Raw genomic sequence first — 72,089 nt, 5'->3', positions numbered from 1 at the left:
CCAATCTTTCACTTGATGTGGAAGGTTGAGACTCTATATAATCAATTTCAGAACCTAAGTCCCTCAATTGATCACTCCCACTAATCATGTCATTTTCAAAAAAACTTGGCATTTCTTGATTCCATAATCCTAGTAATATGATATGGACAATAAAACCTATAACCTTTAGACCTTTAGGCATATCCAATGAAATACTCACTAATAGTTCTCGAATCAAGTTTCTTCTCTTGTGGGTTATATATTCTTACCTCAGACAGACAACGCCAAACGCACATATGTTTCAAACTTGGTTTCCAACCTTTAAACAACTCAAAAGGTGTCTTTGGGATAGCCTTGGTTGGAACACGATTTAATATATACAATTTCGTCTTTAGTGCTTCAACCCACAAGGATTTAGGAAGATTGGAGTTGCTAAGCATAATTTGTACCATGTCTAATAATGTTCGGTTCCTTCTTTCTGCCACACCATTTTGATTTGGAGAACTAGGCATAGTGTATTGGGCAACAATCCCATGTTCTTGAAGAAACTTGGCAAAAGGACCAGGTGCTTGTCCATTCTCAATATATCTGCCATAGTATTCTCCACCTCTATCTGATCTCACTATTTTTATTTGTTTGCCACATTGGTTCTCAACTTCAACCTTGAAGACTTTGAAGGCATCCAATGCTTCATTTTTTTTATGAAGCAAATAAACATTCATATATCGCAAATAATCATCTATAAAGGTGATAAAATATTTCTAACCATGTGCATCCATATCTGGACAACAAATATCAATATGAATTATTTTTAATATGCTTGAACTCCTGTTAGCACCTTTCTTAGAAATATTGGTATGCTTACCCTTAATGCAGTCCACGCAAGTCTTAAAGTCAGAAAAATGTAGTGTATTGAGTACCCCATCTTTCACTAACCTTTTACTCCTCTCAATGGAGATATGTCCTAATCTTCAGTGCCATAACATAGAGGAATTCTCATTAATATTACACCTTTTAATACCAGTTTGAACATGCATTGAACTATAAGTGGTATAATTTTGTAAACCAAGAAGATAAAGATCATTAGACAAGATACCATTCCTGACACATTCAAAATTATAAAATAACCCAAATGTTGTGTCTTTAAAATTAAATGAATATCCAAAAGGTACAAGTCTAGAAAATAAAATCAAGTTTCAAGAAAAGCTTGGTACATAAAAAGTCCTTTATAATTTTGAAATAAAGCCACTACTTAAAGTTAAAATGCAAGTTCCAATAGCCTCCACAAGTGAGCCTAGCTAATTACCTAATAAATTGCTTTGCTCACTTCCCACTGGTTTCCTTAGGTTTTGCATACCCTGTAAAAAATTTGCAATATGGATAGTAGATCCAGAATCAATCCACCAAGCGTTAATATTAACACTAGCCATATTAGATTCATAACATACTAATGAGATTGATTTACCTTTCTTCTCAAGCCATTTCCAGAATCTTGGGCAATTCTTCTTCATGTGTCCCTTCTTCTTGCAAAAGAAACACTTTGTCACCTTCTTAATATCAGCTTGAGGTGGTATTTTATCGTTTCCCTTTTGATTAGCTTGAGACTTAGTTGCTTTGTTCTTCCTACAAGCAGTTATCAACAATGCACTCTCACCCATCTCCATTACAAGCCTTTCTTCTTCCTGAACACATGTGGTCATTAATTCATTGATAGACCATTTGTTCTTATGTGTATTGTAGGAAATCTTAAACGGTCTATATACTTGCGGAAGGGTGTTCAAAATGAAGTGCACCAGGAAGGACCCAAACCTATCAACCTCTAGTTTCTTAAGTTGAGCTAAAATATCTCGCATTTTCATTATGTAATCACGCACACCTTTCACACTGGTGAGCTGAAGAGATGAGAACTTCATGATCAGGGTGCTTGCTAAAGCCTTATCTGAAGTGATGAACTGGTCATCAATGGCCTTAAGCAAGTCTCAGACCTTTTCATGTTGGTCAACAAAACGACATATCCTAGCCGAGATTTTAGTCTTAATGAACATCACGCTGAGCCGGTTGGATCGCTCCCACCGCTCATATAGCGTAACATTAGTTGGACTAGTTTCATCAGTGATTACAAGTGGTTTGTCTTCCTTATAGCATAGTCTATGTTCATCTACCCTAATTGCAAAAGAATTCTCTCATTTCATATCTTATAGTTATCTCCTTTGAGTTTGGGAACATCACATTGAATATCAGAAAAACTAACAGTTTGAGAAGCTGCAAAATTCAAAAGGTTTATGTCAAATTTTGAGGCATACTAATCTTAATTGTATCTTTTACCAATGTAAACATACCAAAAAAAATTGAATCATGTGACATAAAAATTGTCTATGGGCTAAATTTTTAATTCAATAAGAAACAATTAAACCTTATGATAGAATAATCAAATTACATACTCAAATTCATGTTTTACGGGTACAACATGAAAATAATTTAATTTTTATCGCAAATATTTACTTTATGATAAAATCGACAAATTATATATACCTTATGATGCCTGTGGATAAACCATGAAAAATAATATGTCATTTTATTCCAATTAATTATACAAATATAATAAAAATTCATTTGGGATAAAATTAATTATATAAAATACAATTAATCACAATATTATGTCTAATTTCTTATATGATCTTTAAACAACTTAATATATAATTTTAATCAAAATATAAATGATGTGGCTAATCCATAATTAATCAAAATTATAAAGATCACTTAGACATAAAACTTAATCATATGAGAATAAATCATATTATACATTTCAAGATCAAAATATAATATAATTATGAATAAGATTCTCATATATAATTTCATAATTAAAACATAATATTATGCATTTGATTTCATATATATATGTATAGAATAAAAAATTTCAAAATATCTTCATGCATAAAATAAATCAAAATTCCATAAATTGTAAAGATAAACAGAATAAGGATGTAAGATATGAAAAACAATTACATATCAAAAAACCTTTAATGATTCAGTAGGTTGTGCATACTATAGTATCTTGTCAGTCATGGCTATGATACCAAACGTTAGACTAAAATTTTTAACCTGTGATATTACAAACTATAAAACGAAATACAGGTCATTAACAAAATATAGAAAAACATTAATCAAATTATACCTCCCGTCATTGTCATGAAAGGGTTGCCTTGTTTTGGTTCTTCCAAGCTCTCACTCTCTCTCTAGATGATATATGAGATGAATTGGAAAATGTGAGCTCAATGACTAAATACATGTGATATATATAGGCATTTTATCATCAAGAATGCATTTAGTAGTCATTACCACTCATTAGTAGTCATTCAATATGACTTCTCAATTTCAAAATTGATGAAACTTTTCATTTTCCAAAACGCCCAGACCAAAATTATTACAAGTTCATATATATTTTTTCTTTTATTCTTAGGTCACCGTGCTCATGAGGTTGGTGTAGAGTATATATCCATCATGGTTATATATGTAACTTTGGTTTTTTTTTTTTTTTGTAGTTTTCACTCAAATTTAATTTATTAATTTTTTAACTATAATTATTCCTTTTGTTAATATTCTCTATATAAAACTCTCAATTTTGACTTTCTACCTTTTTATGAGTATTTTACTTTCTACTTAAATATATGCATGCAACTATTTACTGTGCTAATTGCGTCTGCATTTTTTAACTCACATATGTTCATGTTTTCACAATCACAACAAATGCAGAAAAAGACGTAGAAGCGACGTGTTGTAGCTTTTCTGCATACGCTAGTCAACTTATTTTAGATGCATATCCAAAAACATATATTAAATGGGATGAGTGTCAGTTTTGTTTAGGGATGTCAAAACACTATATTGATGAGGAGAAATTATTCACTTTAGTCATAGTAGAGAGACGATATATCATATATACAATTAAATTTAATTTAAAAAATGAATAATTGTTCCATAATATAAATAATGAACCAGTTAAATTCATGAAGTTCAGTTTTTCCGCCGAAGGTACATACAAGAGCTAGAATTTTTGTCAACTATTATTAAAGAGATTCAAATTCGATATCATGGACTTCTAGCTAGTTTCATGTTAATATGAATGAAATATATTTTTATTTTTTAAAATATAAATTTTATAAAATTATTTTGTATTTAATTTAAGTCCTTCAAATTACAGAAATTTATGTGTTGTTCATTTTTAAAGAATTTAAAATAAATTATTTTTAATTATAAAACTAAAATACTTGTGATATGTAGATGGACAAGCTCTCTATCCTCAACAACGCCATAGATCAGTAAAATAACGTCAAACTCGTGTAGAAGATTTGGAGGAACAAAATAAGAAGAAAAACAGAGAATATATAACGTATTTCAAAAACAACAAGCCCCAATGTTGAGGACTTTTCATGGATCTATAATGGCTTAGATGGTACCAAGACATTTCCCCACGTTGAAGCAAGAGTTTCAGCAAAAGATGTCCTCATTAGAGTTATTTGTGACAAAGAAATTGACATTGTAACGAAGTTATTGTCCAAGCTTGCAGCTCATAATCTCTCCATAGTTTGTAGCAATGTTGTTCCATTTGGGAATTCTACTCTAAAAATTTCCATGATTGCTAAGGTACATGCGAATATTACAATTAATGTAAAGATATCATGAAGAAAAATATAATCATCTTCAATAGATATTACTCTCTTGAACTATTAAATATATAAGGAGAGATTCACTTGCTTCACTTCAAGAGTAAATAGTTATTTTTCATTTTTATTATTTATTTTTTTAAAAATCTAATGATTAAGATTAGTTACTTATTAAATAATAAAAATAAAAAATAACTATAAAAGAATTATCTTTGGAATAAGTGGATCTCTCCTCTCTTTACATATAATTAGCTTAATTGTTAGTTTTGTTGTTTCTCACTTTTATGTCTATTACATAAAACTTTAGTACTAAATTGTTGTAATATATTTCTGTAGGTGGACCGTGAATTCAACATGGCAATGGACGACCTAGTGAAAAAATTGAACGAGGATTTGCTGAAGTGCTGCAACTTGCAACAAGAATATTAATGAATCACGTACGCAGCGTATTAGCTATTTGAAGGTTTTAATACATTATAAACTCGCATTTAGTCTTTGTAGTTTCTCAATTGTTAAAATTGAGTCTCTCACCTCATATTTTGTACAATATTTAATAGAAATGTCACAAGGTATGATATGTGAGGTTGATTTGTATAGATTGTTATAGGCAAAAATATACAATATCTAGACAATATTGACATGTGGTAGTGACTTATGTTCCTTAACAAATAATTGACCAATTAGTAAAAGCTTTTGTCGCTTAAATCAGTGGTTCAGTAGTTGATCTTGATAATGAAATAAATCATATTGGGATGAAAATATATCTTAAGTGCGCTCACAGTCTACATCTATAAGCAAATAAAATATATCTCTAAACAGGTGTTGCTTTCTGCCCCCGGATTGGCCAATCAGGAATTTACCGTTTGACTTCTGAAATGTTCAATTTGGAAGGAAAAAACCAAAAATATTCTCAAAAGGTGTAGAAAGCAATTTTGGAACACACAAAGTAACAGCCCATTTAACATTTGCCGCTGGCGTTTGGGGTGGTTATTGGTTTTGGGCTCCGAAGCCCACTATCATCAATGGCAAATTCATAAGGCTTTTGCTATATCCATGCGCCTTTATTTCTAAGTATACACTCTTATTTATTTTTTTATTCATATATAACCAACATTCATACAAAATCATTATTTTGGAATGCACTTTTCTAAAAAATAGTTTTATTTTATCATTTTGGAAAGTACTTTCAGAAATACGATTTTATTTTAGTATTCCCATAAGTACTTTTTGGAATGTTGTTTTATGTTTTGAAAAGTACTTTTTGGAATGGGAAAAATAAATAAATTATTTTATGGAAAGTACTTTTTAAAATTTTAAGAAAAACATCACAAAAAAATCATGCATAACATTAGGATCATTAAAAATCTCATATAAAGAAAAAATGATATAATAGTGAAGCAATTAATTGAAGTGGAGAAAATGTATAATCAACATTGGTCCTTCAATTTGGACGACTCTACGAGGCACTCATTACATCAATTCAAAGTTTGAAAGATGAAAAAAATCCTAATACTAGAGCAAGAGACTGAGTAAGGGAGGAATAAAAGGGCATCAAAGCAAGAGATCCAAGAGGATAAAGTGAGTGAAAGAGATGAGGTAGTGTGATGAAAGAAAAAAAGGATGTGTGTTGGGAAAAGCTGTAGGCAAGTGAGGTAAAAGGTGGACACAGGAAACGCTTAGGAGAAGATTGCATGACATGTGTAAAGGAGACACATGACTATAAAAATTTGGAAAATTACTTTTTTTTTATCCTCCCAATATTGGTTAACATCAGTTTAATAAGAATTTGATCAATTTTATCCGATTTCGGCCAAGCCAATAACAAGACCGATCCAAAAGTAAACTCGAACCAATTGTGGATCCCGTTCCCAATTGGATTGGTTCGGTCGATGAATCCGGGCCGAGTTTCAAAATAATGCTTCCTACACACTTTTTTATGAACAAGATTGTTACGTAAACAAATCAAACAAAAAAGATATATATATATATATATATATATATATATATATATATATATATATATATATATATATATATATATATATGATAAAAAAAGACGACAGTATAATTGATTTTTTTTTTAAGAAAAGTGTAATTTATTTAAAATATATTTAAATTTATTTAGTTTTTCAATTTTTTAGTTAATTGTTATTCTTATAAATTCTATAACTCTTAAGACGATTCTATCATCAGTTATTAATTAATCATGTGTGTCATGTACTTAGACATATTGCATTTTATGCCACTTCAAAATTGTTTCTAATAATGTATCATTAGATGCATATTATGTTATTCTAAGAATGAGAAATTTTTTAAAAAATTATGAAATTAAAGTTAATAAAATAAATCATATTCACACTAAAAAAAATACATCTAAACCTAATATTATTAGTTGGATTTGGTGATTTGTCCGTAAATAGACTCTTCCTGGTTTTTTTTCGCACTTTGCTTCTTCTTTGTAAGCTTGTTTCATACTTTGTGGTTCCAATTTAATTTTCCAACAGATGTCTCATTTTCGTTTTATTATATGTTGTCTAGGTAAACATATATAACGCGTAAACTAAAATGTGTAATTAAACCCTAAGTTAATTAGCATTTCCGAGGTATACATATTTTATTGGATAATCTTATCCTTAAATCATTTTTAAATTTTAAATTTTTCTTCTTGTTGGATCAAGTGGTCTCGGAAAAATTAAGAGAGGGTTGAATTAATTATTAATGTGTCTTGACTAATTAAAAATTATTCTTCTTAATGTTACTAGATTCAACTAAGTTTTTTACTACTAAATTAAGAAAATAAAGAACAAAAATAATAACTCAACCAAAAGTAAAAGCGACAATTAAAAGTACACAGCGGAAATTAAAGAGTGTAGGAAAGAAGAAGACAAACACAAGATTTATACTAGTTCGGCCAGAACCCGTGCCTACTCTTTGGTAAAAGATTTTGTGAAAAATTCTTGTGCTACTCAATGTTTTGAAAAACTTTTTTAGTTCTTATCTTGATTGAGTCTTCTCTTAATTCTTGAATCTTGAGTCTTGAATCTTGATCTTGATTGTTCTTGAATCTTGATTCTTGAAACTTGATTGTTCTTGAATCTTGAATCTTGAAACTTGATTCTTGAATCTTTTTGACTCCTGATTCTTTGGAACTTGCTTAACTCTTGATTCTTTGGCATCATCAAAATAATCTTGGAAGTCATTGCTTCCCCAATCTCCCCCTTTTTGATGATGACAATCCTGAAATGAAGATGATACATACAAGTTTTGTTCTACCGTTCACTCATCTTTTTCTCCCCCTTTCTTTTTGAATCTATGCTTAATTTTAAAGCTTTGAAAATATAATATCTTGATTTCTAAAATACCCATTTTTCTCTCCCCCTTTGACAACATCAAAAAGGCCAAAGTGTGTAAAAACATGAATAATTTAAAACATACACAAAGCATAATTTGTAAAAAAAAAACATAAATGATTCTAAAACATACATAAAGCATAATTTGAATAAAACCAAATTGAAATGCAAACCACTTAGTCATATATCACAAACCATAAACATCATGTTCAGTCATACTAAGCAAATATTAAAAGAAATATTAAGTGTTCAAATGTCATCATAATAAAGCCAAATACACGCCTAGAAATCAAAATACTAATAATAATAGTAATGTCTAAACTATTGGTGGTTGGGAAGGTAAATCAAGGCAATCACGAATGATGGTGACATCTTCTTCAACCTTTGCAATCCTTGAGTTCATCTCCTAGAATCGTGTGTCCACTTGACGTTCCAAGGAGTCAAACCTCTCACCAACATAGGTTTGAAGTTCATCAAACTTGTCCAAAATACTCTGAAGGAGAAAAGAGTCCCCTTCAACCAATAAGTGTCCTTCATCATCATTTGGTTAAGCACCCTTTTTTATCCAAGAGTCATCACGCTCTTTGCAGTAACCAAAGGACGCAACCACAGCAGCACCAATCAAGAAAGATCTCTTGATTGGAACATATGGTTCAAAATCAAGAGGGATGTTACAATGTTGAAGGAACAAGGTAACTAAGTGAGGATAGGGCAAAGGAGCATTTAATCACAATGCCTTATGCATGCGATACCGGACTAGATGTGCCCAATCAATTTGTCGGCCGGTATGAAAGGCCCACATGACTATTAGATCTTCTTCAGAAACCTGTGCAAGGTTTGAAGATCTGGGGAGTAAGATACATACAATTAGATAATGGAGGATGCGGCTTTCAAGAGCCAATGAACTGGCAAGCAGCCTTCCGATCATATCTGCTTGGTTGGTGCAGACCAACCGATGGGCATCATGCACAGAAAAATCAAACTTCCAATCATCATCCAATGCACCTTCAAATGGTACACCATCACTAGACAATTGGGTCAAATCATAGAAGAGGGATTGATCAATGACCATCTTTATCCCATAGACCTCTGAAATCAAGGTACTTTCTTGAATTTCAAGGTTATAATAAAAGGCTTTTACCAATTCAGAATACACAAGCAGTTTTAAAGACATAAAGGGAATGAGATTTGAGTTATGAAATGCTTGAATGCATTTGAAACTCTCATCAGAAAAGAAATTCATATCTATGAACTTAGGGTCAATGATAGAGCGAGAGGAGAAGAAGTTAGTGTACCGTGTATGTTGTTCTTCCGATGAGAACAATGAGGAGGAGGAAATGGAGGAAGGAATTGGAGTATCTTGTGCCTCGGAGTACCGTTGGCTTCTACTTGAAGAACCCTTGCGCTTCTTTGAGGGTTCTGCCATTTGAGAGACTTATTCAAAATTTCAAACGGTTGAAATGAAAGAGGATGAAAAAAGATGAATTTTGGACTTTGTGGGACATGATTTGGATACGAAATGAGTAAGTTGTGGCAGAAAGAAAATTTGGGAATGAGGGTTTTGCAAGAGAGACAAAGTTGCAGTTTCGTGAATTCTGAAATTTGAATTTACAAGCAGTAGGGACGCGTTGTAATCGATTACATATTGTGGTAATTGATTACCAGAAAGCATTTTAGCAAAACTAAGTGCAGAATGAATTCTTAGAGTGGAAGGATTTGAAAGATATATATATATATATATATATATATATATATATATATATATATATATATATATATATATATATATATATATATATATAACATAATAGATTTTTTTTTAAAAAAACTTTATGAATGACTATTAAGCAAGTAATTCACATATCATACTAAAAATCATGCAAGAATCATAGGCACTATCAAGTATTTGTTTTAATAATAAACTTCATGCTTCGAGAAAGAAAATAACTCAATCAAACATATAAGCACATACTCATAATAACAATCAATCAAGACAAACAAATAAAATTTTGTTAGTCATCATATAAACAAGTTAATTGAAAGGAAAGTTTCAACCAACTTAATTTAAAAGAGAATGGTTTTGATGTTACCTTTTTCATGATTTAAGTGCTTAGATCTTTAAAGATGGAAGTCAGACTTTTGTTTTTCTTGCTTAAACTTCTTGAGAGATGTTCTCATCACTTTCATAGTCCTTGGATAGAAGGTTGATCTCCTTCTCTAAACCATCGGACGAGTCATTGTCGTCCCAAGCCATATACGCCTTCTTGGATCTTCTTTCTTTATAGCTTTTCTTCTCATTCTTCTCGGGCCATGACTCATTTGAGGGACAGTTTGCCTTTATGTGACCGGGTTAATTACACTTATATCATTTAAGAGTTGGAGAAACTTCTTGGGATCTCTTCCCATTGTTGAAGTTATGGCTTCTCTCCATTCTTCTATTTTTGACGAATTTATGAAACTTCTTCACAAAGAGTGAGAAGTCTTCTTCATCATCAGATTCTTCTTCTTCTTGCATTGAGGAGGGGGCTTTGAGTGCTATGCTTCTTTTCCTTTTGTCGGTCTCTTCATTTTGGTTGAGGCGTTGACGTTCCATTTCATGTTCCTGCAATTTGCCAAAAAGAGTGGCAAAAGACATAGAGGAAAGATCTTTACTTTCAGAAATGGCAGTTACCTTGGGTTGTCATTCCCTACTTAAGCATCTCAAAACTTTATTGATTAAGTCTTCATTTGGAAAGGTTTTTCCTAAGGAGGCAAGGTGGTTGACTATGTGTGTGAATCTTTTTTGCATGCTTTGGATGTTCTCATTAGTGTTCATCCTAAATAATTCATATTCATGTGTAAGAGTATTGACTCTAGATCTTTTCACATCAATTGTGCCTTCATGTGTAAGTTGGAGAGTATCCCACATCTCCTTTGCATTTAAATAGTTTGACACTCTAAAATATTCATCTATTCCTAGGGCAGAAGTAATAATGTTTTTGGCTTTAAGATTATATTGGATTCTTCTTCTATCTTCTTCAGTCCATTTATCTCTAGGTTTTTCTGTTGTTGTGCTAGTGCTTGCATCTACTATGGTGGGTACATAAGGTCCTATTTCTATTGCTTCTCAAATGTTTAAATCTATGGCTTCAATAAAGATTTGCATTCGGGTTTTCCAATAGTGGTAACCCTCACCATTAAAGATAGGTGGCCTATGGATGGAGTTTCCTTCAGGAAACAGAGAATTTGAGGAGGCCATGAATCTTGAAGTTGTGAAACTTTTCTCAAGATACCAGCTCTGATACCACTTGTTGGATCAAGTGGCCTCGGAATAATTAAGAATGGGGAGTTGAATTAATTATTAATGTGTCTTGACTAATTAAAAATTATCCTTCTTAATGTTACTAGATTCAACTAGGCTTTTTACTACTAAATTAAGAAAGTAAAGAACAGAAATAATAACTTAACCAAAAGTAAAAGTGGCAATTAAAAGTACACAGCGGAAATTAAAGAGTGTAGGGAAGAAGAAGACAAACACAAGATTTATACTTGTTCGGCCAGAACCCGTGCCTACATCCAGTCCCCAAGCAACCAACGGTTCTTGAGATTTCTTTCAACCTTGTAAAATCCTTTACAAGCCAAAGATCCACAAGGGATGTACCATCCCTTGTTCTCTTTGAACAACCAAGTGGATGTACCCTCCACTTGAACTGATCCACAAGAGATGTACCCTCTCTTGTTCTCAGTATAACAACCCAAGTAGATGTACCCTCTACTTGTACCACAAAGGATGTACCCTCCAATGTGTTAGGACAAAGAATTCTTAGGCGGATAGTCCCTTGAATTCTCTGTGAGGGGGATACAAAAGATATCTCAGGCGATTAGTCCTTTGAAATCTTTTGTATAAAGGGAAAGGGAAAAATATATCTCAGGTGGTTAGTCCTTTGAAATCTTTTGTAAGAAATAGAAGATATCTTAGGCGGTTAGTCCTTTGAAATCTTTTGTCAAGAGGGAGAAGGGAAGAAACAAAAGAATTCTCAGGCGGTTAGTCCTTTGAATCTTTTGGCAAGAGAAAGAAGTGAATGAAGAAGAACAGTAGTACAAGTTTTTGAACAATGAACTTTTCTTGGAAGAGAAAGTATTGAACAAAAACTCTATGAAAGAAATCTGTCAATCATGAAAGGAATCAGTCTTAGTCATTTGAAATTCGTGCCATGGTCACATATTTATAATCATTTGATGACTCAAGTTAAAGTTTGTGACTCTTGGCAATTTCTTTAAAACTAGTCACCTTTTAAAAGTTGTGACTCTTTTGAAAACTAGTCACTTAAAGGTTGTGACTTTTGAAAAACTCTTCAGAAACAAGTCACTTTAAGAATTGTGACTTTTGGTAATTTATTTTTCGAAATTAGTCATTGGTAAGCGATTACCATCATGGTGTAATCGATTACACATCAATAGATGTGACTCTTCATGTTTAAATTTGAAAATCAAAACGTTTAGAAATTCTAGTAATCGATTACAAGTATTGTGTAATCGATTACACAAGTTTAAAATGATTTGAAAATGTTTTATCATTAGTTGTGACTCTTGAAATTTGAAATCTAACGTTTTAAACATTGGTAATCGATTACATGCTCATGGTAATCGATTACAACTTTGTAAATCAGTTTGGAAAACAATGTTGGCTATTGGTAATCGATTACTACCTTCTGGTAATCGATTACCAGAGAGTAAAACACTTTGGTAAAAGATTTTGTGAAAAATTCTTGTGCTACTCAATGTTTTGAAAAACTTTTTTAGTTCTTATCTTGATTGAGTCTTCTCTTAATTCTTGAATCTTGAGTCTTGAATCTTGATCTTGATTGTTCTTGAATCTTGATTCTTGAAACTTGATTGTTCTTGAATCTTGAATCTTGAAACTTGATTCTTGAATCTTTTTGACTCCTGATTCTTTGGAACTTGCTTAACTCTTGATTCTTTGGCATCATCAAAATAATCTTGGAAGTCATTGCTTCCACACTTCTAACTTACATTAATTTCTCACTTCTTTTATATGATTAATGTTTTTTATTCTATCATTGTTTATTAATTATATTTAATTTATTTTTTATTATTATTTAAAAGATTTAGAGAGACATCTCCTAATACAGTACGAATTATGTAACAAAAAAAGTACGAGTTAAAGGTTGTTCTCTAAAGATTTATAGTCAACTATTCATCAACATGCGAACGTCGGAGCCAAGTGTTTTCTGGTAAGGGCATTTCAATCTAAAAAGCTTGATGTGAAACACAGATCAAGAGGTTCATGTGAATTTGGAGTTGGGTTCACACATATCGAGAATCATTGTTCGAATATGGGTTTGGGTTAACACAATTGACACCACCTCCTTCACAATCATCGTTCTGATCCACATGACTTTTATCATCTACGATCATAACGCGACGAGGTCGATTCTGATTACCATCTCAGCACATTTGTCTCGTTTGATTATGTATGTGTTTAGGTGTTAGGGATTAATTTATGTTCATAAAGTGCTTAGATGTTTAACATGGTTCATCACTTCATTTGATTTTGTTCATGGTTTATCCCATGCTTTTCATTTTAATCGATTTTGAGTTCAACATGTTGGGTAATCAACGCTCCTACAAATAAAATTACTTACACCCACAAAGGATCGTGAAAACACAATAAAGATTACACCGTATGAAAAATATAACAAACACAAGGATTTAACGTGATTCGGCATCTCTTGTCTACATTCACAAAATTGTCTCAAAAGTATTTTATTATCATAAAAATGATTACAAGATTGTAACTCTCCCTAAATAGTGTATCACTCTACAAACCCGAGTACCCCACTCAATGGTTACAAGAAATGATAACACTCTCACACAAAGACAATTTTCTCTCAATAAAATGATTTTGTTTCACAATCTTTCTTCTTACACGCTCTTTCTTCATGTGTTACTTCTCCACTAATTATCTTCTTTATCTATAGTGAAGATTGCCACCAACTATAATAAATAAGCTCTCTTGGAAGTTGAAACAAAAATAACTTCCAATGCATTCATTCAACTAAGGTTCATCTAGTAAAATGTAATATTTCACTTTGAATTTAAGTCACCTAAACCTTAGTGATAAAAATTCAATTCCCAATATGCATGCACCTTATCTTTTGGGTTGAAACTCTACAATTCTCCTCCTCAAGCCAAAAGAGAAATATCTTTCAATCAATTTGAAAATGAACAAACTCCCCTTCCAACAGAAGTATCTCCCAACACTTATACAACATTAGGAAACTTCACTTTCTTCTTCACTTTGTTTTCATGGTTCCTCTCTTCAAGGCTTGTCCATCCAAATAGCAAATGTTACCATTATTTTTTTGTCTTCGCAACACCAAGTGTCTCCCCTTGTACACCTTGCATCCCCACTTTGAACCAACTTATTTGTACCCTCATGATGTCTTCTCCCCTATCTTAAACCTTTGTGTGCTCCCAACCATAGCTCTAATACCACTATTGGATAATCAATGCTCCCCCAAATAAAATTGTACACACCTACAAAGGATAGTGAGAACACAAATAAAGATTGCACCATATGAAAAATAATAACAAACATAAGGATTTAACGTAGTTTGACACTTCTTACCTACGTCCACGAAATTGTCTCAAAAGTATTTCACTATCATAAAAATGATTACAAGATTATAACTCACCCTAAATAGTGTATCACTCTACAAACCCGAGTACCTCACTCAATGGTTACAAGAAATGATAACACTCTCACACAAAGACATTTTTTTCTCAACAAAGTGACTTTGTTTCACAATCTCTCTTCTCACACACTCTCTCTTCATGTGTTGTTTCTCCACTAATTATCTTTTTTATTTATAGTGAGGATTATCACCAACTATGATAAATAAGCTCTCTTAGAAGTTGAAACAAAAACAACTTTCAATACATTCATTCAACTAAGGTTCATTTAGTAAAATGCAATGTTTCACTTTGCATTTAAGTCACATAAACCTTAGTGATAAAAATCCAAATTTCAATATGCATGCACTTTATCTTTTGGCTTGAAACTCTACACTACCTCTATCTATTTGTGGTTACAGAATCACGTTGTGACGGTTTATGCTTGTTCTTGTAGGTTAAGTTAATTCTTTTTTTTAGGACAAAGAAGATGAAGATGTAGAAACATAGGTTGCTTATGGGTTTAGTTCTATTATTGTTACTGTTGGTGCTTAAGTCGTTCATTTTTCTATTTTTGGTTTTTTCTGTGATTTGGATGTGAATGTGGGAAGAGAATGAGGTTGTGTTTGTCATTCTTCTTGATGAATGTTTCATAAGCATAAAAAACAAATTACAAAAGCATATAAAATTTTTTGTTTTTTTAATAAATTTATAATTAAATAATAACTATATTAATCATAAATAATGGTTAATAAACAAATATAAGTCTAACATGTCACAAATTACTTAGTCAATGTTTGCACATTGACGGTCAATGAAAACAATTTAACCAAATTAAAGGGTCAAAATAGTCATTTTAAAAATCAAGGGAATCAAATTTTACAATTAGAAACTAGGAGGACAAAAATTACTCATTTATAAAATTAGGGGACTAAAATTATAATTAAACCTAATGTTTATTAAGAAAATTATAAAAAAACATTAAAAAAAGTTATGAATTAAAAACACAATTGTAGTAATATATATACTTTTTCTTTTTCATTATAATTTAATTTTAACCAATTCATTGAAGAAGAAAAAATTAAATTAGTTAATGTTCTAAAATTTATAAAAAAAATAAAACAAAGTTGCAAAACTATATTTATTTAAAAATTCACCAATTCTATTAGTTTTCCTCCCTACCTTAATTATATAATACATCATTAATTTTAATATAGTGACTATTGATACAGTGGACTAACATTAGAGAAATGAAAAAAAATACAAAAAAATAATTATAAAATAATGAAACATGATGCAATTAGATATTAAAGATAGGTTAAAAAGTATTCAATGCTTCATATAGATTTTAAATAACTTATATAAAGGAACAGTAAAATAAGGCCTTTTGTAAAAGGATAAAATAAGGCTTTTTAAAAAATGTGGCTTACAAAGAAACATGGACAAAGTATTTTTAAAGTGCTAAATTCATTTTCATATACGAATCAATATTTATGGATTAGATTTGTATCCTAAAAAAAAATGGATGAGATTTTATATTAAAATATATCGAAAATTCACCCATTACGTGTTTAGCATTCTAGGTCTTGCTCTTTCTTCTGGTTTTACATTATTTTGGTTTTTTTCTTAATCATTTAGTTCATCAAGAGAAGAGATGAGTAATTTAGAATTTAATCAACAGATAATTAAATTTGATTAAAAATTATTTTTGTTAAGAATCAGATAATATCCGAATAATCTATCATTAATTTTAATATATTAACCACTTTTGAGTTTAACATTATTTCTTAGACATTTATATCTTTTAATTATTTTAACACATGTTTCATTTAATTTATTATAAAAGGAACTAACTGTTTCTTATATAATTTTTTTGAAAATAATATATATATATATATATATATATATATATATATATATATATATATATATATATATATATATATATATATAAGGCAATTGTTTAACCTTACATTTTTTCTTGAAGGATGTATACTTAAGATCTTTGCTGTGCATAATTTCACGAACTCTTAATATTGTAAAGATTTCTTAATACTTAATTAGTCAAATTCTAATTTTGCGAAGATTCCTTAAGCTAGGGCCTAGTTTATATTTCTTTATCTCTTAATTCGTCACTCTCTGTGGGTGATGCATGCGCTGCGTTTAATTTATTCTACACTAGACTTGGTATTATAGAAGTTTTAACAATACGTTTGAGTTCATGTCACCTCTTCAAAGAATCAATGTTTATTATAAATTTTATTTTTGGACAATGGACTTAAAGTTGGATATTGTCATATAATATTATTACTTAAATGAGGATGTTAACTGGTAAGTACGACGATATATTGAATTTTATTAAGGATTAATTTCATCATAAAGTATTTTATGCTTAAAGCTGATGCTACCAAGTTATAAAGATTCTTCATCACATTAAGGTAAAATGTTCAACTTAAACCCATATATTTTATTTTATACAATATGTTACTGCCGTTTTCAGTATAGAGCTTTTAATCTAAAACCCTTTTACATTATTATTTAATATCTCATGACATTATTGTTGTTCTACAATTGCAAAACAATATTTTAAACATTTTAGTCTCTAAAATCTGTGTTTGAGTTTTCATATCTACACAAGAATTTGGAGCAATATATAAAAAATAAAAAATAAAATCATACATAATAATCTACTATTAGCTGAAAAAGAGAAAAGAAAAAAAAATTATACTATCATTACTTTTTAGTTACATTCCAAGATAAATATGTATTTTCATTTATGATCATATATACGTTCTTCCACTATTAAATTTTTGTTTGTATTATGTTATCTTGTATTTAAAATAAATTATATATGTATTTTCATTACTTTTAAAGATTTTTTTTTCAAAATGATTATTGTTTTTCCTACAATAATCTAAAATAAACACAATTACAAGTAATTATAAATTAATAAGAAACTTTTATTAATTGATTTAACTATCACTTTTCAATTGCTACGTGTATAATTTATTTAACAAGATTTCATTTTTATTATGTAAATTTTTCTTGATTCGGGAATAATCACACAACGCAAATGAATGAACTTTGACCTAATAAATTAAACAACATTAATCTCTAATTCAAGATAAAAAAAAATTTAATAAGATACTATATATTTTAACTTAAAAAAATTCTAAAGTTTGAATCTCTAGAAATATAAGTGCAGTAAAATTTTGTCACCCATAAATTTCATTTTACCCCACGTGATTGAAATTAATCAAATTATCAGTACCATGAGACAAATTTACTAGACAAAGACACTTTTAGAAATTATTTATCAAATATGGTCCCTTCCGAAAGTATTAACGGAGGGGGTTTGTTTTTGTATGGGTGCCGCCGGAAGCAATGACGAGAAGCATGCTGACATGACCTGCATGCATGGGTGCCGCCATCACCAATGACGAGACAACTGACGTGGAGGGTGTGTTGCTGCTGCCATTGGCGAGACACACCCCGTGAAGAAGGTCTTGCCTCTCCCATTGGCGAGACACCTTCAGGCCAGCTTGGAGCAGTGTTGCAGTGTTGCAGGGGCTAGGGTTGCAGTGTTGCAGGAGCTAGGGCTTGCAGCTGAAAATAAAAATGCAGAGGAACAACGCTTTTGACTGTTGAGCATTTACTTTTTCTCCTATAAAAAAAAATGTTCCATCAACAACGTTAACCTACACTTCCTTAACTTGCAATTCTTCTCCTCCCAAGTTCCTGAGCTTCTCCTCTAGTGTGCTGCCCTTTGTTCTTCAATTTTCGTGTGTGCTCTTTCTCCTCCATAATCCCTGGTAAGTATTTTTCGAATTAAATAATATTTATGTATTTTGTTCTTAATATTATAAAAAAGATTAGGTTAGTTAGTATTAATAGGTATTCCAAGCTTATGTTAGTTAGTTTTAATAGGTATTTTGTTCTTAATTTTTATGTATTAATAGGTATTCGAAGGTTAGGTTAGTTAGTATGAAAATATTATTTGGTTGTTGTATATATTCTGAGATATTATATGTGTTATATATGTATGATACTTTAGTTAGACAGACGTAATATTAATTTTAGTTAGGCACATGTAATATTAGCTTTTGTAATATTAGACATAAGTTAATATTAGCTTTAGGTATATATACGTAAAATTTAGACACACGTAAATTTTTAGCTTTTGTAATATTAGGCACTTCACACACGTAAATTTGCCTTATTATAATTTTGTATGTTATATTTAGATAGTACAGTTTTAAATAAATGAATTGATAAGTTAATATTATTTGATTTTGTTAATTTTAGTTTGAATTTTTTTAAAAGATATATATATATATAAATATATCATAGGGTAGTTTACGTTATTAAATATATGGTACATTGTAGGTTTTATTTTTAGTTTATAGGTTAATATTATTTGTTTTAGGAAATTTACGTTATTAAATGTATGATACATTGTAGGTTTTATTTTTAGTTTATAGGTTAATATTATTTGTTTTAGGAAATTTACGTTATTAAATATATGATACATTGTACATTATTATTATTTTTGTATATATATTGTTTAAATAATTTTTTGCATTTCAATATTTGTTTGTATTTTAATTTATTTGTTTGTCCATATTTTATTTAATTTTTTTTTGTTAATTGTAGAATATATTATGTTAATTATTTAAATTTGTCTGTGTGTATGTATTTGAAATTATTTGTAGAATATATTTAAATTTTATTATTTGTATAATATATTTTTTTATGAAATAAATATATTTTATTATTTATTTAAATTTGTCTTCACATGTATTTTAATTTATATATATTCAAAATTGATTATTTGTATAATATATTTTGTTATTGAAATATATAAATTCAAATGTATATATTTTGTTATTTATTACAAATTTATTTATATATATATTTAATAACGTTTTAATAAATGTGCCTAGTTTTATTTATATTATGTAGAAATCATGTATAAATTATTTTGTGAGTTTATTGTATTATATTTTATTTTACAGTATCAATGACATCTTCGTCGTCATGTCCATCAAATATTAAAATTAAGTCTGGCCCGATCGATGATAACGTATTATGGATGCAAGCTAAGCATGTTTTAGAACATGTTTGGAATGGGGAAGAAGACCGGAAATTACACATCAGACGAGCTGTCCCCACGTATCAAGGGGAAGAACAAATACCAGAGCAAATTTTTCCTTTCCTTCGACAATCTTGTTTTTACTGGATTATGAAGATGCGATACTTAAAAATAAATGCCTCATTAATCAGTGCTTTGATAGAAAGATGGAGGCCGGAAACACATACGTTTCACATGAGATGCGGAGAGTGTACTATTACTCTTCAAGATATCTCTGTATTGTTAGGTCTACGTGTAGATGGTTTACCATTAATTGGTCCAACAAATCTTAATTGGGCTGATTTATGTGAGGAATTATTGGGAGTCAGACCACAAGAAGGTGAAATTAAAGGTAGTGTGATTAAATTAAGTTGGCTGGCTCACCATTTTGCACAAATAAATAACCACGATGACGAAGAACAAGTACGAAGGTTTACCCGTGCATGGATACTAAGATTCATTGGAAGTGTCTTGTTCGTTGACAAAAGTAGTAACAAAGTTTCGCTACGGTACCTTCAATTTTTACGTGACTTTGGAGACTGTAGCACATATGCATGACCTGTTGTACTTGCTTTTTTATACAGAGATATGTGCAGTGCCACCGATTATAAAACTACATCAATCGGAGGTATGTGCATATTAATACAAATGTGGGCATAGGAGCGATGTATAATTTTGGCTCCAAAGAGGACTCTTCCCCCTGTAGAAAATAAACCACTCGGAAGCATCTTTCATTTAAAAAGAATAAATGGTTTTAGGGTATATTAAATTTTAATCTTTGTAGGTGGCTGCGACATGGAAATCAACATATCAGCAATGATGATGTGAGAGTTTTTCGTCGCAAGTTAGATATTATGAAACGTCATGAGGTAAGAACATGGTATTGTATTTGTAAAATAAAAAATAATATGTTTTATTTTACTAAAATGCTGACAACTATATTGTTATATGCAGTTTGTGTGGGAGCCTTACACAAGAAATGTTATATCATTGTTGCCTCCCGTTTGTGTAGTCGAAAGTGTCGTGTGGTGTGCGGTGGTGCCACTAATTTGTTTCCAAGTTATTGAGTGGCACCAACCGGATAGAGTATTGAGACAATTTGGAATGCAGCAACCAATTCCAGAGTCTCATTCGCAACCCTTGAACATTCATGGCATAACACTGAAAGGGAAACATGACGAAAATTGGGGGCAATTGTTCGCCCTAATGATTGATCAGTGGAACAATCGTCATGCTTTTAGGGTCGACGCTTATCCCCGACAAGAGGGCCTATTGAGCTTTAACTCCGACTACATGGTCTAGTATAGGCGAAAGACAAAGATGTTTGTTGACCCACAAAATGCAAACACAACTACATTGGTATTTTTTTGTTTTTTCAATATTTAACTTTAATTTTTTTTTAATGATGCCCATTAATTTTCTGACCCTAATAATTGCAGGCTGAAGTTGTGGAGATAATACAATACATGGTGTCTCCTCAAGGGAGGAATACATGGATAGTTGATGATCTCGTGCCTTATGTGGAGAAAATTACGATTTTATCTGAAGAGCAAGAGAGAATCACTGAGCCAGTGTCACATGGTCCAGCATCAGAGCGTCAATTTCCAGCACAAGAGTTTCACATTCTTCAGTCAAGTGTTGAAACTCAAGGCAGGCTGTTGAAGCGGAAGAATATTCCCAACAAATGGCGGAGCGTGGCCATGGAATGTATTACACGCCACAAACATTTGCTCAGTATCTGACACATATGTATCAGTATCCTTTTTAGGGTCGTGACACTGATACTTCTGCAAGCGAGCATTCGTTCGGTGGTGTTGCGGAAACACATTCTCATTTTTCATGGCCGACTATGACCCCTTCACAGCAATATCATGGCCCAATTCCAACACCTAATGCCCCATTAGGTACACAATGGAATGTACCAGGACAAATACCTAATGTGGGTGACTTATTAGGTGTTGATTTGCGTCACAAATTTTCTGCTGAGGCTGACGAAGTAGAAGCGGGGAGACATCAGGGCAGAAGAAATCTTGATCGCCAAGCACGAAGATGGGATCGGCCATGTGGCACATCCTCACGGCATCACGAACACCAAAATGAATAATTTGCATGTCTCTGTTTAAATATGTTGTTGTATATTTCTCATTTGAATTTGACACTTAATCTATCGTATGCAGTTTATTACGGCTTACTAATGGATACAGTTTATGTCGCGCATCAAACTATAATAATAAATAAAGTTAAAAAAAACTAAGGTAGAGAAAAGAAAATAACTAATGTTTCTAACTAACGATGAACACCAATGCCATATGTGCACTAAGGTAGACAAAAGAAAATAACTAATGTCACTCAACCTGGATTGATCCACTCCATTTATTTCAACTTCTAAATGTAATTTTATTTCATTAGATGCATGAGTCTGGAGTTTTTCCACCTTCCTGTTTGCTCAGGGGTTACAGATTAGGGCTTATGGGTTACTGGTTAGGACTTAGGGCTTACATGTTAGGGTTTTGGGCTTATGGGTTACTGGTTAGGGCTTAGGGCTTAAATGTTAGGGTTTTGGCTTATGGGTTACTGGTTAGGGCTTAGGTCTTACGTGTTAGGGTTTTTGGCTTATGGGTTACTAGTTAGGGCTTAGGGCTTACGTGTTAGGGTTTTGGGCTTATGGGTTACTGGTTAGGGCTTAGGGCTTACGTGTTAGGGTTTTGGGCTTATGGGTTACTAGTTATGGCTTACAACAATGGTTTAGGGTTAGGGGTATTTGAATGGTTTAGGGTTTATGCTCTATTATTTAGGGCTTAGGGATTATTCTTTAGGGTTTAGGGTTTATTTTGTAGTATTTATTCTGTAGGGCTTAGGGCTTATGTGTTAGGGTTTTGGGGCTTATGGGTTACTGGTTAGGGCTTAGGGCTTACGTGTTAGGGTTTTGGGCTTATGGGTTACTGCTTAGGGCTTACAACAATGGTTTAGGGTTAGAGGTATTTGAATGGTTTAGGGTTTATGCTCTATTATTTAGGGCTTAGGGATTATTCTTTAGGGTTTATGTGTTATTCTTTAGGGTTTAAGGTTTATTCTGTAGTGTTTATTCTGTAAGGTTTAGTCCTTGTTCCAGATAGTCCATAATGACTAAGTCCATAGTTTGTCATTGTAGATAGTTGTCCTTTAGTATCTATTTGAATACCCTTAACTACAGCATTGTAGATAGTTCTCCTTTAGTATCAATTTCGAAAATAAGTAATGTATACATTTCCTGACAAAAGTACACATTCAAAAATAACTAACTGACGATTTCATTGAACACCACAAAGTAAATACATTGAATGGAACCTCAACCAATACAAGTCACTAATCAATTAAATGAATTACTCCCACAGTCATATTGTATTGGACATCGGCGCCTATTGTGCCCTTCTGCTCCACATCTACTACATTTTTATCGGTGGTCAGATGGTTCGAGCCAATCCATTTCATTCCTTATCCTTGTTGATTTTGCCCGACCTTTCTCACGAATTGTAGTTTGGTCAAGGATAAGTGTCCATGCATCATCAAAAGGAGAAATTTTCGCTTCATTCCCAAGAGGCCAAGACTGTGCGGAGTATGCTTTTAAGATGTGCTCATTTGTGTAAACAACATCTATATATTGGTAGTAGTTCATGCTCACGTAACCACAAGCTGCAATAATGTGTGAACATGGATAGTGAAGCGCATAATACCTTCCGCATTGACAATAATGGCCATTCAAGTTAACTGCCCACTTTTGTCCGTCATGTTGCGTTATAGGATTGAAGGTCTCCTCTACTTCAAGCCTTGTCGATTGGATATCTTACACGCGAACAATGTGCGAACAAGCTTGTTTTTGATTTTTTCTAAGTTCTTTAACAAGCTTAGAACAATATACTTGTCCTTCATTTAATTGTCTTTGGGCTTGGCGACCACGATCAACAAAGTACTTTCAACACCTACTATATGTTGACATGACCAATGTTGTTATCGGTATGTTGCGACAATCCTTCAACACCTTATTCACACATTCTGAGAGGTTGGTTGTCATGTAACCATATCTTCGTCCAGATTTATCGTAAGTCATGCTCCATTTTTCCTTTGAAATGCGATCAATCCATGTTGCTATGGCTGGACTCAATTGACAAAATTTTTCTAAGTTTTGATCAAACACATGCTTGCAAGGAGTGTACGCTGCATCAAATTTGTTACCCGATTTCTTGAACATCTCTTTTTTTTTTGCATTGTTGAATTTGTGATTGAAATTGCTTGCTATGTGTCGAACGCAATACACATGATAACCGTGGGAAAGTTGTCAACCAAGTGCTTCGTTAGCGACAACAGACTTTATACTCGCGTGACGATCAGATATTAGACAAATTCCATTCTTATCTGTGACGTGTTCACGAAAGTGGGCCAAAAACCATGACCATGTTGTTAACGTTTCACCTTCGACCACAACGAATGCTAGAGGAAGAACACCACCATTTCCATCTTGTGATGTGGCCATTAACAGGGTCCCACGGTATTTCCCATATAAATGTGTGTCGTCAACTTGTATGATTGGCTTACAGTACTTAAAAACCTCTTTACATAGACCAAATGTCCAAAATACTCTTTGAAACTGACGATGTTCGCGACTCACCCTATTACCAACAATAAAATCGTCATGTAGTATTTGAAAATAAGAGCCAAGAGAATGATTTTGCATGTGTGTTAGCCATGACGAAAGTTTCGCATATGACTCTTCCCAATCGCCGTATTCAATTGCAATCGCCTTTTGTTTCGCCATCCATGCTTTTCTGTATGAAACCTTATAGAAAAATTCACTATTTATCCTTTCTTGAATCAAAGAAATTTTTATTGATGGATCTTCTTTGATCATGCTTGTAATTCAACTAATAAATTAAAATAACAAATTAAAATAACAAAATAACACAAAAGTAGGATAATATGAACATAAAAAATGTACCTACTGCGCAAGTCGCAATTAAATCTGAATCAAGCTTCTCATGGTCTTGTGTCATACTCATATTTAGACATGTGTGCGGTCCACCTCATTGTGTCACTTTACATGCATCAGTTTTTTTAGATAAAATTGTCCTCATATAAAAAGGGCAAGGAGACTCTGCGTTGTTGTTAGGGCAACAAACGATATATTTGTGCGATTTTGTTTCAATAACCTTAAAACTTTGATGAACCTTCATCACATATTGTTTCAGTGCATTTTTTACCGCATCTTTACTGTCAAAATCCATGCCAGCATATAATTCTTGTCCAACATTAAAAGTCGTTGGCATGTCCAAACCGCAAATGTCCTCTTCGTCCAGATGACTCCAATTGATATTGTTATAATGCAAAGCATCATTCCAAAATAGATTTTGAATTCCTGGTACACCTAATAATTTTAAAAAAATAGGTCAACAAACTACTCGTATTTAGTTACCATTAAATATAGTTCTCATAAAAAGATAGATGTATTCAACTAATTTTTTATTTCATAAAATTTACCTTCTGTTGGGTGAACAATTGAAACTGGTTCAATGATGTCGGTGACTTCATCGTCTGTATCAGATATTCCATCAACACTATCATCTTCATCCAAAGACTCTTCAACGTATGAGTTAGACGCAAGATAATCATCATCATGATCTTCATCATCATGTAAATTGCTTATATTTCTTGGCAGTTCCGACTCATGATGAGATAGATTATGTCCACATGACGTAACCGAATTTGTAGAACGAAACATAGAACCACCAATAACATCCTTTTCTACGTACAATTCTAGAACTGACATTTGTTGTTGTTGTTGAAAACTTTCGATCATAGTTTCAACATCTTCATCATCACAAATTTGCAAGGCAACATATTTTCCTGAAACTAAAAATCTACAACTTATAGTAGAAATAATTTCATTATTTTCTAACTTTACCTTATCTCCAATTTTTTTTCAAAGCATTGAAACTAATTCCGCATTTAATCTGAATCGTCTTTTTACTACCTTCAAATATTACACCATCATTGTCTTCATATACTCTTCAGACCACTTTCTTTCTCGCTTTAGAATGTGAAATTTGAAGTTATACGATGCTCCTATTTAAACGAAAACTACATAAAGTCTGGCCATTAAAACATGCATGTGACCAAGCCAAAATTACATGAAGTCGTCTGGCCATTTAACCATGCATGTGATCCTCACAAGCCACACTATATGCATGTGACCCTTCTTGCACAACTGCAACTCCTAGCTTGTAAATGGTTCAGCCCTAGCCTCCGTTGCATGGTTCTGCCTATCCTACAAATGGTTCAGCTTAGCCTGCTCACGAACAATGCCCTAGCCAGATGCACCTGTCTCGTAGGAAGCAATGGCGGGACTGCTTGTTCGTTGGTCTCGCAAGAAGCAATGGCGGGACACGTTCCACGTCAACATGTCCCGCCATTGCTGTTGGCGGCTTGGGTACGTGGAATGCTTCCCACAATTGGTGCTGGCGGCACCCTCACCTCGCAGCCACGTCACCACTCTTCTCACCATTGCTTCCGGTGGCACCTGCATCTCGCCATTGCTTCCGGCGGCACCCATACAAAAACAAACTCCCTTCGTTAATACTTTCAGAAGGGACCCTGCTTAATAAATAATTTCTAAAAGGTCCCTGTCCTGATTTTTGAAAAAAACAAACAAAATGTTTCTACTCAAAAGTTAGCATGATGACCCTACTCCTAAGAAATAATTGTTTATAGCGGCCTTCTTAGTCCAAATGAATTTATTTAGTAATCATGCATTCGAGACTCTGACAATTCAAAACGTATGGATGTGATATAACTGGTAAGGATGGAAAATATAAAGAATTTGTTATTAACTTAAATATGTTTTTATTTTTAATAAATATTTAAATTTTTATTTATTTTTAATAATTTTTTGTTTTAGTGTTGAATTTAATAGACTAATAATTTTATTTTTGATTTTTGATAAATTAGTGAATTTTATATTTATTATCTTATAATTATTTTTTATTTTTTTGAGATTAAAAAAAATTACTAATTTATCAAGAATTAAAATAAAATATCAAATTATTATTTTATTAGATATTTAACATAAACCAAAAATTTATTATTAAAAAATAAACAACAAAAATTGAATATACATTAAAATTAAGAAGCATATTTAAATCAAATAGTTAATCCATATTGGACGCCTTTATTTTACATCTTTATCTAGGAAGTTATATTATTATTATTATTTAAGACTACTATTAATTAAGATTGTGTGAGTATCTATCTCTTTTTTTTTGTGTGTTTTTTAGAGGATGAGTATCTATCTATTAAAAAAAGATTGTGTGAGTAAATGTCTACATGTGGAAGATGCCTAAAAAACTTACAAATATCAGTTTGTCAAACCAAAGTCCGTGAAGATGCCCAAACAGATTTCTTTTTTATTTTTTAGCTGCAAATACTGAGACCCGGTTCTTGACACTCTGGAAGGTTACCTAATTCTTGGACAGTACGTAACATAAATTATTTGGTTTTTGTTTATCCTCTGTCCTCTTAGCCTCCTTCTGCCTATTCTTCTTCACTGAAAGCCTGCTCCTTTTATCCTCAGGTTCAAATCTCGACACATTCACCCTCAATTTGTAGCTTCTGATAAAAAAATTGTCCAGCTATAAAGCCAATCTAACGAAGCCAAACCGCGATCCTTTCTTGTCCCTCTTTGCAGGGAAAAAGACCTCCTTCAATACTCTATCCGTCCTTTATTAAAAGACATTGTTAATTAATTTGTGTATTAAATAAATTGATTAATTTAATTATTAGCATTAAATTTATTTGTAATTATAATATTTTTAAAAATTATCTTTAAATAATTAATGCATGGAGATAGAATAATAATAGTGGAGTTTTCATTTTTCAAATTAAACTCCTCAATTCTCTAATCCTCATGAGATAGAGAAAGAAATAATTCATAGTATTGTTTATGGACTCAAATAATTAAGAATATTTTAATAAAAAAATAATTAATACAAAGAAAAGAATACTAGTTTAAAGGATGATAAATTTTTTATGTTCTAAGAGTAATCAAGTTTTATAAACAACATCCTTGAAAAGCATTTAAAAAACAGAAGCAAATTACATAAATCTCTTTAGAGGTTTGTTCTATTTATATATGACCCCTCCTTACATTAATATCTCTTACTATAACAGTGTTAAATTGTTGTATGAAAAGTAAAAGATATTTACATTAATTTTTAATTCATTTTTGCGAAAATCTGAAATTGTTATTGATTGCTAAGTGACTCAAACAAAGAAAAAATAGAATCATTCTAGGTCTTCTTCCTTCTTATCCGTGTAGCCAAAGGGGAGCTAGGTTCGTCGCCATCGCACCTTGTGTGTTTGTCATCGTGGCACCGTGTTTTCTCCTTTGCATATCTCCTCTATGGTGGTGCTAGGTGTGTTTTTCCTCTGCGGTGGTGTTAGGCGTGTTTCGCCTCCATAGTCATGGTCCATAGCGCGTTTTCCTTCATAGTGGTGATAGGTAAGCTCCTGATATTTTAAAAATATTACACATATACACCATGAGGTTGTAAAAATGTTATACATGCAACTCCTGTCTCTTACATATAATACACTTGTTCCTCCTTTTTTTACAAAAATTGCACTCGATATCCCTCTTTCCTCTCACTTGCTGGAGTGTAAAAGAAATGCACTAGAACATTTGAACATCGTCAGAATGAAAAAAAAAAAAAATCAATGTCATACCCCCGTGAAAATAAACTAACATTAACTTCACCGCACTCAACAACAATAACTCACAAAGATTCAATAAGGATGTGTCAAAGATAATGAATTTTAAATGAAGGATGAAAGATGTGAATAATTTTGAAATTAAAATTTTAATAAAAATCACGAGTCTATTATGTGATCTAAAAAAATAAAAGATTGGTGTAATTTGTTTTAAAAAAACTATTTCTTATTTCCGCTGAAATAAATGTCATTAAACACCCAATGAAGCAAACCACCTACTACCTTCAATTTCAAACTCGGGTGGTTGAAGTAAACGGCCAAATCATGAAATCAACACAGACTAATAATAATTGTAGCCTTTCTCCTAACAAGAAATCTTTACCTACTTTTACGACTAATAGTTTTGTTTCATTAATTACACTTGCATCTAAAGAATATTACTCTCTCCATATGTACTTTTAGTCTTTTGAAGACAATTTTAAACTGAATGATGTTTTCAGTTTTTTAATCAGATAGTCAAATATTTATTTTAATTTTATCATTTGATAAATATTGTTCTCTTGAAAGAATTAATAATATATTTATTAAAAATTAAGAAATAAAATAAGAAAATTTTAATAAAACTATCCCCTAATAAATATTATTTTCTTAGAATACTTATTTTTCTTAATTTATGTAAAAAAAAAATCTTAAATATCAATTATTTTGAAACAGAGATGATATTATAATTATCATACTATTCAATTATAACATTGAGGACATGGATCAATTAGTATAGTAATTTTTAGTTTATTTAGTAGTCTTTAGTTGAAGCTTTAGATAGATAATTGTATTAATTAAATATTTAGAAGGAAAATTTTATTTTTTATAATAATCTTATTTAACTTGAATATGACTAACTTCTAATATCCAAGCTAGAGGCTTGAGATGAAATATCAAAAACAATGTTCTGATTGAGCAAAAATAACCAAAGTCGGTTGAGTATTCCTATTTAACCTTGGCCCCCTTTTAGTCACCAACCAATTCTCTTCATAAGCAAATACAAAGGTGGTCTAGCTGGCATTTTTTTTTTGTTCTTCTTTTGATTTAATAAACAAGTGTCACTATTTAATCCCTCTAGGTGACCAACCAAATCTCTTCATAAGTAAATAGAAAGGTTTTCTAGATGGCATAATTCTTTTGGTTTAATGAATAAACTTCCTTTTCTCTCCATTTCTTTTTCACTTCCTTTTTTTTTATTATATTGATTATAGCATTATGTACAACATTTCTATCATATTGCTAAGGCTATCGGGAAAAATGTGGTCGACTTTCATAAGAATAACATCCCAGCAGAACTTAATCAACATATTTACCAATAAAGAATATAAACAAAACATGTTTATCTACATTAACTCTCCATTCTTACTCAACCATTCATTGCAATTTGTAAGGCATAGATAAGTGGGTGGTTTTAAGCCCAAGCTTTTCTGCCAACCTAGCCAGTACTTGTAACATTTGTACAATTCCCTCGTCAATGATTAGAGAATAATTTTTTTCCTCCACTGAGCACCTATGGTGAAATATATTCTCTCTTTTGACTATTATCCCTTTCCATACATAAGCTTCCCATGAACCTTCTTTCTCACCATAAAATATTAACTTTATCATCATTAATTCATTTTTAATTTATGTTGCCTATTATTAATATTATTAGAAGTATAAATAGAAAAAATAATTAATATTACATTGAAAAATTAAAATAAAATTTAATTTGGAACTTTTTTTTCTTTTTTACGTGATAATTATTATAAGATAAATATGACTATTACAAAAATGAATTTAACTATTCATTTGTTCAATTTTTAAAAAATTGAAATGCTCATAAATTGAACTGAACTATGACTTATGAGATTGAAATTAATGTGAAAAATATGTTTTAAAATATAACATGTCTACATATAATAGGTCAAAACTAATTTGGGCATTTCAAAAGTAGTTCAAGGCAATTCGGTTTGGTTTGATTCATCAAAAGTATTACGCGATTCAATTTAGTTCGGTTTCCCCAAACTGCTTTTACAACTTGGTTTAATTCTATGGTAATTTAGTTAAATTCTTCTAAACATATTATAACATAGGAGGGAGTAATAAAAGTGCATAATTATTTACTATCAACTGTATCACACTATGTTAATTGGTTTCTTATTAATTTTAAGAAATACTAGTAACACATTAATTAACATATTTTTTATTAGTTAAAATTTAATAAAAATAATAAATTTTTGTGAATCTTACATCATATTTAATAATCTTCTCTGCCTGATTTTATAATTTCAAATAAACTTTAATGTATTAGAGAAGGGTATGTTTGAAGGTGAGCATGGATTTATGTAGGAGGGTTGGGGGCCTTAGCCCCCCTGACTTCTTTAATTTTATAATTTATAATATTAGGTTATTTAGTTTTGTCTGGATACCTAGTTGCAAATATAACGATATTTGAATGTTATTTATTTATTTTTTCTATAAAATATTTTCTTTTCTTTTTATAATCTTAATTATAAAGGTAATGATATTTTTTCTTTATTTTACATAAATATTATATTTTTTTAATAATTCCATTGTAGAGATAATTGTATTCTTTCCTTTTTAAAACAAAGTATTCAAGTATAATTATTTTCCTTTTTATTAATATATTTTATTTTATAATTTTTATTGCTATTTTAATTATATTTATTTGATTATAATAAGTTTATTGATTTATTTATAATGAATTTAAGCATTAGAGAATATTTATTAATTTACCAATGAGACGAGCTTAAAGAACTATATAAACGATTGGCATGTTGAATTTTTATGCATGCCAACAAATATTATCTCTTCTTAACACTATTTATAGTTTATTTTCTCTGTTTATCTCCTTTCATCTCTATTGTTCTCTGCATTGTTTGCGAGACTTTCTAGCTTTAAATGCACATGTTAATATTTACACGTAGTTGTTTTAAAAGATAAGTTGGTGAGTAGTATAATCTATTTTGATTTAGTAGAGTTTTATAACATAATTAATAGGAGCACTATGGGACTTTTTTTAAAAAAAAATTTGTGGACAATGAAGGTGCTAATTTTGATTATAAATTTGTAAAAGTTCTTGGTGGCATGTATATTATAATATTTTTTTATAGTTAATCTTTCTTATGTGTAAATATATTTTTTATTTTCATTCTGATAGATTAGTAATTTAGTTTATGTTTTGGAATTGTTAAAACTAATATTATATAAATTTTAATTTATACATATTTGATTGATGAAATTTAAATTTATAGTTGACCCCCTGAGCCATCTATGTCCGGCTCTGCCCTTGAAAACGTTTAATAAAAAATGAGTTCTTTAACACTTTTCACTAATTTTTAGTTAAATTAGTCAATAGTTTCTGAACTATTTACGACATTTTAAATGGATCTCCAAATTATTTTTATTAATTAAGTCCATGGATGATGTATTTTATATATATATATATATATATATATATATATTTGGGTCATTAAGATTTCTAAAATCATCACGAATGTTAATCACGATTGTTAATTCGTATCAATTTTAAATCGCCAAAAGTAATCCTATAGACTTTTTTTTTTTAATTTAGGGGTGCAATTAAAAATAATAATTTAGCAACCTATTTAAAAATTCATAAATAGTTCAAATAAAAATTCAGAAACATAAGATAATTTAACCTTAGTTTTTAACATTTATAATACATATCTGTATACTTGATGTGGACGCAAAACTCACATTTATTGTTGTGGTGAAATAAACAAGAATGTCATAGATAGAATACAAACATAATGATTTAATGGAGAAAAATATAGAGTTATATGTAATCTCTCAAAGTGCCTACCAAAAGTAAAATTTTATCCAACAATTATATGTCAAACTAATATACTATATGATAGGGAGATCCAAGGGAGGCAAAAAAGAAAAAAGAAAAATAAAAATTAAAAAATACTCAAAAAAGAAAATATACAAAGAAAAATAGATTTTTGAGTTGATATTTTTTTAGATTTTTTAATAATAGATCATCTCTCTAATTTTATCCATAAAATTAATAATAAGAAAAAAAAGTAGAGAGAGACAAAAAAGACATTAAAAAAATCATCAAGAAAGATTTTAAATTAAATCATATTTCTAAAACCTTGATTATTAATTGTGCCAAAATGATGTGGTATGATCTATTTAATCGATCTCAATAACACAAGACTTTGATGTTGTTATAATACATGTCTATTACACTTTTTTTTTTTTTTATCTCTATTAAAATTTAAATGAATATATAAGTCCGCGAATGTGAGATTTGATACTTTGAAAGAAAAAAAAACACCTATCCGTCCAAAGCTTAGTCAATGCATTCATCTTTCTCTCTTCAAAGTTCAAAAAACAGAAACTGAGCAAGCTGGCTGGCTAGCCTTTGGTCAACCAATCAATGAAAAAGGACAACTTTCAGAGAACTTTCTTTATTATACTTCCATCTCCATCTTCGATGTCCGTGAGAGAGACAGAAAGAAGCAAAAGAAAATTAACATATTTGAAGTTGCAAAAATTCAAGCTTCAGGAACGTGTACTGTAGCCTAGCCATGCTTCTCTGTGTTCTTACCTACCTTTGAGGATTCAATTCAATTACACACCTTCAATTTTTCAACCATTTTGCTCTTTGTTGAGTAGTTTTTTTTCCCCTTCTGAGGCGTATTTGTGTGGCTTAGCTGATTCTGGTTCATTTTGCATGTGCTATTTGCCTTCAAAGTTGTATGTAATGTGAATTCTTTTTGGGTTTTCTCTGTTGTTGCTTAATCTATTTGTTCAATTGGGTTGCTTAAATTTTGAAACTTTATGCATCTTTAGTTTGCAGATGCATCTGGGGTATTACTATTCACTACATAGTTGTGTTTTTCTTCTTTCTAGATGGTAATAGTATTATGGGGATTTATTGTTGACAATCATTGGTTTTATTGAATTGATAGCAGGTTGATCAGAGACTGTGCAGAAGAATTATAACATAATTGTTTATGCTATGAAATGCTTTTACTATTCACTACATGGTTGTGCTTTTCTTCTTTCTAGGTAGTAATTATATGACGGGGTTTTATTCTTGACAATCATTGTTTTTGGTGATTTGTTTAATTGATAACAGGTTAATCAGAGACTGTGCATAAGAATCATAGCTGATTGTTTATGCAATGAAGTGCTTTTACTATTTCAGAGACAAATCTAGGAGCAGTAAGCAAAGGTCAGCACCTGAACTTAAAGACCAAGAAAAACTCGAGTTATCAGGACCTGAAAGGGTCACCAAGTCTTCATGCTCATCTGCATCGCCTCGCGGTATACTGGAACTGTATGAGGAGAAGGGTCACAATTTGAGGAACTTCTCCTTCACAGAGCTCAAGCGTGCAACGAGTGATTTCAGCAGCCTTCTTAAGATAGGAGAAGGTGGATTTGGAAGTGTGTTTAAAGGTTCAATCAAGCCTGTTGACGGGAATGGGAATTCTGTTTTAGTTGCCATCAAAAGGCTTAACAAAAATGCATTACAGGTATGAGACTCAACAAATTCCTTGAGAAGTAATTTCTGAGAATGACATATAAACTTTTTTATGTTTAAACTTTAGAGAGCATTTAGAGCTCCTTGGTCCCCATTTCCAGATGAGTAAATATAAAGAGCATAAATTCAGTTTAGATAAAATGGTCAAGGTATAATTTCTTAGTTGTTACCTCTATTTTCTTTGATGTTGTTTTTATTCATGTAATGTGGTCCATCACAGAAATATCACCCAGCTTTTATGTAGTACTTGACTATTTAGAGTTTTTCATTTTAGTTTAGTAATTTTCAATGTCAATATTCATAGCCCATGGACTTGGAATCCTCACAGGTAAGAATACAGAGTCCATTACTTGATGTACCTCCAAATTCTATTTCAGTAATTTTCAATGTCAATTATCGGTTAATGAGATGAGCTCTCTATCTTGATGGCAATGGACTCTTTCCTGTAAAAGTTTTACTTGATTTTGTCATGCAGAATTTTTGGTCAGTCTATCTCTTGATGGATTTTCACAAAACTAGACGCATGGTCTTTACATGACAAGGTCATATGGATATCATATATGAGAGGATCCATTCCCTATCTTAACTACTCAAACTTGAACAATTTGCCAATACTTAGGGGAATTAATTGCCTTAAATTCACCAAGACAATGTGGGGAGTCCTACCTTAAGATTTGCTTAGGGAGAGATTTGGTCTGAATTGATATGAAAGTTGATCTAAAGATACATGTACGGTCAATGAGAAAAAGAAAAAGTAAATTTCCAAATTCCTTAAGATTGTATCATACTATTTTTAATTCTTGTGCCTATAAGATCAGGTCAAACAGATAAAATAACCAAAAAATGGTTTAATTCTGTGCAAAATACTTCTTCACCATTGATGAACCATGTGTGTAGAACCAGTCTAAACTACATGTCTACAACATAAACAACAAAAGCCTTATCCCACTAGGTGTTAGGTGGAACCAGTCTAAATTTTTTACTACAAGTTGAAAACCTTAATTACTACAGTGATTGTGGCATTTTCTTATTCACTGTTGGTGTAAAGTTACACTGATAGAAATAGTGGATCAAAATAGAAAATTTAGTTTTGGTAGCTTATTGCTTTTTATATATGCTTGCTATTTCTACAAATTGACAATCACTGTCCATGCACATCTTAGTCCAGTGTTAGGAATGAGGAAACAAGAAATTGTTTGTTATTAATTAGGCTTTTGAACTACTGTGGATATTAGAATTTTCACTTTTCTACTTTATTGTTGTATTCTCTGTCTAAAGATCTGCGCAAAGCAATGAGCCAATGCCAGGTTATCTATGGTATTATTATTTAGCTGTTAAATCCTTGATCAAATACTAGCCAATACTCAATGTATTTTGTCATCAGTATTCCTAGCCTTGTCTCTTTGATCAGCATTTTGACTACAGAGGTGATTTTCTTTTTCCTTCTGATAGTTTTTAAGATCAATATTAATGATATTGCTGTCTATGTTACCTCATATATAAATTACTGAAAGCTGTGCAAACATGGTCAACCCTTTTTTATCCTTCCCTGGCTCTGCACTGATATTCCTTGTCCTGAATGGATCAGAAGTTTGCCTTACCCAATAGATAGAGTTATGTCATCCTCTTTGCTATCTATCTACTCTCTAACATTGGTAAAAACATGTGTATTGGCTACTGGGAGACCGAGACGATACTTATTCTCTCTGTTATTCAGTTATCTCAGAAACAACTAGTAGTACCTCATTACATTAGTCCATGTTAATCTATGCATAAATAAGTCAGTCGAGTTAAAAAATGGCATCTATAATTATGCATTATAGTTACTTCTTTCAACCTTTGACCTTAGCTTCAAAATAAGATAGTGAGTGTTGGAAATAATCTCCTTTTTAGGGGAAAAGATCTCTCACTTAGGAGCTGTATATTTATTGCTAATAAATGGTAGTTGATTTGTATATTTTCTGACTTATTCCAGACTTATCTCCTAGTTTTCTAGTTTCCACTTCCTGTAATTATAGATTGAAATTATGTGCTATAGATATAGTTCTGCTGAGGATTTCTTCAGGCAATTCAGACACAAATCCTCTGTTACAATTATTAATTTGATACTTTTCCTGATGTATTTATACTTTATAGCCATATTTTCTACTCGAAAATTTATCTGATTGAATTGAATGTTTTATGTGTTAAGGCATAGTTTACATCTGCAGACATTATACTGTAATATAACTTCATAATTGGATTTCTGCATGTCTGGTATAATTTTTTTAGGTGTAGTTTGCCACTGATTAATAAAGAAGCCATATATTATTCTTATTGAAAAGTACAAAGGGACTATGATGTATTAATGGATCTTTTACTTTAATGTGTTAATTATGTGTGAGAAAATATTTTAATGTTTCTAAGTTACTATCCTGAAATATCAATTACATTACATTTTTGTTGTTTATGCATGCACATATTTGTGTGTAATCCTTATCTTAGAAGAGCTAAAATGTTCTCCTTTTTTCCTTTTTGCATTGAATATGGTGATATTAGGATATTCCTTTGACCGTGTTTCCTTCTGTGATGTAGGGCCATAAGCAATGGTTGACTGAAGTTCAGTTTCTTGGTATTGTGGAACACCCAAATCTTGTCAAGCTTATTGGATACTGTGCTTTGGATGATGAAAGAGGGATCCAAAGACTACTAGTGTATGAATACATGCCGAACAAAAGCTTAGAATTTCATCTTTTCAATAAAGCATATGATCCTCTTCCTTGGAAAACAAGACTTGAAATAATTCTTGAAGCAGCTCAAGGGTTATCTTATCTGCATGAAGAATTAGAAATTCAGGTTTCATTTATAGCAACATGTTTATATATTATTCCTGCTTCTCTCACAAAGTGGAGTTATATATATATATATATATATATATATGATCATTCATGTGCCATCACTTAACATTATAAGCTCTTAGGAGAAATGGTCCATAACATTATATTGGTGCCTCTATGGCCACATGATCTAGAGTATGATCCTCATTGCCCCCATTCTTCTGATTGAATTGTGATTTTAGCACAAGGTAGGGGGCACGTTTGTTGTCCGTGTTTCAAGCCCAATAATATTTCACATGATGAGACATGTTAGAAATTAAAACCATTAATATGTTGCATAAATTGAACAGATTAAGCTTTTAAAGGAGTTGTTCCTTAATAAGAGTAAGATAAACATAAAAAGAAATAAATTAGTTACATCTTCTAAGTTTTGACAAAATACTGATGCAATTATAGAAATTAGATTGTTAGGTTCCTTAACTAATAACCCTGATATAAGAAGGAAACTTTCACTTTCAGAATATATGCTTCTTTTCCATAGCTTTTAGAAAATCTCTTTTGGGGAAGTGATGCTTACTATCTGTCAACTGTGTCACTGGCAGATTTTTTCTTTCTTTCCCTTTGTCTCATGATGATCCAGTCAATGGCCTGTGTTTTGGCTATTCAAATGTTGGTCTTTGTGTTTGTTTTAGATTAATTGTGCTGAAAAGCAGGGAGTCATAAAGTTTAGAATATCTTTTGCAGGATGAGGACCACTAATTTTAATATGCTTCTTTTATTAGCTTAGATAATCCATCCATTTTAATAAATGAAATATTGCACACATAACAAAGTACTTTAATCTGTTGATGAAACCACTGACCTACTCTTGGATTTTGCATTATTTTTTACTAATTTGTGTTTTTATCTTCTTAACTCTTCTTCCTCTACTTTTAACAATTAGTATGCTACTGCTCTAGGTGATATATCGAGATTTTAAAGCTTCAAATGTATTACTGGATGAAAACTTTAAGCCAAAGCTTTCTGATTTCGGACTTGCAAGGGAGGGACCAGTAGCTGGTGATACTCATGTTTCAACAGCTGTAAGTGCCACGCCTTATTCAGTAGCATTTGCATATTTCATTGGAATATTTTATTGGTTGATCTCAGGGAATTTTAGTACTGGAGACTATCATGTTGGATTTTTCTGTGGATATAATTTCATTACAAATTACAAACTTTATTGTTACCACTATTGTTGGTGATAGAGCTTCCCATGTTTATTACTACATAAATATTCTTCTGCATAGATTCTAAACTTAATTTTACAACTTGTAAATATGACTTAACCAAATATACAACTAAAGCTTTGTCCCAATAGGTGAAGTCAATTATATGGATCACATAACGTCATTGAGCTCAACTAAAGATTAAATTCTCATATATTATTCACCGTAAGATCCCTCTTAATAATTTTCTCTAATGTCCTTGATCTTTCTCTCCCCCTTTTCATAAGTTTAAGAACCATGAAATCTACTATCCATACAGGTGTTTCTAGTGACCTTTGTGCATGCCCAAAACCACCTTAACCAATTTTATGTCATTTTTTCTCAACCAATGTCATGTCACACCAAATATCTTATGTAGCTACACATATGACTTACCAAATATAATCCAAAAAACACAAAAATTTAAAGTTTAAATACTTGATCATCAAGATTTTTCTGAGTTAATGTAAATTTTTATTTACTTTTATGATAGGTGATGGGGACATATGGTTATGCTGCCCCTGATTACATTGAGACAGGCCATCTCACTGCCAAGAGTGATGTGTGGAGTTTTGGGGTGGTGCTATATGAAATACTTACTGGCAGGCGTTCAATGGAAAGAAACAGGCCGAAAACGGAGAAGAAACTACTGGAGTGGGTGAAGCAATATCCTCCTGATAGCAAAAGGTTTGACATGATAGTGGATCCGCGACTTCAAGGAGAATATTCCATTAAAGGAGCACGAAAAATCGCCAAACTTGCAGCGCATTGCCTGCGTAAGAGTGCGAAAGATCGGCCATCAATGAGTCAGGTGGTAGAGAGATTGAAGGAGATAATCCTAGATTCTGATGAAGAGCAGCAGCCTGCAGATGATAAAAGTATTGAGGTATCTGAAAATGATCCGGTTGAAGCTGAAGATAAGACAAATCAATCAGGCTCTACAGAGTTATGGAAAAAGAGGATGGAACATCTTGCAAAACTTGGTGAAAGTGTGGAGAGTGCTAGTAGAAGAAGATTTATGATCCTTCAGAGAGCCAATGTGTCTTCATAGTTTCATCCCTAGCAAAATTTCGTTCGTCCTGGACTCCTGGGTGTAACTAACTGGGAACTAGGTCCATCCTAGGAGAAATTGTTATATGGGTCTATGTGGTCTCGGTCAATCTTTACATGATATGCTTTAACTCTTTTTCATAAATTGAAAAATGTGATTATATGTCCCATATAGATTCATCGGGACCCCATAGTTCCGGACCATGTAACAATTTCTCTCTTTCTCAGCTAATGATGATGGATAGACAAAGCAGGCAAAGTTCTATGTGGTTGATGTATAGAATGGAGAACACTAACAGCACTACATTGCTAATGATCTTTTGAGTGGCCATATATTTTTGTTTGATATGAATGAGAGATATAAATATATTAGTGGCCTTTGTATTGTTAATATAGAAACTAGAAAGTGATTCTATGGTATATAGCTTGTGAATTTTTTTTTTCTTTTTCTTTTCAAAATTATTTGATCCATCATAACTTGTTCTCTATATATCATCATTCAATTTGTTTCTTTCAATACATTTCACAACTACTAGCACGGACACGGTTTATTTGTTATTGTAATGTTGAGAGTAAGTTCGATTGATCCAGCCAGTGGTAGATAAGCAAAATGCGCAGATCTACTTGTTTGAAGAGCGTATCATTTTTTTGACCAAGTTTGAAGAGCATATAATAGTGTTTAAAAAAAACAATGAAATTAATAAATAAAAGTCAAAACGTTAATCATATTAGTTCCTGACTAAAATGAATTATGCCGATTTTTGAACGTGTAATTCTCCCGACAAACTAGTATTTATTTGAAGAACCTTAAAGAGTAATTTGATAGATGAACGAATTTATGGTTTGTTTCTTTCACCGGATACCTAGAGGAACGATTTATGAAAGAAAAGAGTTTCATATCCCTTGCTAACTTTATCTTTCCTCCAAGTTGGACGAAAAGGGAGAGGGAAATGGGAATGACATTTTTCTTATATTACATCTTATTTTTTATTTAGAATATTCATGTTATTAATTTTTACATATTATATATATATATATATATATATATATATATATATATATATATATAGGATTCATTAATTTACACTCACATTTTCATCTTTTTAAAAAAAAATACATATATAATATTTGAAATTGACTAGAAGAACTAAAATTATAAATTTTTTTAAAAGTGAAAGATAAATGTCTCAATTAAAAAAAAATAACACATTTGGAAAAAAAAAAGAGCACGCAAATTATTTTTTATCCTAAAAATTAATATTTTTTCATACATGTTAATATATGATCAAATAACAATTTAAAACGTTTATTTCCTAAAATAATCAATCTAAACTTTTATATGTAAAAACAACATATAAACCTTTATGTTGTGGTTACATTCCAATTAGATTCTTAAAATTTATTCAACAATAATTGAACGTGAAACCAAAACTGACTACAATTTAATAAATGATTAAACACATAATCAAATTTCGAAACCATGATGTATTTTCATCAACGGTCAATTTCATGATAAATTGACAACTTCCTCCTAAAATATATTAATCATTTGGGCACTGATCATACCTCTCTATCATATGAACAAACGACAAGTTAAAATGAATTTATTGTTTCGTACGTTTCTGTGACTTACTATGTATGTCATTGTTAAGCATTCATCGTTGAGAAGCTTACACGCTATAGCTCATTGACTATAATGTTTATTAGGTAAGCAGCTTCATCAACTTGAATTAATAATTGACACCTATAAAAACATTTTATAAAATTCAATGACCTGTCACTTTTTCTTTTTGTTCCCTACGGTTAAATTTACATGGACGCATTAAAAATTGGGTCAACGATCCTAAAAAACAATATTGGGTCAACCAAATCAACGCCATCTCTTTTGAACTGCGTTCACCCTCAACCTCCATCCGGTGAGTATAGAATCATTGACTCGTTTTCTGAGTTAATTAGTTGGCCAGATCCAATTTTAATGTGTTATTAATTATCACGTCCTAATCATGGTGGGGAATTATTTTCATTTGTATATTCACGCTTTTGGATAGGTTTATATCAAGGTTTAGTTTTAAGTTGTTACTTTTTTAATCTAATTTTAGATGCATTTATTAAAGATATATAAAAAAAAATTAGCTACCACATTTCTTACAAATTTTTTTTTAAAAAAAAAAATAAGAAACATAGACTCATTTACTAGATTAGATCCCTCAATTTTTTCTTTATCAGAATGAGAAGGTTTCCAAGTAAGAATTTTGGTGGGAAATTACTTAATGCACCCCTAAATTTGTAAAGTTTCCATCTTACCCTACTCCTATTCAAGTTGCTCACTCTCTTCTTCTCTCCATCTTCCTCTTCACCACGGTGACACCATCATCGAACAGAGCCTATCCTATGAGAGTACCAACATAGGACTCAGTAGGAGCGAAAAAGGAAGAGAGCATGGTCTTAGTACACATGACAAGAACATGTGACTGGTATTGTTTTCGGCAATGTCATTGACTTCACGGAGAATGGTGCTGCCAGTGTGGTAGTTGTGCTTGAAGAACATGACGCAGTTGACTATCGACTTGAGTCAGAGGAGCTTGGAGAGGTAGTAGTTGGGGTCGAGAGCGGTGCCAAAGAAAGAAATGATGTGTATTATGGATTACTCAATCCATAATACATACAAATGTATTACATATATTGAGTAATCTATAATACAAATGAAATACAAATTACTCAATCCATACTACATTTTGTATATTACGGATTAATTGATTTGTGATGTGTGTGGTAGGGGTGGGTAGTTGGGTGGTGGCATGATGGTGGGTTTGGTGTATTGTGGAGTTGGAGTTGGCATTGGGTGGTTGCGGTGGACGATGGTGATGTTGGGTGAAGGTGGGGTGCATTGTTTATGGAGGCTTGGGGGAGAGGTGGTCATGGAGGTTTGCTTGGGAGAGGAAGAAAAATGATAATTTATGAAAGATTTAAATAAAAATTGTTAATTTATTTGAGACTTAAAATATATTTAAGTCTGATTGTTAAGTCTGATTGTTTTAAAGAAGGCATTCAACAAATTTTTTCTATGAAAGATTTGAGTGTAATAAAGAAGATTCTAAGATTGAAGATCAATAGAGATACATAGTTTTAGAAGAATGTTAAGGATATCTTAAAAAGATTATAATGAGAAAAATTCTTGAAAAATTAAATATGCACAATTGTTCCATTAGTTGGACATTTCAAACTAAACCTCAATGTCCAAAAATGTAGAAGTGAAAGAAGAACTGAAGGAGGTACCTTATTCATCACTATGGAAGTCTTATATATGTAATAATTTGTACAAGGCCAATTGTTGCTTATGTAGTAGGAGTTGTGAGACAATTCCTATAGAACCCAAAAAAGAGCATTGGAAGCTAGAAAAGGATATTAAGGTATTCTAGAAGAATTGGTAAAGAGTCTTATGTTTTGGCAATTGAAATTTAATGCACATTATGTATCATCTCATTTTCTGTGAATTAAATTAAAAATATTTTTTATTTAAAATAAATAGAGTTTTAAAAAAATGATAAGATTTTTGTAATTAAATAAATAAGGAAAAATAACTTTATTAATTAAAATAATGATTTGAGAGGAAAAAAAAGTATTTTATTTATTCATTTGATAGGGAATAAAATAGAGTTCTTTTTTTATAAAATAATAAAAATAAATAAATAGAGTAAATAATAAGTTGTAACTACCCTAGATATAAACAGAGACGTGTTATGTCAGTTTTCACATGGACTATACCTCCTCTTACTTTCAATTTCGTTTTTTTCCCTCTTCTTCTCCCAAAATTCTCTCTTTTTCTCACATACCACCAAACCTATCTCAGGAAAACGACAATCTCGGACTCATTCACCGTTGGATCGTTGTGAAATTTAAGCACTAGGTTCTAAACTCAATTCCAAGCCTTCTCGCCGTTGGGAATTACGAAAAGATGTCGGAGATGATAGAAATACCCTTCACTTTGTAACTTTTTCTTTCCTGCAGAAACCCAGAACTGTCTCGATAAAACTATGATCCCGAACTTGTTAACTGTTGGATTGTCGTGAAATTTTGGTATGTGGTTCACGATTTAACTAAGCATGTAACGACCTGCCTCGTCGCTACGGTATTCACACTCTAATATTCGATAATTTCAATTTTTATAAAAAGAACTCCCTTAATTTTTTATTATGAAAATAGAAGTGATTTTGTCACAACATAAATTCATCCAACAACAAGCCATTACTTAAGTGAATATGCATAATTACATAGAAACAATAATTCGGTACATGTCATACACATAACGAAAATTAAATATGTTCATATATATATAATTAAAATTTCAGTTTTACATCTTTAACTCAACAAAATAAAACTTAAAAACCAACTACGGAGGAGTTGATTACAAAACACAACTCTCTCCCAAAATAACGTCAACGTCATTACGTTGGCTCGGCGGCTCCTCACCAGAATCTTACTCCCTACACCCTGCCATTGTCATTCTGCTCCCACGAACAAGGTTCGTGATCATCACAGGTATCAACCACACGATACAAAATTGCAAGGGTGAGTTTATTATAAAAGAACCAATACCAATTCCAAATAACCACAATTAGCAAGGAACATAGGCAAACATGATAAGCATACACAACAATCATTATTCAACACTCATATCCAACAAATATTCATCATTCACATCCAACAATTACTCATCATCGATCCATGGACCCAATCAAGACTGCACAGAATGATGCATGCACCTGACTCAACACTCAGATGCAATGTGGTACGTACCAACAACAACCTAATATCAGGAAATAGCCTAAGCGTGTCTACACGACACTCTCACTTAGGGAACTGTGCTGAGTTTGTCGAGACCACCCGGTTGTGCACGTAACACCCCCTCTCCCATAGGTGATCAGCCTGGGAGCCCAAAGGTGTTCCCTACCAGGTGACAGCCCCCTAGTACAAAGTACACTTGGCCACAGTTACTCTATTTCCTGTGTCGTATAAGCTATGATCACAGCCAAAGGTAAATGCCAAAGACCATGGACCAATTAAAGCACCTAAGCATCCCCTCTGGAATGCTTAGATTCTCTAACCACGCTAGTTACCCACGTCTGGGCCATCCGACAAGGTCAGTGCACTCTACCCCCCCCCCCCCCCCATGACATACACTTCATACGACGTATGATCGTGGCCAAAAGCTAGTGCCAAAGACCCTGGAAGGTCAGTGCACAGTGCCCCCCACGATCATACACAACATCCAACGTATGAACGTGGCCAAAAGCTAGTGCCAAAGACCCTGAAAGGTCAGTGCACAGTGCCCCCCACGAACATACACAACATTGCACATGCCAATGCATTTCCAACATCAATGAACAAATCGTATTTCCATGTCACTCACAACATAAATATCATCTCATCTCAATGACGTTATCAACAACAACAACAACCTCATTTCATATTCACATATTCATCAATAATAACAATTCATGTTGACATGGTCTTTATTAAAAACGTCATCTCAAATCAATATCATCATAATTATCATTATCATCACATATCATTTAAAATCCTTAATGGCAACATCAACAACAATTCAAACAAACACAACAATATCATTTCCACACGCACGGTCTTCATACAACACATTTCAAACAACCAGAACAATATCATTCATCACAATACATATATATATATATATATATATCGCATCCCATTAGTTAAAACGTAATTTTCTTTGAAGAAAAATCAGCATGCAACAGGGACAGGCAAATATCCTCATAGCTAGGTTCCCTGACCCTAACTATGATGTTAAAATGGTAAATTTTATAATAAACTCCCCTTACCTATAGTGAGCTACCCCACGGATTCCTCGTCGCGTCACTTGAAGATTCCTTTTTGTCCTTGCTTGTCGATTCCACACAAGCCTCTACCATGCCAAAACGAAGGAGACTTAGTATGGATTTAAGAAAACAAAGCTAGTAACAGTGCTCTGGGTCAAACACCCACATCACTACATGAAAGAGCTGAGAGTATTTCGGGTTTTACAAAGAAACGTAATTTGGAAATTCCGACCACGCCAATGTGACCGGGGTTCAGTGTAGGTTACGAAAATAACATGCATTTCATGAAAGGATAACGTTTACAAAGTCTCTTTCTCTAAGGTTTTTCAAAGGAAGCATAAGACATGCAATGGCGGTTGAAAAGTTAGAAAAGATGAAAAGACAAGATGGAACTAACAAGAAACAAGCATAGAACCATGGTTACCTCGAAAGAAAATGAAAGATCAGATTAGGGTTTTTGTTCTCTACCGAAACCGCAAGCCAAGTTGGAAATTCTGCTTCGATTGAAGGGTTCCTCTCGGTGTGGGTTTTCAATGGAGAACAATGATGGTTTGGGGTGACTAATGGTAGATGTGGATGATGGAGAAAGTACTTGGAACTTTAGAAATGGATTTGGAAGAAAGAAAGAAGAAGAAATGGCATTTTTCCTAAGCTACACAAAAGCAAAGGCTGAAATGCTTAAATAGGAGATGCTCTCGGGAATGGAAGCTTCTAGCACACACCAGACATCTTGTCAAAGATCCCAACGGTCCGATCATGGAAAATTGTCTTGTGAAGTTGCAGACCAAATTTCGAGAAGATCCAACGATTAACGAACGCTGGGCATTGTTTTTACTGAGGCAGCTTCATGTAGCTTTCTCTAGAAGCTTCATTAAGAGGCTTCCTCCAGAAGCTTCCTCGTGGCTTCTTTGAGAAGCTTTCTCAAGAGGCTTCTTTGAGAAGTTAGATCCTTATCTATCCACACCCCTCTATTAACTAAATTAACTTCCTTAAGAATAATTACGGATGAAAATAATGCAACAAATAATCAAACATCAAACATAATTACTAATAATATATAGATATATATATCAGGGTGTTACAAAGCACACCTTCATCGTTGGTATTTACAAAAGAATGCCTATGAACGGAGAAAGATGCATCGCATGTAGGACCATGAAATGGAGGCTTCAATCCCTTCTCATTCTCTCTAACGTTTGGGAACCCTAACAGAGCAACCGGAGAAGAAGCTCTAGAGAGCATAAAAAATGCCACAATTGATAACAGAGAATGCTTGAGTGACTACATCGAGGTAAGGGATGAGTTATTCACAATTGGAGATTAGTGAGAACATGTGTAGAGATCCTTAGAGTATCAATTGGAAGGAGTTTTTGGATGTTTCCGTAATTTTTTATTTTATCCTTATAATTATAACTGTAAATTATATATGTTTGATGAACCAGTTGATGTTCCAATGAGAAATTATTGTGAAATTGATGTGTTCTTGTGTTGAGTGTGAACCCTTAAAAAAAATTGAGTTCTTTTTATTAACGTGAATTATATTCTAAATAATATTATTCAATGACTTATTTTATACAAATTATTATCTTGTTTTAATTTTTTCCATGACGATGATCAACATGTTATGTGTATATATTTATTGTAATAATAAAATAATAAATTAAAGAAAGTTGTAAGGTTAATGCCTAGTGATAATTTCTTTTGATATAATATTAAATTAATTGTTAAAAAAACTCTTTTGATTAAAAATAATGTAGCTTGATTTACTATATATATATATATATATATATATATATTTGTTGTCATGCAAATATGATTACTGTGTGATGTGCATATGAGTTATGAAGCGTAATAAATTATTATAATGATATTATAATATTATTATGAAGATTGAGTAGTACATAGTAGAATGTGTCTATTTGCGAGATACATGTAAATATGAGATGATTGATTGTGACATTATGAGATGTTAAATTGTGATCATGATATTTGGTTGTGAATAAGTATGTGTATTTAACACTTATGTGACAATAATTATGTTCTGAGCTGTGAATTATACAATAATCCGATCAGTGTTGATATTGAGAAAATGTTTATGCGTAGTGTTAAAGAGAAAGTGTAGGTTTCCTATTTAGGAACCAATGTTAAATTGTAGCGCAATGTGTTGAATGTGTTTAAAACACGAGTGTGAGGTCGTGGGTATTATATAATTCATGAGCAGTGTCTATAAATTGAATTTGTGATGAATTATGAAATAACATGTTGCTTTGAGATCATAATATTGTTATTGAGATTGAGTATAAGTGCAAAGTTGAATATGTGTTAATTTGTGATATACATGTAAACATGTGATGATGGATTGTGACATTATAAGATGTAAAATTGTGAACAAGTTTTAGTTGTGAATAAGTGTGTGGTTAACACTTGATGTGACATTACTTGTGTTGTGAGCTGTGAATTATACAATAACCCGACCAATATTATCTTGAGAAAAATGTTGATGCGCAGTGTTAAAGAAAAATTGTAGGTTTCCTATTTAGGGATCAATGTTAAAGAGAAAGTGTAGGTTTCCTATTTAGGAACCAGTGTTAAATTGTAGTGCAATATGTTAAACGTGTTTAAAACATGAGTGTGAGGTCGTGGATATTGTATAATTCATGAGCAATGTCTGCATGCAAAAAAAATTATTTTAGGGGTTGGACCTGAATTAGGAGGGAGAGGCCCTGACAGACTCTTCGGAGTGTAGGCCTTGAGGGTAAATACACCTGGTTTGAGTGCTCTTTTAAGCCTGTGCCGATCCCACATGGTTGGAGCATTCTCGCAAAACAGCGTGACCCTGACTGGTCTCCCTATGATTTTACTTAGTGAGAGTAACCTGACATACCTATGTTGTGGTGTGTCTTGTTATGTACTCCTAAGCGCCCCATGGTGGTTTTTACAAGTTTGAATATGATGTAAAAGAAAGTCAACGTGAGCCTTTTACCCTGTTGAAAGAATTTTATTTAAATGTGTTTTAAAAAATTTTAATTAATTATGATTTCTTTTCCTTTTATTAGTACATATATGTATGGGGTAGAGGGTATCACACGTTGAATGTGCATATGTAGATATTGCAAGCGATGTGGATTCAAGAAAGTCTAAATTAGGTTATTTAATTACTTTTGTAGGGAAGATGTTTCTTGGGAACTTAAATTCCAAAAGTGTGTTACATTATCAACCACTAAAGAAATATATTATTGTAACAGAAGCTTGAAAAAAGATACTATGACAAAAAACTTCTTAAGTGTGTTAGGACATCAAGATGATTATATGGTGATCTACAATAATCAAAATACCATTTATTTAGACAAGAACCTCATGTTGCATACTTTCATTCATGTTTGGAACATATTGTTATCAAATATCATTAGACATGAGAAGCATTAGATGGAAAGAAATTGAAGATTGAGAAAGATACATATAAATTTCAATTGGTCTAATACAAATACTAAGTCGATGCCAACCAAGAAGGTTGAAAACTACTCTCAAGAAGTTTGTATAGTAGTGCATAACAAATTAAGCCAATAATGAAGACATTTGTTAGAATTCCTTCCTAATTGATAAAGTACCATAAACAAGTAAGTGGTAATTAACCATATGTATACCAAGATGTGCAATACTTGAGGACCACCATTCCAGTTTAGGTGGTTGTTACGTAACAACCCTTGGAGATAATTAATGGCTTGTAGATAAAATCAATAGATAAAGGTGGCTTATATATAATGTTTTAGATAATGTGTAGTTTAGAGATAATTTATCTGCAATGTGATGATGATATATTTAAATAATAAGATGCTAAAGATAATTCTAAGATGATATCAGAGCATATCCAAGATTAATCAAAAGGATCACCACTAATATTATCCACACACCAAGCTCAAGAAGTATTAGGCATGAAGGGTATATTGGAAAAAATTCAAGTCCCACATTGACTAAAAATAAAATCAAGTTGAGTATATAAGTAAGGGACAACTCTCACCCATTCTTTTGGGATTGAATTAGGTCCAAACTCAAATTATTATTTATTTAATTGTTATTGTGATGGTGAGACCAAAAAAATCTTTCAAAACTTATAATAAAATATTAGTATGAATTATAAATACGGGTGTTTCGTTCTTATATCATTTGAATAAAAATCAATTTTAGTTTTATGTGTAAAACTAATAAATAAGTTTATAAAATTCAGTTTATTAAATATTTGTTAGAAGTTAAATATTTTAGTAATTAATTAAGTTAGTGTTTGGTTCGTTTATTTGAGATAAAAATTTTAAAAATTTGTGAGTCACACCTTTACATTTTACTTTAATTTAAATATTTCATTTTTTTATCGCAATTCATTGTCACACATTTTTTATTCCTTAAAATCAAACTCAACGTAAAGTAAAAATAAAAAAAGAGAATAAATATGTTTTTAGTCCTTATACTTTTATTTTTTCTTATTTTTAGTCTTTGAAGTTCTACATGTTTTTAATAAAATATAAGAAATAAATTGAATAATATGAAACTTCAGATACTATAAACAAGAAAAAATAAAAATATAAGAATTAAAAATATATTTTTCAAAAAAAAAAGAAAATCCAACCTCCCCTTCACTGATTTCCTGTATCTGTACCTGAAGTCAAGCTAATGATTTGAAACAAGTTATTTGTAAGCATAAATCAAATAAATTGTTTTTATCAAATAAATAAAGATTCATATTAAACTCAAATTTCTAGCTAAATCATTATATATATATATATATATATATATATATATATATATATATAAAATTCAATTTGTGAATATAAAGCTTTTGGTTGGTAAGAATGCAAAAATATAATTTCTAAATTGAGAGATATATTTTGGTTTCTAAGAATATTTATAGTGAAAATAAAGATGCAAAATTTGACACACTTTCAATTAATATTTTTTCATATGTTAGAATTCCCAAATCTAATTTAAAGTTACCCTGTAACCAAAAATCTGAACTTATCTGTTTAAGGATCCAAACTCTTCCTATTTGGACAACTACTCGTTGGCTCAATTGAGATTTTGAGTTGCTATGAGAATGAATTTTTAGTAACTAACGGATATTTTCATTGAAAGGAAAACAAAATTTTCCATAATGAACACATGATGTTGGAAGACCATAACAAAGTTTCCACTCATCTAGATCTTTGATGAAGTGTGCTTGATACTTTTTTCCATTGCCTCGATTTTCAGGAAAACAAAACGGCATCTTAATATGAATATCCATGTTGTTTCTTATAGAACACTCAAAGCAGGTAGAGTAAAAGAGTGATAAAAAAGGTCAAATCAATATTATCAAAAACAAACAAAAGGAGCCAAAATTCTTTGTTGATTTTTTTTTTCTCCCAATGGAAAACCCAACTTTTTTCTTTACAAAGGCGGCGAATTGAAGATTCATCCCGGGTTATCAGAATCTTCATGGATTATTGATGATTTCACTTCTTCATTTGGAACTTTTTCCATTCCAATATTCCATCTTTTTTTCCTTCAAAAATTGGGCACTTTCCCCACTCATCATCATGTCATGGATTATTCTTTGATTAGGCCACTGCAACTGTGCCTGTTCTTACAGCCTTATTGGGTGTGGAATTTTGATTGGTCTCTGATTGTCTCACACCCCTTTTGGAAGAAAGCTTCCAACTTTTCTCCTTTGACTCATCAATCTCTATTTGTTCCTGTCTGCACTCTTTGCTACAAAATGGTGTGTTCCCTCTGCATAGCAACAATTCCAAAATACTTATTAGAAATTAGAAATCTAAACAATTAGATCAAGTTTTCAATTAATCCAGAATATAATGATAATCTTTCTTTTTCATTAATAGAAGTATATTACATGGATCAGACAATGAATAAATAAAACCAACTACATGAATCCCACAAGGTTAATCAGGACAATACCAATAGGTTGGTTGTTAGTTGAGGTGAAACTTAATCCGATTTTCTTAAATAAGGTTTTAAATTTGAGTTATGGATAAAAAAACGTTATTGAAAAGAAAAAATCTCATTAAAAATGGTCAGTTAAATTCTCCAACAAAGATTAATCATCTACCAAAACAGATAAATACTTGTACGAATCAAATACCAATAAAATGTTAAAAAAATTAATCCAGACAATAGTAGAGAAAAAAAAATCAACAAAATTCTCAAACTAATCAAATAATTATCGTAACTTTATTCTAGATCTGAAAAGACTAAGGTCTAGAACATAGAAAAAGGAAACAAAACTTCTTATGCCCCATATGAAAATTCAGTGTAATTTATTTTTTTTTTAACATAAAAAGTTGATCAAATCAACAAGAATCAGCATCTGGGGTATCACTAGGTGGCTCATAAACAGATGAAAGTGGTTTGAGTGACCTGAAGTGAATTAAAATTGAGCTAATACCTGTACATGAAGATGTCACGGTTTTGGCCGAGTGGTTTTCTGCAAAGAAAACAAGCTTGGAGGAAGTGAGGCTCCTCAGAGTGATCTTCACTTCCAGCATAGTAAAACATGCTAGATCTTGGAGAAGGAATTGAAGAAGAAGAAGATGGTGAAGGAGGGGAGGGAAAGGTAGTCATAGATGAGTGTTTAGAGAAGAAGGAGCTAGAAAAATGCAGGGAATGGAACCTTAGAAAAATGGCTATTATATAATGATAGGTTTACATGCATTAGATTATATAGGGTAGAGCACATTGCAGAGTATGCTCCTGCTCTTCACCAATCATGAGGTTTTAATATTATATTAATACTATGTTTATATCATACTTCTTAGGCCTAATTTGTATTTTTCTGCTCTTACAGAAATGTTAATAACCTTCTTGAAGTTTCTTTTAATTTGCAAAAAAAAAACTTACGATATTGGTCCACTTCTAAATTCATAGGGTTTTTCTGTTTTAAAGTTTTTTTCTTTTAAAAGTAAAACTATTACTTCAATTATATTATTATCTAGTTATATTTGTTTTAGTATGAAGAAATACCTTTCGGCAAGAAATTTTTTAACATCTAATTTTTTAATAGTTATTTTTTATGATTTAATAATAGGTATTTCATTTTGGTGTTGTTTTAAAATGACAAGAGCGTGAATTCTTTTAAATTCTGTTCTCTCTCTTTTTTTTACAAAATTAATTTTTTATAGATAAACAATTCATCCATTTACACACACATATATATAGTTGTTTTTCACTTAGTTTTACCATTAATGCCATTATAAATAGTTTACATTGTTATAATTAACATGTTTTTTCTTTTAAAAATATAACTATTATTTCTATTTTTTACCAATAAATTATTGGTCTGAGTGATATTAAACTTGATTTTTTTAAGTAATGTCTTGAATTGAGTCTTCTGAATGAAAAAAATATAATTAAGAGATGAGATCTCATTAAAAGTGATCCAGATTTGTTGGCGAATATTAATCATCAGCAAAATAGATAAATATTCTCACACCAATGTTATAATGACAAAAACAAAAATTCTATTTTTTGGAATTAAAAGTAATTTAGAAAATAAATATGCTATAAACCAGGACATTCTTTTAAATATAATTAAAAATAATAATCAATATTACAATAACTTTTTAACTGATTTTTTTAATATATCTTTTTAATTGATATTCTTTAAAAAAAATTAATTGATACTCTGTATGTTTTTATTTATAAGATTCAAATTTAAAATGATATTTTTTTATAAAACTTAATTTATGATATTTATTGTATTAATTATTTTTAAATTAAAAATATCCTTTATTAAAAAAGAATATATTAATAAATCATTAGAAGAAAAAGAAATATTAATAATAAAAATAATTTTAAAAAAATTATAAATTTAAGATAAATTTATTATTAGTAACTAAATTAAAAATTTACCTTAATGAATTATTCAATCTTATAGATAAACAAGAATAACATAAAAAAGAAACATAAATAGTAGTAGTAGTGATTAGTTGCCCAAAACATAATTTTGATCAATATAATAAAATCAATCATGTGATGTGTTAGATGGAGAACTTGATTGGTAGGTACCGTCCAAGTGCGTGCAATTGGTGTACCAGAATAGCCCCCATTTGAATGATGGGCCACATATTAATTCAAAAAAATAAATAATAAAAAAAAGGCAATGGTGGTTTTTGGACGTCATGAAGTTGAAACTCGAAATCTTTGGGACCTGTTTCTTGCACTACATGTACTTTTCCCAAAAAGACCTTTCCACTTTAAATAACCTTTTTAATATTTGGTCATTTCTCTGTTGAGTATTTGTACTACACTCCCAAATGGGTTGCTTTTTCACTCTCTAATTGAATCATGTCTCGACTAATGGCAAAAAGACCAAAAAAGAAAGAAAAATAAATAAATCATGTCTTCAACCAGGTTCTCTTCACTTGGACTGTTCCTTGAGCAATGGAATCCTTTTGCTTTTATATTCAACTTTTCTTTTAACTATTTGTCGATACTGTGCTTGCTGGAATGAACAGAACGTGGCACTTGGGAAATGATGCGATGTCAAGTAATTAAAAGGCACAACGAGGATGATCAAATTTTAAGATTTTGTGTGTCATAGCAAATGTCTCATAACCTATGAAATGAGAATCTTTCTTTTGCTTGGTATGTCTTCCTAAGATACAAGTTGCATGTGAGGTCTATGTTCTAGATATGACGCATGGTTATATTAGTGTTAATTCAAAAGGAAATGACGTATTTTTTTTAGATTAAAGATTACCAAGTATCATATATAATTTATTAAATTAAAGATTAATTTTATTCGTGTTTCTTACTTATTACTGATCTAATAAAATGTTATACATAATAAAAATTAAATATTAATTTTTTCATTAAATATATCATTTATGTAAACACAACACATTCTTGTACCATTCTTTTAATCTTATGGAGTTAAAAAAATGACGTATGCTTGAATTTTTTTAATTTGTATTTTTAACATATAATTTATCAATTAACTCTTCTATTCATATTATTGCTAATTACAATAAGCATAATAGAGGAGTTACATACATTTCGAAATGAAATTCAATAAAGCTGGAGAACTTTTGAAAATGCCCATGATATTTTTAGAAGTTTTATAATACTAGGAGTATAGGATACGTTTTTGCTTCCCAAAAAGTTCAGAAATTCATGTAAGTGAAAGGGCATAGAGGTAATTGTGTCACTCCCATCTCATCAAAATCAAACAAACTCATGATATCAATGCTGTGCATGGCCCCAGCTACCACTTATGGCTGTTGCTTTACCCAGCCCGTCACTTCTCACAATTCTAGAACAATTACAAAATAATGTAAGAGAAATTTGATAGTGGGATTGGTGAATTTTCCCGAAAAGGGAAGACTTTTAATTTTGAAATAAAAAGATTTGTATTGTGATTGAAATATACGGCACTACTTACATAAAAAGATATTGTTTAAAAAGTAGTATAATTTTTACATACCAAAATGATAATCTATGCTTTATATAAATAATAAACTAACTAATTTACCATTTTCTTTAATTTTATATTTTTAATTTTATAATATACTAAATAAGTGAATATTTTTCACAAAAAAAAAGTTCGTCTGTCGTCTTTCTGTTTTGTGATAAATATCAAACTTTATACAAAAAAAAAACATTAATGTTTTTTCGATAGATAAAATTATTATATTAAATTATGTGTTTTTCTATCAAAATATAAAATATAATAAATTTTATTTTTTAAATCAAATTAGTGGGTCATGTATTTAAGTATCATTAGTTGCTTTTTAAAGAAATATAATCATTAGTTGCTAAGAGTATTGATACCCTAAAAAGGTATCATTTATAGCGCTAAGAATAACTAACCATTGCAATTATTTATTCAAATAAGGTATTAATGTTATTATTGATAAATAGTTCTCGTTACGTATCCAATTTAATGTCTTTCATGCAATGTTCGGCTCACTATGAAGTATAAACCTTTTATTTAATTGTTTTCAAAATTAAAACAAAATAAATGTTAATTAGTCTTTAAAAGCCGTGGGTACGAGAAAGGTCATTTCACCTTCAATATAAAGAGAGTTTGTGCTTAAAAGAATATTAGTAATACAAAGGTCACTGTTTAACATTTTATTTTAAATAATTTTTTATTAATTAAATTTATGTGAGTTTTATTTATTTAAAAATAAGATTTAACGAATAAAAATATATTAATAAAAGCATATAAATATTGCTGATTTTTTTCATTATACTAAAAATCTTCACTTTTTTCATTTCTTTTGAATAACAATAATAATAATAATGAGAATTTTTATAGAATGAAATGAAATAGGGATGACAAAGAGAGGAGGAAAAAAGTTGGAAAAAGCATTCATGGAGCTGACGGGGCAAGGGACCCACAATGAATGAGAAGGCGACAATAACCATCAATGTGGGACCCATCTGACACATGGTCTTGCTGGCGCTTCTATTCACCAGTCCTTGTCGTGCGGACCCACAACAGCTACCCGTGCATCGCGGTCAGCCACTACCCCTGCTGCCCGTTGCACGTGCGCTCCCTTCACTTGCGAATCCAGACAGTCATTGCAAATTGCAACGTGGCTCTCAAAAATATAAAAAATCAACTTGATAGTAGTAGTATACATTTCGTCTTCTCCTCTGATTCTTTAGGCAGAAATTAAGTATTGTGGTATGTTAGGTTTAGAGAAGAAAGAGAAAGGAACTATGGGTGCTTACGGATTGAATTTCGTTAAACCTATTGGATTGGGTTGTATTATTTTATTAACATATCTAATCCAAATTAACTTGATAATAATCGGAATGGGTTTGATCAATCGTACCTGAATATTTAAAGAATATTTTTTATTTTGTAAAATTGATTTTTTTTAAAAAAATAATTGATTTTTATATAAAATTTTATAAGTATATAATAATTAAGTGCCTTCAAAAGAGATTAAATTTTAATAATATTTAATTAATAAAATTAAAATAAAGATAAAAATAACAACTTAAAAAATCAAGGTTAACTTAATTTAATAATTTAATAAAATATGTTAACTAAAAATTAAAATGTTTTATATTTAATATTAATTTATTTAATAATAATAATAAATCTAATTATATATCATTGGTTGGTCAGAGTAAAAATAATAGAACTTGTTATTCTATCCTTAAGTTAATCAAATAGTTCAGGTTAAGAGATTACTCACATTTATAAATATCTTCAAAGAAGATGAAATGATTAAAAAGAAAGTGAAAGAAAAGTAATTTTTTTTGTGATTCATAAAAATCGAACCTAGGTATAAAAAAAATTATACCAATTCATATATATTATTCAACCAATTAATAAAAAAAAACTAAATTAAGTATGTGTATAAAATCATATAAATATTTTGGGTGAAACTAAAACAAAATAATTAAGGTCATTTTTTTGGCGTTATTATGTTCTTGTTGCAACATATCTATCAAATTTGTAATAAGATTATTGATACAAAGTTTTCTATTGATTCTTTCTTTTCAAGCATATTTTTTTTAAAAAAAAAATTATGAGGCTCATACTTCAAATCTTATTCAAGAAATCCAAATCTATGTTTCAATTGAACCACAACACATTGGTAAAAATCATAAGGTCATTTAATTTTTTTCACTTTATTTCTATTTCTTTTGTTTCTATCTTGTTCCTAATTTAAGCAAAGCATAAAAGACTTAGCATGTGTTGATTTGATCTCTGTATGTTACGATTTGGTCAATATAACACGAACCATTTATCGTTAAATTGATTATATTACGTATACACTTTCAGAATTCAAATTAATTGTCACTTATGAAGACGTACGAAAGTATATATTTAGATGATATGATAGTCTTCACATGCATTTCATTCAGAAACTCTTTATGTACTTTGGCACAGTAAGTAGTTTGTTGATTCTGGTGAGTTAACGCGCTAAAGAATTTATTTTTTCTTAGTTATGGTTTTGAAAGTGTTTAATTTATATATAATTTTTTATGGCATTAAATAAGTTTTTAGTCTTTTAATTATTTCAGATTTCAAATTTTAGTTTCTTTTCAAAAAAATTGACATTTTTTAAGAAAAAGTTTGATAAATTTGAATTCATCATCAACTTTCTTTCAATATTTTTAATTCATCGTATTAAACTAAACTTGTTAAATATTGATATGTCAAACAAAAATTCATATTAATATGACATATGAGAGTCATGGGACATAGATATTATGCGACAATCTCATGTTATATTATATTATCACGTAAATAAAGGTATCACATGACATGATTTTTTGTGGGATATTTTTTAGTCTTTATATAATAAATTTTAAAATTTAGGTTTTAATGCCTACACCACTTTCACCTTTCAAGTTTTATTCTTTGATTTAGTCCCAAAAATTGAAATTACAATCTTTAGTTATTAATTAAATTTTGTTTTGTTTTAATCATTTTTAGAATCGTTAATCTCTTCTTCATTTATTTTCATCTTATCAATATTATCACAAACTACCATTCAAACTATTGATATTTGAGTTTCTTCTTTGGCATGATTTTGATCTCTGGTATTAGAGCCTGATGGGGAAATAAGAATATTATTCGTAACGACATATGTTAACTGATTTCATGGATCTGAACTCACGTACAGTAATCGTTTTCGTTCGTGTATAGTACTCTTAATTTAAACAATATATGTTTGAACAGTATTTCTGGAAGTACAACAATTTGATATTTTAGTTGAATGATAGTGTAGCAGTAAGCCTCGTGAATGCGAAAGGGCGGTAAGGCTAAGGTGCATTGTTCAAATAAAATATTTAGACATAATATACTGGTGGCTATAGGAGTAATGTTCAAATTATATTGTCTGAGAAAGAAAAAAAAAGTTAATTTTTTTTTCAGATCCAAGAAATTTAGTAACGTATAACCTTATGGCAACATTTCTATGGAACCACATGAAGACAAAGATATTAGAGGATGAATTAATTATGCCGCGTCTTTTACGTTCTTTCTCCCGTATTTCTTTTAGATCTAACTCGTCTTCATCATCGTCCTCAATAAATTCCCCAAGAAACACCAATTTGCTCAACGAGCAAGAAAACCAGACCCACGAGGTCGCCCCTAAACACAATCTCTTCGATAAGGAGGTTCGATTCGAAGATATAAACCAAAATATGGATGACAGGAATATTTCAGAAATCCGTTAGGACACACTATATATTCTTGAGACAATTAAAGACAAACACAATTTTGATTACATAATCAAGACTGTAGAAAATAATAGGGACGGATTTCATTTACTTTCAAAAAAATTCAATTTATGAACATAGTCGAAAATACAAATACTTACACATAGGATGTGTACAAGTAGCCATCAAGCCTTTAATTGATATGGGTATAGATGTCGCGGTATTAATGTGCCTTAAAGACATTAGGCATAACAAATTTGAAGATTCCTTGATAAGGACGGTAGAAACAAGCCTAGGACAAGGTCCGGTCTACTTTAATTGCTATCCAAACAAAACAATGAGTCTAATGAATAGAAACATTCTTGATTCTTTGTTCTTAAAGATCCACTTTCATGGCCTTGACATGAAAGAAGGATCAATTCCAGCGACACTAATCTATAGGATTCAGTACAAAGTCATGAATATTTGTGCATCAAGAGTCCTTCTAAAACCACAAAGAGGAGAGACAACCTTGTTTATCACTGATATGACAAAGGCCAATGTTTCTCTTTCAAGAACCATAAAATGGGATGAAGTAACTATTCCTAAAAAATGGGTCATGAATAAAGCCACACCATCTGTTCCCCTACCCGGTCCAACCATAGAACAAATTAAACAAGACAACTTTGGTAAGGAAGAAATAACCTTTAACAGGAGAAATTCTTTCTCATCAAGGATAGAAGTCTCTAGGTCTGAATATGAGTTAGCAAGAAGGTCTTTTTTGGTGCGAACCCGTTCAATTCCAGTAGGAATAACCAGATCTGAGTCACACAACTAATTTCCTACTGTAAACCTCCAAGGTTTAGATACCACTTCTAGTATACCTAGAACAACATACAACCAAGAACAAGAGAACGACCAAAAGTTGATCGAATCTCCAACTTACTCCTCTATGCATGAACCTTATGATGTTATCTGACAACTTTAGCATTAATAAGGAAACCGTTAGAAAATACTTTTATTCTCCGGAGCATGAACTTCAAAGGAGATGATTTTTTCAACATTTTAAGGGTTCAAACAGAAACAATCCATGACAAAGCAAAACTGTTGGGGAAAAGGATCTGAACTTGCTGTGCTTTTAGCCGGCTCAAAATCTAAAGAAAGCCTGGCTAAGAATCTCAAAGAAGTTCTCCAAATGTTACAGCAAGAAGAAGAAGGATCTTCCTCAAAGAAGGAAGAAACAAGTTCGTCAGAAGAAGAAGAAGACCCTTTCTACCAGAACGAAGATGGTTGTTTTGGTATTTCTTTGAATGATGATTAAAATATTAATTGTATTATCGGTCACATAACCGGTTGTATGTGCAATTGTAGAAATAGTTCCGGTCAAGTAACCGGTACTGTAGCAAATAGTGAATTTTTTGGCTTTAAAAGGAGTCCTCGACCTTAATGTGATGCACCCTTTCATATAACCATTTTTCAGGTTTTTAGAGAGAGAGGCGCTTTGCATAGAAAAAATCTTTGTAAGCTCTTCTTTCAATTTCAGTTTGAATAAACTTAAAGTTTTTTTTTTCACATCCCTTCTCCCTCTTGACCGATCCTACGGCTTTGTCGCCGCTTCTGTTTCTTTTATGATTTAATTGCTTTAATTTCTTAAGTGTAAATATATACAATCAGATATAATATATATATATATATATATATATATATATATATATATATATATATATATATATATATATATATTATCTGATTGTTTTTAGGGAGAGATTTTAAATATATAATATTGAGTTCTTAGGAATTATAAATAAGCATCAAAATGAGGTGGGACACGTACAAGTAGTAGTCCCAAATCACCCACCCTTTAAGATAAAAATTGTGTCCTATGTTTATCTCATACTTGCCATAAGTATTTCTTAAGCATATACCTACAAAACTTATCCATATATGGTTATATCTACGAGTGTCTATGGTCATTTGTAACATCCTCTCTTATTGTGAGAAAAATTATGAATAAAATGTAATAACAATAATAACTATAAAATGTAATAAGATGTTATAATGATTAATTGGAGTCAGCTACCTCCAAGGGCTTACGCGCGACCTTCTCCTAACTGAGCAACTTATATGAGTAGCACTTGGTAGTAGGAGAGACGATCTATGCAACACATGCTTACCTTGTATATCTTGTTGGTTGCTTGATATTAGCTAGAAGAGCTTATCCTATGCATTAGTCGATACTTGCCACTTGTTGGTTATTTAAGATCTTAGCTGATGTGTAGCTGATATGCATAGGGGGCTATTACCTTGTGTTTAATGTAGGATATAAAAGACGAGATGATGATTAAGAGAAAAGAAAAAAGGAAAAGTCCAAGATTCAATCTCTTTTATTAATAAAAATTAACATTAATGTTTGCCGATTGAAAAAACAAAATCAACCCTATGTTTAATGTACAAGCACCTAAGTGATGCTAGCATGCATAGCACTCACCAATTTTTAGATGTATAGCCCTTATTCAAGTACAATTTTTGTACATTATTTTGTTTCACTATTCTAGGTTTTGTTTTTTGTTTTACTATAGATATTTATGTTAATATGCTTAGTATGCATAACAGTTTGAGCATTTTCCTACTTTCAATAGTCAATGAGACAGACAAAACATACACTGAACACAAAGTAATGACGGATTCAAGATCCTAAGTCAATGGATATAAATTATAAAAAATAAAATCAGTGAGTTCAATTATATAAATATAGATGAAATAAAATATAAAAATATAAGATTTTATTTATAAATTTGATCAATTTTAAAAAATGAGGAGGTACAAGTGCACACCCTCACATGACTGTAGTTCCGCCACTGACACAAAGCCTCATGCTTGTAGATGGAAGCCAGGGGATTTGGACATTTTGAGCCCTCGAGGGAGATCATGTACTCTCTCCGACTAGATGATGTCATTTGAGGATCATAAATAGTTGCAGGTGTTTCACGAGATGCCATACTTTTCTGGTTTCCTTCGACTTGGCAACCACTTTTGTGCGTATCTACCAGAGACAGTCGTATGTCAATTTGGTCACATATAGGAGATTCCTCGATCCCTTTGTTGAATTGTAGGGCATGTGCCCTTTAACGAGGTAGTTGATGAGTAGTAATAACTAAAGTTGGACATGTGGTTAAGTCTGTCGGGAAACCTACAACTAGAAAGCCTGTCATGCGAAGCCTGCATTTCAAACATACTCAATTTTAGCAAGCTTGCACCTGCTAGCCCACGGAATTAGTGGGTCGACCCATATAAAAAATAAAAAATTAAAAAATTAAATTTTAAAACGTAAAGTTGGAACCATTTTAAGAACTATGAATTATCAAATAAAAAATTATTTGTCCAAAATAATTACATAATTTACATCTCAAGTCACCTAAAAAAAGTATTTTTTTCATATCATATTTACTTAATTTGTAATTCTATATTAAATCAAAATTATCACCATTCACCAAACCATTGAAAAATATATAAAGTACTTACATTCTATATGTTTTTTAAAAGTTATTTTTTTCTTAATTTATGCCCCTTATTTATTAGTATCATATATGTTATATTAAATTATAAAAAGTCTGTGAGTAAAACTTGTTTAACACGCAAGTAAATGGACTGGGCTAAAAAATTTGCATTTTAAATGAAGGATATTGCTTGGGGCACCCAACATTTTTGCTGGGACGCCCAACAGTTTTCATAAATTCCAAAAATACCCTTAGTATAAGGGTATTTTAGGTTATAAATAGCAGCAACAACTTTTTATTTCTGCAACACCATTTTTTCCCGTAAAATCTAGGTTACTTAGTGTTAGTTGCTTCCGTTAAGACCATTTTTGAAGCGTATTTGGTCTCCGATGATATAGGAACATTGTTCAGGAGTATGGGATCAAGTTTGGTTAGTTTTTGTCACCGGAGAAGACGAGGTACGCAAAAAAAATTTAAGAACCTACGGATTGACAATCCGTATGGTTCATACGGATTGCTGATCCGTATGAATCATACGGATTGTCAATCCGTATGATTCATAGGGATCAGCAATTTGTGTGAACCATACAGATCATCAATTCGTATGGCTCATACGGATTGACAATTTGTATGAGCCATACGGATTAATTATCCGTATGGTTCACACAGATTGTTGATCCGTATGAATCATACGGATTGCCAATCCGTAGATTTCTAATTTTTTTTAAATTGTGAATAAAATTATATGAATTATAATTTTAGAAATTTTAAAAATAAATTTTTTGTAATAATTTTTTTTGTAAAATTGTGTGAATTTTTTTTAAAAATAATTTTAGCAATTTTAAAAATATTGATTTAGTGATATTATTTTATAGTGGTATAAACAAATGTATTTAGTAATTAAATTGTTAAAATAAATTATAATATATATAAACTTTTTAAAAATTAGTAAAACTAACATTAGATTGCTTAAAAATTAATTTAGTGATTAATTAAAAATAATTTAATTCATAAACATGACCAAATTAATTACTAAAAGATACTGTTTGTCGCACAATATTACTTCAACATTGCAAAAAATTTATGATCAACACATAGTAAAACAACTATTATATAAGAAACTGGTAACTAACAAAGGGATAATATTAGACAAATTGTTTGTAGCAAAAACATAGTTAGGGAATTCCTAATAATTAAAAGGAATAATGTTCAAAGTCCTAATAATGTTGAATTTAATTCATAAACATGGTCAAAATAAAACATGGTTAACTGTTAGATGAGAGAATTCAAAAATAACTTTCATGCTAGCTTTGAAGGATAGGGTTTCACAAAAATATTTCCATCCAGCTCCAATTTTAACTGTCTTTCTCCAGTGATTGAACACAATTCGACATTGTGCAATGTCCTCCAAATTCAAATAAGTCCAGCCTTTGTCTTTAAGAAAATAATACATGGTGCTTGGAACGTCTTGATATTAAGATTAATGTTATGTCAACAATTTATGAAATTTAAAACTTGGAAGATAAATAATTGCTGACAACTAAATTGGAAAGTTGCTTACCAGGCTGCTGCAGGTAATTTTGTGCGGAGTGAGATACACCTTGAAAGTGACAAAATTTGGCACTTGATGGTATAATGAGTGTCATCTTGGGAATGATTTTGGAAGGATACTGCTCTTGAATATGGTGAGAAAGAATACACTCTTACCATAATGAGTTAACGACACTTGATGATCTTTGGTCAGGTGATAAAAATCTCTTAGTGTTGTCCACCCTGCTACAATGTGGCTAGTTTGTCCAAATCTTGGTTGTAGACAACGGTATGGAAATTTTCATCCTTGTCAATGAAATGCCATAAACGATCAAGTACGTCTTTTCTCCTTACAACAAATGACCTACCAACTTCACCGTAAATCTACATTTGAAATAGATAAAGCATTAGAATGAGACGAATAGGTTGATTAGTTGCACAAAACAACAAAATAATGATATGTTAATTAAATCAAAATGAAGATGACCTGGTCCTTGGCATTAATGGTGTTTAAAATAGCATCTGGTGGAACCACGACTTTCAACATGATCTTGGCCATTTTGCAGCATTGTCTGTACTCTTCATTTGTTAATTCTGACATAATTCACATTCAAGCATGATATTTAAAAAGATTATTATACAATGATATAACAAAATTTGACACTCAATTAGAAGTCATGGTGAACGCCAATTCATTCTTAACAATTGACAGAATTATTAATCTATTAACTCGACATATATTCGAAAGAAAAATTATTTCAAATAAAACTGTTAAGTAGCAGATACATAAGCTGAAACAGACATATAGATGTTGTTCCAAAGCATATAGTTACTTCAAACTGACACAAGTACATTCATCAAACAGTTTTAAACATTGGGAGAACATGACAAAAATTAGTCATCAGGATTATGTAATTATTTTTACCATTAATGTCAAAGTAGGTGAATGAAAAAGAAACTCCTTTACACAGCGTATAAAAAATAACAATTTTTCTTTTACGAAACATCATAACAATAAAAAAAATTTAAAAATAATTTCGACTTTATTATTTTCAATTAAAAAAACTATAAAAAAAACCATATGGATCACTGATCCGTATGGTTCATATGGATTGATAATCCGTATGAAGCATATGGATCTGTGATCCGTATGGTATCTACATTAAAAAATAACACCACAAAAAAATTATAAAAAATAACAATTTTTTTTTACGAAACATCACAACAATAAAAGAATTTTAAAAAATAATTTTGACTTTACTATTTTCAATTTAAAAAAACCATATGGATATAACACCACAAAAAAAATTATAAAAAATAACAATTTTTTTCAAAAAATAACAATAAAAAATTTTAAAAAAATATTTCAACTTAAAAAATATTTTAAAAAAATCATATAGATTGTCAATTCGTATAAATCATATGGATTGACAATCCATATGAACCATACAGATTGTCGATCCGTATGGATTTTTTTCCAGAAAAATTGCGTTTTTGGAAGCAAAGCAACACATTGAACTCCTACTTTGATTCAACACAACAAAGCAACACATTGATTCATTCAATCAACCAAAACAATGAATCAAGCAGAGTGCATGACAAAAACAAACAGAAAACGAAGGATATACAAGATGAAGAAGAAGAAGATGAACCAGGAAGAAGAAGAACTAGAGGAACCAACAACGACCGTCAAAAGAAGCATGTTTGCCAAGCGGAGGAAGACGAACTAGAAACATCACGGGAGATAGAGGCAGAATGAAGAAGAAGCAGAGGAGGAAGAAGAAGCGACAAAGAAGAAGCAGGAACGACGCAGGAGAGGGAGAGGCAGTGACTTGTTCATAAGAGTCACTATTATTATTTATATTAAATAGGTGAAGGACATTTTAGTCATTTCACCTAGGTTGTTGGGTGCCCCAGCAAAAATGCTGGGTGCCCAAAGCAACCCCCTTAAATGAATTCTAAAAAAGACTTGGAATGTGCGTTACTTTATTGCAAAATTGTTGATCCGGATGACCATCCGTATTGCAAGATTTTAAATTTATAATCTAATCAATTGTCGGAATGTAATGGATTTTATAATTTAGAATTTAAAAGATATAAAAAGACTTTATAAATTTAGAATATTTGAAAGAATTCCATACATTTTTAGACAACATTCAACTTTATAAGAGTAGTCTATGAAAAAATAACAAAGAAACTATATGATTTAAATAAATAAAAATAGTAAAATCAATACAATAATTGATCCTAGTTCTATACTCTTCTAAATAATATTTGTCCACATATTTAATGTTATACTAGCCTTTCATATATTAGCATATTCTCGTACGTGCTCTTGAATTTGAACAATAGAATCAAAATTATGGTCTTTTTTTTATTTGTTAACCAGTATTTGCCATACAATAGGATAATCCAAAACAAAAATGAAACTTTTGTTTCTAATTTCAAGGTCTTGCCCAACATCCTTGAGCTAGATGGAAGCTGTTGAAATATTATTTTATCAAGTCACTTTCAACATAGAAATTCATGGTGAAAATGTTCTTTTAGCAACTTTGATTACACCGAGACAAATCAATGCCACATAGTGGGGGGAAATAAACAAATACAGAAGGAAAGACTTAACACTACAGTACTTATTATTAGCCTGTAAGAGCAGAGTTCAGAGCACTATGGACATCAACCCCAATCTGAGCTTCAGCTTTCTCCAAATCAGTTGTGGCTGAGTTCAGCTTCTGGGTGAAATCTTGAAGACCCTTCTGGACTAGATTCGCATCAATTCGGTCCACCGGCACAGCCTCAACAGCTATTATATCAGCAACAGAGTTTGCATGGATGAATGCAAAGCCACTGCTGACAAAGTACTTGGTCACATCGTTCCCTTCATGTACAGATAAGACACCAGGTTTCAACTCTGCAATTGTTGCTACATGTCCTGGGAGAACACCCATCTGCCCAGTTGTTGCTGGTACAATGACCATATCAACCTGTTGCACAAAAATTGTTATTTTTCAAGGAAGATCGATGGAGATTTTTTCTTACTAATATCCAAAACTTCGATAGGATGAAATCAGTGAGGATGGAGATGTTGCAGCACAAGAAAATAAAACAGATAACCAAATGTGTCAATAATGGAGATAACTACAATGCAACAAATTTGAAGTTTCCACTTCAGATAGAAATCAACATTCTTTTCTGATATGGTGGCACTGTAGTATAAAAATATTCAGTCCAATCGATGTGCACATGGTTTAATACTAAAATAATTTATATGTGCATAAAGCTTTCTGCTCCACAAAATAAATCTGCTGCTTTATGATGACAGTTACAAGGATAAGAAATTGAGACTGGCATATTAATTCACTTATAATCAGATACCAACAAATCACATGCACAAGGTGGAGAGCAAAATTACAGTTACCAATAATTCTGATTTCACTGTTTATTTGATCCTTTTTTCTTCCTGGACTATCAATGCCACTGCAAGCACACTTTTGTAGTTACCTAAATTCAATTACATATATCACAAACTACTAACACTATCTCATACAGCAATGGGAACCACTCAATTCAACAGCATGGCCAGCTGTCTTAAGTCTTAAAGTGGCAGGCTTCCATTAATTTAATTAGACGAGTCACACCAATTTAATCAGACACCTCAAAATTCACTTGCACAGCTGACACGCTTAAAAGCATCTGTTTGATATCCAAATCACAAAACATCTCACTCAAAAGATAACAAAAAAACTTTTTCGAGAAATAATAGTGGTTTGGAATAAGACTGCTTCTACTGATCACATTTGCATGGATTAAAAAATGCAAGGACAAAACTGTAGGAATAAGCATCAAACAGTCAATACAAATTTGTGTTGCAAGGACAAACTTGAAAACTATGGTGCCATGAAACAGCATCATAAAACAACTCCTTCAATAAAAGCATGCTCCCGAATGTTATTATGGCATAATATTTTTATGATACTGTCCCTCTACAAAATTTACTCTAAGAGCAACAAATAGTCAGTGCATCATGTCTTTGCAGTATTCAAAAGGAAGGTTTACGTGAGATAAAAAATAGGTAAAATTCTTTTCGATGCTTTTTCTTTTGAGGTAAAAGCAATGCTAAAGACACTAAAAAAGAAATATTAAAACAGGCCTCTTGCTAATAAAATGCAGATGGTTTGGAAATATATTATGAAACAGGTTGTAGAGCACATTATCATAGTTTCAAGTTTTATGGGTATCCAAAATAAAACACATTCAAAAAGGAAAAATTAAAGCTAGGAGTAGCATAATTGAATCCAGATGTCGGTTTTATATAAAAAATGTTCAATGCTTGATAGAATTTCAAGATTCGGTCCCAAGAAGAAATGCTACTAAGGCCAAGAAGCAATAATAATATATATAGTCTCAGCATTCATTTCCTGATATATAGATCTTGAAATCAATGCATGGTAATGTGTGATACTTATATGTGAAAAATAACAGGGTTACCCATTCAAATTTTGCATCTCTATGCTTATGGTTAATTAGAAAATGTTAAGCTTGATTATATTTTGTTTAGAACTGAGGCAACATTCTTCTTTATTTATAAATTTTTTTGGATAACTGAAGAAAGGAAAAGCATTTGAAATCAAACAGGGTGATGAGAAAAAAGCTAGATCTCGTTGTCTAGATTAGTAACAACTCCTTATTAAACAAACAAGGGAATGTACCAAGGAAAAACACATAATTCTACAGCATTATTTGATTCAGGAATTCCTAAAATCCAGAAACAACACCGTTCCCGCATAAGAATTTTGTATACATTCAATTCTAGATTATATAGCAAGGGAAATGGGTTCCACACAAACAATGACAGCATACATAACAACATTATGGAAGAAAACAAAACCACTTATTGTGCTTATAAAAATCATAAAAAATAAAATCAAATACCTACTTTTATTCGCAAAGTATAAAGCCCTGAAAACACTAGAAAAGGATTAAAAAAAAGATCAATTTCAATTCACAATCAATCGAAACAAGTGAACGAAATCTGAACAAAGTATAACAAACAGCAAGAAAATGTGTCCAAAGAACAGACCAAAACAACCCAAAAATGGAGCATAGGATCCTAAATAAGCAGCACTCTCACAAGCAAGCTGATGAACACTGAACAGGATCCTAAATTCACCTTTTAAATCACAAAAGTAAACCGCACACACACACACACACAAAATTCAAAATTACGAAACTTCAAAATTCCGAGGATCTAAACAAAAGATAAATAAACCAAAAAAAAAAACAGCGTATTAATATATTCATTTCCATCAAACAACCCTAAGACCAACCTCGTTCACCTCAAACGAGTCAAACCCCACATCAACCAGATCAGCACGCTTGAAATGCAGAAACCGAAAACCCACAATAAACCACATCCAAAACAAAAGCTTCCACAGATTTTTAAAAAAATAGAAAAACTTAAAAAAAAAGGAAAAAGAAAAAAGTGACCTCTTTTGCGGCCAATTGAGAAGAGTAGGGCAAGACGAAGTTGACTGTGAGCTTGGAAGGGAGAGCCGAGGGAGTGGGTGGTCGGGGCTTCATGTACGCCAGCGGCGTCTTCGGCGGGTCGATGTTGGGGCTCACTTTCTTCCACGCCTCCGCGAAGGCGGAATCCGCGGCGGGGGTCGCCGGCACGTCGGAGGAGAGGCGGCGGCGGGAGGCGCCGGTGAGGAGGGAGGAGGTTGCGCGGCGGAGCATCGCGAGATTAGGGTCGGATCGCTCGGTCTCGCTAGGTCGGAGAGAGAGAGAGAGAGAGAGAATGGGAGTGTTTGTTTGTGTGTGATGCGAGTGAGAGAGAAGTGTGAAAAGGGACGAAAAGTTTGAAGGAGGAGTGGGTTTACTTTGGAGCAAGGGTTTGGTCTTTGAGAAATTTTGGGCTTATATTGTAATATTGGGCTCTAACATGTCTCAAGAATGGGACCTGAATTCTGCACCTCCCATTTTTTAAAAATTTCAACCTATCCCTTCTTCTTTCTTCTTCTTTCTCTTCTTTCTTTCGGTGGAGCAGCAGACACACAACCCCTTCCCCTCGTTCTTCTCTTCTTCCCATAGCACACCCCGCTTTCTAGTTCTTCTCCTACTCAAGTCTTCTTCTTGTAGTCATTAGAGGTTCCAACGTAGAAGTCCTTATCCTCCTGTAACTCTCCATGTTGTAGGTAAGTTTTAACGCTTCACATTCACATTGTGGACTTGTTTCCTAAACAAACTTTCCAAAATAATTACTTTTTCTTCTAGAATGACTTTTCTGGAAAAACCTTTTCCAGAAGCAAAAAATAACCATTTTGAAAAGCCTATTCTAGAATGGTTATTTCTCGCTTCCAAAATGGTGGTTCCAAGAATCCATTTCCGAAAGCAAAAATAGTCATTCTGGAAAGCCTATTCCAAAATGCATTTGTTGCTTATGGAATGAGCTTTTTATAAGTCCAATAATACTTTTCGGAACCCTCTTTTTGGAATCTCATTCCTGAATTTTTTTTTTTTTTGCTTATGGAAAGCTCGTTCCAGAAGCTTTTTTTTGTTATGGAAAGGCTATTCCAGAAGCATTTTTTGGTTACAAAGTGGTCATTCTAGAGCCTTTTTCTACTTATGGAAAGGCTATTCTGGAAGCATTTTTTGGTTACAAAGTAGTCGTTCTGGAACCTTTTTCTACTTATGGAAAGACTATTATGAAAGCATTTTTTGGTTATGGAATGGTTGTTCCGAAAGCTGTTTAATAGTTAATTAAATTTGATTGTTATTTTACATTTTTAGTTTTAGTTTGTATGGAGGATGATTACTTTGTAATAAGATGTCTGATGAAGTTGACATGGATGTGGATGATACCGTTAAAAATGAAGATTGTAACAAATTTTTTACAACTATGAAGGTAATTTTATTGTGTGAAATTAATAGGCAGTTTATTTAATTGTTGATGTATTTAATACTTGGAAGGTGAACTTTGACCAAAAAAATGTTGTATGTTGTTTATATAGGTTTTTGATACTCGAGATGAATTATTGAAATGAGTTCAAGAGGTTGCATTTGAGTTGGGTTTTGTTGTTGTTATTTTAAGGACAGACATAACAAATGGAAAATCTAGAAGGAAGGCATTCGTCGCCTTGGGTTGTGAGAGGTGTGACAAATATAGACAATACAAAAAAGATGCAAAGATGACCACTAGGGCTAGAAAATGTGATTGCCCCTTTAGGTTGAAAGGAAGACCATTAAAGACTGGCGAAGGATGGGTACTTAGGGTTTTGTGTGGGTCTCATAATCATGATGTTGCTGAGACTGGTTGGCCATCCATATGTTGGTTGACTAACAAGTAATGAGAAGACAATGGTTATTGATATGACAAAGAGTGTGGTGAAGCCTAAAAATATTCTTCGGACATTGAAAGAACACAATGACAAAAATGTCACCACCATTAAACAAGTGTATTCTGCCAGAACTACATATCGGAGATCTCTCAGAGGCCCCAGAATAGAAATGCAACATTTAATGTATTTGTTAAAGCGTGATATGTATATTCATTGACATGTAATAAATGATGAAGAAGTTGTATGTGACATTTTTTGGACACATCCTTATGTGCTAAAGTTGTTGAATGCATTTAACATAGTGTTCTTCATGGATAGTACGTACAAAATCAACAGGTATAAGCTACCTTTGCTTGAGATTGTTGGTGTTACTTGTATTGGGCTAACATTTTCTACTGCTTTTGCTTATATGAAAGCTAAACATGAAAAAACTGTGTGGGCACTTGAAAGGTTCAAAGGCCTTTTTCACAGACATGATGAATTGCCAAAAGTGATTATCACAAGCAAAGGTCTAGCTTTGATGAATGCAGTAAAAATTATGTTTCACATAATTGGTTGTGCCAATTTCATATTGATAAGAATGTGAAAGCAAAGTACAAATAACATGTAACTCCCAAAGAGGCATGGGATCAAAGGCTTGAATTTTTGTTATGGATTGTCCTACAGAGTTTGCCTATGAAGATTATCTGACAAAGTTTGAAGTTGTTTGTGTACCCTGGTGTGAGTTTATTGATTATGTGAAAGATACTTGGTTGATCCTGCACAAGAAAAGATTAGTCAAGGCATGGACAAATAAAGTCATGCAATTGGGTAGCACAACAATCAACAGGAATTTAACTTATAACACATGGTCTATTAAACTAGTATTTGTATACAATATTCATTTTACTGGGACGTTTGTCTCAAACTTGTTTTGTAGGGTTGAGTCTGCCCATTGGGCGTTGAAGTGATTGCTCCAGACTACCATGAGAGACTTGTGTAAATGTTGGGATGCAACAAACAACATGATCATATGCAAAATAATGAAATTAAAGCCTTATTTGAACATAGCATTTACATTGTCAATCACACTTTTAATGTATAATTGTATAAGAGATCGTGTGGATTTGTTTCAAGGTATGCATTGAATCATATTGCATATGAAATTCATAGAATGCAATTTGTTGGTATAGACTCGTCTCGTTGTGGATGCATTGTAAGATTTTGTCCACCTCTTGTTTTCTTTGTCTCATCAAATGCAGTCTCGTATTAAACTCCAAGTAAGTCAACAAGCACAGAAATTGCCGCTTCCTTATCCGTATGTTCAAAATTGTAAAATTCCCTTGTAATGGGAATGTGAAGCAATGACTCCATGTCATCAAGGGTTATCGTCATCGTCATCTCTCCCACAGGCAAATGGAAGGTGTTTGTCTCTGTGTCCCATCTCTTGGAAAAAGCAAATAAGAGTCCCTTATCTATGGTGTGATGATTGTATGTAGTCAACAAAAATAAACCGAACCCCTTGACCATG

The 72,089-nt window shown here is 31.4% G+C and overlaps 3 protein-coding genes and 1 pseudogene across 8 annotated transcripts; 2 read left to right on the top strand and 2 right to left on the bottom strand.

Moving 5' to 3' along the window:
* The window catches only part of LOC113001209 (transcription factor bHLH18-like), a 7,980-nt pseudogene extending 2,911 nt beyond the window's left edge, over positions 1–5,069 (top strand).
* A 27,790-nt stretch (positions 5,070–32,859) lies between these two features.
* Positions 32,860–39,628, top strand: LOC100781858 (probable serine/threonine-protein kinase PBL19). 6 transcript variants are annotated; one of them, XM_041014282.1, is made up of 5 exons: positions 32,860–33,114; positions 33,691–34,087; positions 36,670–36,930; positions 37,871–37,993; positions 38,652–39,628. In XM_041014282.1, exons 2-5 carry the CDS (start codon positions 33,737–33,739, stop codon positions 39,207–39,209), a joined length of 1,293 nt encoding a protein of 430 aa, XP_040870216.1. In that variant the 5' UTR covers positions 32,860–33,114; positions 33,691–33,736; the 3' UTR covers positions 39,210–39,628. The 6 variants fall into 6 exon arrangements, with proteins under 6 accessions (XP_040870216.1, XP_003521049.1, XP_006576697.1 ...); XM_003521001.5 differs by having other exon boundaries at positions 32,860–33,120; XM_006576634.4 differs by having other exon boundaries at positions 32,860–33,216.
* A 10,591-nt stretch (positions 39,629–50,219) lies between these two features.
* LOC100306220 (FCS-like zinc-finger domain-containing protein) lies at positions 50,220–51,807 on the bottom strand. The gene is made up of 2 exons (NM_001248665.2): positions 51,494–51,807; positions 50,220–50,820 (listed from the first exon to the last, which is right to left on the bottom strand). Exons 1-2 carry the CDS (start codon positions 51,667–51,669, stop codon positions 50,649–50,651), a joined length of 348 nt encoding a protein of 115 aa, NP_001235594.2. The 5' UTR covers positions 51,670–51,807; the 3' UTR covers positions 50,220–50,648.
* A 13,906-nt stretch (positions 51,808–65,713) lies between these two features.
* LOC100780778 (ATP synthase subunit delta', mitochondrial) lies at positions 65,714–69,185 on the bottom strand. Its single transcript, XM_006576630.4, has 2 exons — positions 68,730–69,185; positions 65,714–66,226 (listed from the first exon to the last, which is right to left on the bottom strand). The coding sequence occupies exons 1-2, from the start codon at positions 68,976–68,978 to the stop codon at positions 65,882–65,884; spliced, it is 594 nt and encodes a 197-aa protein (XP_006576693.1). The 5' UTR covers positions 68,979–69,185; the 3' UTR covers positions 65,714–65,881.
* Between the last annotated feature and the right edge of the window lie 2,904 nt (positions 69,186–72,089).

The sequence above is a fragment of the Glycine max genome, chromosome 3, assembly GCF_000004515.6.
Source record: "Glycine max cultivar Williams 82 chromosome 3, Glycine_max_v4.0, whole genome shotgun sequence".
Lineage (NCBI taxonomy): Eukaryota > Viridiplantae > Streptophyta > Magnoliopsida > Fabales > Fabaceae > Glycine > Glycine max.
Note: the sequence above shows the minus strand (reverse complement) of the source record. Positions and strands in the feature narration are given on the sequence as shown.

Coding starts and splice junctions, on each gene's coding strand:
- LOC100781858 (XM_041014282.1), top strand. CDS start 33,737: ATGAAGTGCTTTTACTATTTCAGAGACAAATCTAGGAGCAGTAAGCAA. Junction 34,088..36,669: donor TTAACAAAAATGCATTACAG/GTATGAGACTCA, acceptor TCTGTGATGTAG/GGCCATAAGCAATGGTTGAC. Junction 36,931..37,870: donor ATGAAGAATTAGAAATTCAG/GTTTCATTTATA, acceptor CTACTGCTCTAG/GTGATATATCGAGATTTTAA.
- LOC100306220 (NM_001248665.2), bottom strand. CDS start 51,669: ATGACTACCTTTCCCTCCCCTCCTTCACCATCTTCTTCTTCTTCAATT. Junction 50,821..51,493: donor CGTGACATCTTCATGTACAG/GTATTAGCTCAA, acceptor GTTGCTATGCAG/AGGGAACACACCATTTTGTA.
- LOC100780778 (XM_006576630.4), bottom strand. CDS start 68,978: ATGCTCCGCCGCGCAACCTCCTCCCTCCTCACCGGCGCCTCCCGCCGC. Junction 66,227..68,729: donor CTCAATTGGCCGCAAAAGAG/GTCACTTTTTTC, acceptor TTTGTGCAACAG/GTTGATATGGTCATTGTACC.